Consider the following 63,094-nt stretch of genomic DNA (forward strand, 5'->3'; position numbering starts at 1 on the left):
CTTTGCTCCTGACCAATTAAAGTCACCATGCTAACGCCCTCTAGAGGGCTTTGTCACCAGAACGTTGATTTGGGGCATTTGCTGAAAAGGATCATTTTCTCGACAGTTTTATTTCTTGTGTCTCCTCAGTGGACACCTACTTGTTCTGTACATCCTCACTCCGTGTCTCCTTCTCACCTCCTTCCTCCCTCACAGGACCTTTCCAGTAGCCTGAAGAGGAAAACCAGCATGGAGCCAGAGCTGCTGGTTAAGTATTTTCATGCTGGATTTGAAATCAGATTATATATGGGCCTGCTCAATTGACTTAATGGATTTGAGGAGACTAGATCCTATTAATAAAGGAATAAAAGAGATGGAGAAAAGGAGGAAAGGGGTGACTTTGCCCCCGAGGCTGAGGCCCCACCAGTGGGACTAGAAGGCTAATCTGCCATGCAAATTAAATCCTGCCTCCATGTACTGGCCCCTCTAATGTCCTCCATTACACACCTTTTATTTGTTGTGGTCTGATATTACAAACAGATACATTTCCAGCAACAGTCTGGTATGGGAGTGATTACTGGGGAAGATAGGATTTACATCCTTTCTCATCCCAGGTAAGTGCCTCTTTGCCTCCGAGGAACAAGCAAAGGGAATATTCCAAGATGGTGTTCAGATTGGGACTGACACTCGTTTGGTGTCCTCGCTGGATGTCTTTTTTTTTTTCTTTCCTTCTCTTAAAGAATTCGCCTTCATGAGTTCCCGGCAGGATTATGATGCAGCTGAGACTGAGAGGTTTAATCAGTGAGAGTGGCAGTGTTTGGGTCGTAACAGAGCTTACCTCACCGTTTTCTCTTTTGTCTTAATGAGGTTGTACTTTGCTTCATTCCTTGGAAGTCTCACCTCTCACACTCTGTTCCTGTCGGGCTGTCAAAAGGAGCTGTAAAAACACACATATGTCACATATGCTAATCCGATTTGCACTTAATCATGACAGGGATTATACTGTACGTACAGTAGCCACGAAGCTGTGAAACTTTCTGTGTTTTCCAGCCGTAAAGTTCACCTTACTGTGAGTCTGGAACAAGTTTGCAGGCCAGACAATTTGCCTCTGATTAGGAATAATAAACAAAATCCTAAGTACTCTTGCATAAGTAGCTTTCATGGTTCACTGTTTAGGCTTTGTCTTTGAATAATCGCAGCAAATGAGTAGATGAAATACTGGCTCAAGTGTTTGTTTGCTTGGTGTTGGCCAGTTGGTGGGAAAGTCTGCTTTATTTGCTCAAAACAGTGTGAGTGGAAACACTTAATTTCTTCTGGGTCAAGCACTTACTTCAAACACAGCAGATTAAAAAAGAATACAGTTATGAAAAACACTTACAAATGATCATCTACATCAGGGTCAGCCATACCAAACATTTCATTGAACCTGTTTCCACACATGGAAATTCTGATCCACATAAGAAAAAAGCCAATCACATATGAACATTTGTAATGTAATGTTAATTTATTTTGTGGACATTTTCATTCATATGTATATAAAAAAACGCACACTTACCAAAATGCTAAGTTCACATGTAACATTGTTTTATTTTCACATCTTAAAATCTTCATTCACATGGTAAAATATCAAATGGCATGTGAAAATGTACAATTGCATTTAAAGCAAACCTCGGTTGATGTCATGGGCCCTTTTTTGTTTACCCATGTGAAAATTCTAATCCCCATGCGGAAAATGTCATGTATGAATGTGTATAACTCTCATGTGAAAATATAAATTTCACACGTGGAAATTTTCATTTTTATGTGAAAAATTCCAGTCACTTCCACAATGTTAAGTTCACATGTGACATAATTTCCTTTTGATGTTGTTTCAGTTCACATGTGAAAATAGCGGATAGCATGTGAAAGAAATGTGGAATTCACATGTGAAGATGCAAATCTCACATGATTTCATGTTTGAAAAAAGCCAAGTGAACACTTTTCACATGTTGAAATTTTAGTTCACATGTGAAAATGTGTGAGAATGTAGAATTCACGTGAGGAAGCACATTTCACTTAATTTCATGTGCCATGTTTTGTCTCTTCGTCCACATGTAAGAAAAAGCTGGATACATGTAATACACATGTCAAAAACTGTATTTTTTTATGTGTCCATTTCCATTCAGTCACAAAAGCCAGTCACTTGTGAAAATGTCTCATTCATATGTGACATTGTTTTCTTTTTGCATTAAAATTGTAGTTCGCTTGTGAAAATATCCAACTGTGTGTGAAAATGTTCACTGCATGTGTGAGATTGTAATCCTAGGCAATGCAAAAGGCAAATTTCATATTTGACATTTTCTGTAAGGGAAGGGAAATTGAGAGTATATAAATGCATTTTCACATTAACCAGAAATGAGGCTTTGATTGAAGATAAATGGATACATGTGTCCTCATGACTGTTTAATACATAACAACCATAGAAATGACCTGCAAGTAATGCTTCTGTCACGAGACATAAAATATCTACTCTCATATTCTCTGCTCTCCATGACTGGAGTCAATAAGAATTCATAACTTCCACTTAAACTCACTCTCTGTCACACAAAAAGAGCATTTGACCCTGATATTTTGATGAAAACAGTTTCCCTCACTCTATTGCCTTCTTCATCAGTGTAGGAGGAGCATTATTTCTGTCCAATCACAGCTGAGAAAAACACGAGTAAAACCCTGAGCGCTAGCGTTCTTCAGCCCATTATCGGTGTTTGACTGTTTGACCAATCACTGCAAGAGAAACTGCTTCTGCAGGATAAACATAAACTAAATATAGAATATATCCTGTGTCTTTGATATCAACATCCTGCCAAATAAAAATGAATATCCACCTTTCAGACAAAGGTATGCCTGGGAGTGTGGACCTCATTTCAAGCACAATTAACTTGAAATGGAGTGCTGCAAGATCAATAGTCCCCAGTTGATCCAGAGGGAGCTGTCAGTCTATGGAAATGGCACACATATGGTAATATCCCCAGCTTAACAACAACTTAGAGGATTTACTGTTGCTGTTTTCAGACCCACATGAATAACAAACAGTGGGCCACCCCCTGGGAACCATTTTGTTTTATCCCAGCTTCAATTAATCTTTAAGGGGGAGGATACCATTCGGGAGAAATGGCAGGGGGGATATGAAGAGGGCGTTTGTAGATGCGAAAGGTATACTGCTAATTATGAAAATTACAAATAGACAATTGACTCATGCAAATTCAATGATGTGTGTGTTCCAGTGTTCTCTTCACCTAACTAGCTGTTCATCATCTCTTCTGCTCACTCCCTCCGTCACTCACAGACAGACAAAGTGTGTTTGCACTTTCATTTTCTAATTAGGACACTTTTGTCTCAGCGAGAGCTACTATTGACAGGCACGCAGACATTAGCAGGATTATATGAGTTCTTACACTGATGAGTGTGATGAGATCTCAGGAGATGTGTATGGATTTTACCTCCTGCTGACTGCACTTCTCTTCTCTTAGCCTCGGGCCCAGAAACCTGTGGCATAAAAGGCTCACCGAGAAGAAGCAAGAGCGAGGATAGCTGGCAAGCACGGTAGTTATACGCTTCAGTGTGATGTCATTAAGTCAGATTCGTTTAGCGGAGTCAGGTGCGGACAGCCAGCACGTATAGACAATGCAGTGTCACCTGAGAGAGCGACGGGACTTAGGTCAATTCAAAATTGATTTACCTCAACTCTGCGATTGATGAAGTCCGTTCAGGTTAAACTGCAGAGTTCTCGATTGGACATGCACTTTGGGGAGTCGCTATTGGAATTGACTTCTGTGTGTCGCCCTCAGCTCAAGCCAGGTGGGAAATTGAGTTACAAAGCACAGCATGAGAGGGATAGATGACCTCTGTGACAGTTATACAGTTTGTGTCTGCCTTTCATAACTCCAGCTGAAGAAAGTCAGTTGATTGAACTGAAAAGGAGACTAAAGTAAAAAAAAAAAAAAAAATCCATATTACTCTTTTCATTCTCTTGTAATCTTGAAGCAGGTTGAGTCCTCTTGAGAATAAGAGTATTAGAGGAATGGCGCCATTCAAAAACACGACTGGAAAAGCTCTATTGGCGACCGACCCAATGGCCAGAATAAATGTTGGCGATGTACGTTTCTACAAACCATGGATATGTCAAAACTTTACTTGTCTTTATGTAGCAACTTTAGGTTTATTTATGTTAAATTTTCAGTTTTGTGTATCCAGTGGGTTCGCTCAACTGCAATATCTCCAGTGGTTTCGCTCTGGCAAACACTTAAATGTCATCTTGAACAGTGGTCTCTCGGTTGGCACCCATGTGCCAAATGTTGAAATACTATCTCTAACAGTGGTTTCTTGCTTGGCAGCCATCTCCGAAGCGGTTACCCGCTTGCAAAGGTTGAAATGCTGTCTCGATCAGTGGTCTTTCACTTGGCAGCAATCTCAGTAGCTACCACCATCACTCCTGCTCCTCCTGACATAGAAGTCCGCTGACATGCTGTACACGCAATCTGAACATAATTTGACATGCACTGCACAAATGTCGACATGACAGGCAAGAAATATAGATATTTAATGTGTCTGTAGTTTGTAGAAACGTACAATGCAAACATTTTACTCTTGCGACTGGGCTCCAAAATGATAGGGCGGAAAGAGGTATGTTAAACACTCTTCCTCCTCCTCATTCCTGAGGGCGTCACGTGACAGGCACAGAGGCAATTCCCTGTCCTGTTTTCCAGGGAGGGCGTAAAACTAAATCTAAATTTCTGCTATCATTTTTCCACTTGCCTCTGATGAAGGAGAAGTGATGTTGGTAAAGAAATGAATAAACGAAAAAAAAAAAAAAAAGAGCCACCACAGCCCGGGGCCTGTGGATCTTCCTGACTCCGGCTTTTATCATGTAAATAAGGCGAATGGGACTGGGTTAGGGGGACAATTCCCCAGCCGCCACTTGGGCCAAATACAACTTTCCTGCGCTTTAGGCCCACAATGAGGAATGTATTTGGAGGCCTCAGTTTTAATTTAACTCGAGTGGCAGCTGAGGGGGCACCAGGGACCTCATCTCATGACTGCTACGATCGCTCGGGTGGAAGGAGGGGAAAACCTCAACCTGGTGCCGTACATTTCAATGTGCAAGATCTCCTCCACAGCTCCATCACTGCTCGTGTGTGCGCGTGTGTGTGTTTACGTGCGCGTTTGTGTGCCGCAGCTGACTGTTGCACTCACTCTGTAACACCTCTTTGGTTTCCCAGTGAGGAAACACGCTTCTTGCTCCGCTGTAACATTTGATTCATTACGATCTGAAACAGCACATCAGTTCGCTTATTATGTCTTAAAAAATCCTCCCAGCGTCCCAAAGAGCAAGGGGGGAAAAATCCACCAAAGAGGCACTGCCTTGAAATTGACAGCTGTTATTGTGCTGTGCCATCTGGTGCATTTGCCAGGGAACAGAAAAGGGTTAATATTCTATGATGTGTGGTAGCAGTGGCACAGCCTCTTTTGCACAGCCAGAGTGAAATACCGGGTGCCAGGAGTCTGTTCACCCGATGGAGAGAAACCCTCAACATTAGCATGGCACCATATCAACCAATGTGGCTAATTTAATGGGTCAAATACGGTTGGGAGGGTGCCAAAATAACAGCCGTACCAGCAGAATTTCTAACAGGGCGGAGAATCACAAAGGAAAGTTACAGCTCCGCTTGGCATTATGCAGCTTTTAATCGTAATTCTCCGCAGATTAAGCGTAGCAATCCAGGATATTTTATTTTCCTTTTTTTGTTAACCCCACACCCTGGAAATCTGTGTTCAGCTTGGGTCTGTTGGTGTCCCTGTGAGCATGTGAGTGCAAGTATGTGTTTTGCTGTGTCGGAGCTGTCATTATTCATTGACCACAGATGTAAATGGATCTAAACAATGGGATGCACGTGCTGTGGGTAGCGATCGCCCCTGGAGAGGACAGGGCCTGCTGAAATTAATAGGCCTCCCGTGGCTAAATAAGCAATGGCGAAATAAGCCTAAATGTCCCCCAATCGCATGACAGACAGGGCCCAAGAATCCGAACAGCAGGTAGTTATTATATGAATTGCTGGAGAGGGACATATTGCAGACCCAACATGCCACATCAAAACCATCACACTGCACTGGATTTGAATCACTGTGAAATCTCATTTGCTGCACAATGTTTCCTGCTATTTTTGCTTTTTGTATACTTGTGTCTTTAAATATCGCAACATTTTTTTTTTCACAGCTTATACTGTAACCTTTATTATGAAAAATCAGGGCTTTACTTTCCATGTTTACATGATAATTGTGAAACTTTTTGGGGGAATAGATGCAAATCACGAAGCTTCAAACATTAAAAAAATATGTCTCTCTATCAGAAAATATCACATATGGCCACTCATATGCCCAAAGCACCAATGTTAAAAAAAAAACGCTAAAGAATATGGTAGAAATATGCTCCTTAGCTGGAAGACACACTTCTTTGAGCCATCGGCTCATTTCTAATTCTGAGTGCTGGTTCTCAAAATGGTCCAACATTTAAAGCAACTGGCAGGGGGTAAATTAGTGCTCCGAGATGAATTATCATACAATTAAGGAACCCAGAATGTGCCAAAACACAAAACACACAATATGGAGGAAAGACCTACTTTCCCCCTAATTCATCAGAGACAGACCAGAGTCACATCCTCTTTTAAAGGAACAGGCTTTGACTTTGTAGCTCATTTACGTTGGTGCCTGCTTTGACACTGGTGTACTTTGTCAATAGATTTCAGTTCAGAATGTGTTGCAGCTCATTTTGAAATGTCAAACTGATTGTTCTGCCTGTGTAGATTGATTAGAAAGCCATCTAATTCTACTGTATGTGGTGAGAATTTGATGCCAGCCTGCTCTTATTCCTAATAATTCATATGCAAAATAATGTAGCAATGACGCTTCAGTTTATAGAATCAGCTTTCCATTCACCATAACATGTGTTCCTCTACTCCGTCTTTTCTTCTTCTGTGTGGCGGCAAAGGTGGCTGTGTTGGAGAGCTGAGCTGTGTGGAGTGATGGGACTGCTGAGGTGGTCAATAATCTATTACAGCACACAGCCCTCTGCAGAGTGACAAATGTCTGTCAGAGAAATGGTTCCAGAGAGGTCAGAGCTCGGCTACTGACCTCAGCCCCCCTCCAGCCACCGCACACAGATAGAGCGCGCTGACGAACACCACAGTGAAATACTCCGTTTGATGGCAGGTGTCTATTTTCGTGTCCACCGGCCTTAATCAAAACATACGCGCTTTCAGATTAATAAAACTCCTCTTCCGACTCATCATCACTGCACGCTTCAGCCAATCTACCGGTCTCGTTTAGTGCCGTGTAAAATGAGGCTTCAAAATGCATGAACTCAGTTTCTCTCTTGGGGTGTTTGAATCATCTTCCCATTTAGAAACATGGCTCAATAAAAAGAGGAAAACAGATCTGACACTCTCTCACTGGGAGGAATGATCCTAGGTGCAACTGGGATCTTTCATACAGGAAAAGGTAAAGAAACAAATTAAGTATTAAAGCAGCCTGCCCGTCATACAATGTACGTGTAGACAGCTGGGTTGAGTACTATTCATGTTTGAGCAGATACCGTTTACATTATCTGGAATTTGGTGGCTCAATATTGGCTCACGCAATTAAAGATGGCAAGCTAACGTCAGCCAAAAAAACAAAATCCATTATATTCAACAGCATCTCCAACTAGCTAATCATTTACCTGAAGATGTCAATGAAGTTGTCAGTGTATCACTTAAAGTTTCATCTTACCATGCAGGGTTCAACTTCTTCACTGCTGGCTGCAGGCATGCTAACGTTAGCGGCAGCGTCTGCAGGGGACTTGCAGAGCCAAGCAAGGTACCTTGCACTCTTCGGCTTTTGTGTTTCCTCAGGTTAGACCCGGCCAGCTTTGCATTTTGGGTTACAGACATTCAAGCAAGTGTTATCTGTGATGGGTTTTTGAAAAGTGTTAACAGAACATTTCCCTGACTCGCAAGCTGTTACTCCAGATGTGCTCTCAGGTACTCAGGTACCAACTGATTTAACTTGGATCTGACCTCAGTAGTATCAATGAAATTTGGGAGGTACTCATAAGGGACCGTGTTCAATAGCCAACCCTCTAGGACAGGGATTACATTTACATGGGCATGAGCATCTTTATAATCTAGTTTTCTAGATTTCTAGAGTAGTCTGGTTATATGTTGTGCATGTAAGCATCTTGCCTTTTTTCCATTCAAAATTGTATACTGACTCAAGTTTTGTAGGTCAACTGAAGTAAGTCAGTAAAACAAACAAACAAACAAATCAACAAAAAATATGATAAATGATAATAATGATGATGAGCGTAATTTGGATTGTTGCTCTTGTTTTTAATAGCCAGTGATCAGATAGAGAAGCTAAATCCAGCAGAGTTCATCCTGCTGCAAACCGAACCGTGTTCATTCGATGGCTGATTCGTTGAGGAATCAGACACACCTGCATGCAGATGATCAGAAAACATGAGTACTGTTATCATCATGTTTCGGAGATGGAGATATAGAGATATTTACCAGCTTTCTCGTGTTCCATGTAAACATAACATCCTGATTAAGATCAAAGCTGGGAGTCAAGAAGAAACTAATGTACATATAAATGTACATTTTGAAGTGATAACACCGAAAACTCCATGAGTATAAAATGGATTATAATCTTATCTATTGGTAATTCTCCTCACTGTTAAATACTTGATGTGCATGAGTCCTTATAGAGTTATTAAGAAGAAATCCTGAAGCTGGGGTCTGCATAACAGTCAGCGGATATAGAGAGGGATTTAATGTTTAGGCCTGTGCACCTCAGTGTAATAGCTCTCTTGCTCCTGCTTAATATTACATTTTCAAATGTGTGGATGCATATCATATACCATATCATCTTTGAAGAAAAGTCTGTGTACGTGACATTTCCTGGGAATTAATGTGATGCTGACTGTCTATATAAACTCCCTGATGGCCTTTTGGAGTCACCCTGAGAGGAGTCAGTGCTCTTTGTGTATTGGCAGCCCTGCTTCCATGTTATAATGATAGGAATGGACGTAGACCATTTAAGTATCAAATCAATAGCAAATTAAATTTTTTAGCAGTGCAAGCTACACTCAGAATCACCTGTAATTAGCCTTGACAGACTCTGGTTACGCTGCTCTTGTGTCACTTTGCTCCAAACACACACACACACACACACATACACACACACACACCCCTACACACACACACACACACACACACACACACACACACACACACTCACTGCTTAGACCCTCTCACAGCAGTTGCTGATTATAATTCATATATAATTACAAAATGTGCAATTTTGAATACTGTTTTTTTGGAGGGGTCATCAGCATATTCCGTGCTATATGTGCTCCTTAAACAGCCTTTATGGGTGTGGACATGTTCACAGAACAGTGGTAGAATAACATTTTATGTACTGTAGTACAATTTTAAGGTGGTTAACTTGAGTATTTCATTTTCATGCTACTTCACGCTTCTCCTCCACTGCAGCACAGAGGGAAATATCACACTTTTTTCCATCTCAATCTCAAACGTTTACTTCACAGGTTAAAATTGTACAAACGAAACACAAGATAATTTTATAGAATAAAAAACATTAAAATGGTGCTGATGTGATCAAACATCAGTAATAGAATATATATGATGTTTATGGTAACTAGAGGTGGGCGGTATGATGATATATATATATATGATGAGATTTATATCACTTTATATGTTTGTGTTTTTTGCTGTGATGGTTTTATATCACAGAGTTAGAAAAATTAAAGGGAAAGCCACTTAAACATGATTCAACCTCTTTTCACTGTGCTGGTGATGTAAGAGGATTATCTGGAGATAGAAAAAGACTTTAAAAGGTATGTGTTTGTTGGCCTCAAGTAGGAATTAAAATAAAGTATAGGCCTAATTGTTGTTGTGGGGGGACATTTCAATCAAAAATAAAGTCAATCCACTGGGTCTTCACTTCCTTGTATGGTGGGAGTAGATGAAGATATTTGTGTTGGTTGTTGCAGATGTCATCGGAGAAATTGGGGATGTTTGTGTGTCTTAGACAGTTTGTCACTGGATGCAACTCTAGTGAAGCACAACTTAAAACACTTACGACCTTAATGAAGGTATTGCAAAATCCACGTCGTCCTGCATGTCAGATGTTTGCTCTTTAATATTTTAGATGTCAATACTTCTGTTAGTGAAATCTCGATCGTAGGACTTTCACTTGCAACGAGGTATTTTCACAGAGCAGCATTGTAACTTGACTTCAGTGAAAAGACGTGAGTACTTCTTCAGCAACTGTTCAAAGCATACCTGAGCACCTGAAGTAGGTTAAGCAGAAACACATGCATCTTGCCTGCTGGTGTGGTTTTGAAAATGGGCTGGGACCTGATTTAGATAAAAGCACGATGACCCACAGGCACTCCGATAATAAATAGTGTGTCCTCCGAGCCTTTCGTTTTCCTCCAGCCCGCGACATTTGTCATCTTCATATGAATAAACAGGCCTATTTAATCTCTCTGTCCTTTCATGGGATCTTGTGGCACATATACGCTAACAGCAGGCTACGTGTAGCCTACAAACATGCTTGTTTTGCCCCGTTTCCATTGAATGGTTATCAACAGAATCTCCATTGCAAATGAACTGGGGAGAGATGCAGTACCAATCCGTCATTCCCTAAAATTTATGTGGAAACTTTGACAGTGTTAGGAATTAGATCTGCACGTGATCGCTGCAACATAAACCTTAGTATGAGCTCCAGCTTAGAGGCCTTAAAGGCTCGCCTAAGGATGCTAAGAGAGGCAGGAAGATAGTAGACGTGAGTGATGCTGACCTGTCAGTCTCCCTGTGCTCACCTCTGCAACACATCTACTGTTGATCAAGTGGAAATTAACTGCACCTGAATGACACGCCATGCTGGGAATCTGCACGTTGGCTCTGCCTTTTTAATAGACTTACACCTCATTTGGCCTCTAAAGCCTGTGAAGCCTCCCATGGGATGGCCTGAGGCAAAGACACACACACACACACACACACACACACACACACTCACCCACAAATGCATGCGCATACAAAAAGCCAGAAGGAGATATGCGTACGCCAGAGGGATAGACTTAGAAAGATGTGGAGGGAGAGAGAGAAGGGAAAAAATGTAAAAAGTAGAGACAGAGAAAGAGCGATTGCTTGCAGGAGAAAGATGAGAGGGAGAAGAGAGAGATGGGAGACGGAGATGCAGACAGGGACAGACAAAGAGACAATGGTAGATAAAGGGGAAAACACAGAATGAGCTTGTGCTGTCTGTGTCGGGCAGCAACGACAATGCCTGATTAGGCCATCGAGGGCTGAACAATGCAGTTCGCTTCCCCTTCACGACAACAGACCTTCCTGTCTAACCCCCTAACCTCTGTCACCGGCAATACGTGTCACAGCCGCGATGACACCCTGTCAGAACCACCCTCCTCCCTCCCGGACTCCGTCACCCCCCTCCCTCCCTCCTTCCTTACAACCTCAAGCCCGTCAGTCCAAACTTGTCAGCTGAAGAACCCCAAATTATTCACGTTTGGAAAAACAGCTGAGAAAGAGGACCTTTAATTTATTGTCCTAATCTTTTGTCATTACTGGAGATATTGTACGATGTCGCATAAAAGCTCTTCACTGTTGATGTAGAGATAGATGGAATATGTTTAGGGTAAAGTTTAAGTTTTGAACTATTTTGAATTCAAGAATGAACTGGAGCTTGAAAGAAATATCTGTTTTTAAGTTTCTGACTTTGTGCCTCTGAAATGCACAATTACACAAATATAATGAATACAGGAAACACCTGAACAGCTGATATTATTATTGAAGGAATTAGTCAAATGATATGTTTATTCAATCCAGAGAAAAGGAATTTGTAGTTATTTATTAATAATTTTTCAAGTGAATATACTAACACACTCTGTTTTATTTAGTATCTTTTGCTCTCTGACTGGTCCGGGTTGTGATCGGTTTGTGAACACATGAATTACTGAAACTCTTTCAATAATTACACAAAACCTTGTAATTTCAAGAAAACCACAATTCGACATTGTGTTCGGTACAGAAACCTTAAACAGTGTAAAAACACTGTCAAATGTGCATAGAGGTTTTATTTATATTTAACAATGTTTTGTATGTTAACAACCAGTGAAACATACAAAAGTCTCACCGTGCTCGAGTCTTCATTTTACCAAAGTGAGACATTTCTGGACACAGAAAACTAAACAAAAACAAACAAAAAAGTGTGTATTTCTGTGTCTATCTATCTATCTATCTATCTATCTATCTATCTATCTATCTATCTATCTATCTATCTATCTATCTATCTATCTATCTATCTATCTATATGCGTATCTCTCTCTCTCTCTCTATATATATATATAATATATCTAGATAGATACATAGATATATAGATATATATAGATATAGATATAGAGATAAATATATATAAAACATGGTTAAATGTTAATAAACAGCTCATTTTGTTGCGTTTCAAATCCTGTTTTGACTTTTATAGTCCTTTTATAAGGTGGCCAGGGATGGCACCTGCCCAGCAACGGCCACCCCAAGTGCCACCCAATTGTCCATAAGTATAACTGACTATCGGCCAAGTGAGAGACAGGACCTTAGTCCAAACCAACTGCTGGATGATTGTTGTTTTCTTCCCACTCTGTTTTGTTGTGAATGGTAGGACTATTTATCTTTAAATGCCCTTGTTGTGAGTTGCTTTGGATGTAAGCGGCAGCTAAATAACTGTAATCTTTATTTGAAACAAACATGACATCAAAATACAAAAAAGATACTTTGAGATCATTTAATGTTGGAAATGACCGTATGAGAAATGGTAAATTGACGCTATTCCAAAGTGTGTGTTCGTGTGTGTGTGTACTTCACCCCTGCATAAGTTAGTGCCCAACTTGGTTCTCCCAGTCAAAAAGATCTGGACAATCTGGACCCTGGACCCTGTTGCCAAGGTAAACTCATTGAAAGCTGTATTTCAGGCAGCCTGACGTTGTTGCTCAAAACACATTCTGTTGCAAATTAATAATCTAAAACAAATCATTTTTGGGAATGTTTCAGAGAGGCAACTTCATAAAGCACATTCATTTTTTTGTTTTTTTTAAAAGAAACCAACGCTTGCTCATTTCCACGGGTTTGTCTTGTATTCATTCTGTGCAGTTTGGTGTAACTCTAGCAGATGGTTACAGCAGAGTTAAAAATCTGCTGCAAAAATAGCAGCCCTCTATCAGAAGTTATGAGTTGACAATTAAAGCGACTCTCCAGTTAAGCCAGACCTAATTAGCTTTTGCCAATTTCCCCGCTCTCGTACCCCTAAACATTCCATCTGCTGTATCGGAGCTCCTGATAGTGAACTCCACTCCTAGGAAGGGGAGCCTCTGCACAGCTCGCTCCCTCTCTCTCTGTTATGTTATTTTTTTTTTTCCACTGGCTGGTTTGAAGTCATCTTTTGTCTGCTGAGGGGGGGGGGGGGGGGGGGGTTATTGTCTACATATTAAGTGAGGTTCTGTAAGGGCTTCAGCAGCATCTTGACTCCCCTAAGCTGAGGAGCAGCTGAGGTTAAGTGGTCTCCTCGCTCATGGCACCCATCTTCTTCTTCACCGTGACAGCTGGGGACCAGACCGTTGCCATAGATACACTCTCCACCCCCAATCGACTGCTCATTTGCAGCAAACACGCACACACACACACACACACACACACACACACACACACACACACACACACACACACACACACACACAAGATATGTTGTATAGAGTACCAACTAATAATGATTTATATTTAATCTTTTTTCTGGGCAGCATTCTCCTTCGTTTTTTTCCATCTTAAACAACTACACTAAAAAGTGGATAACATGAACTGAGTCTGGGGAGCAGAAAACTCTTTTCCGTTCATGCACTCTAAGGTTTAATTGTTATCTATTAGAACTGATTATGACAAATGGAAAGTCAGTTTTTGGAACAGTAAAAATAAATTTCAGTCACTGTAGATGACTGCATTCCTGTTTGTTTTGCTCAAATTGCAGAACTTTTCACTGGAGGTGGAAGAATTCCAAGAGATAAACCAGTGATCAGGAAAATAATTCCAAATATTATTTTCCAATAACACACTCCACAGGGCAACTTCTTTTGTGCCAAGCTACAAAAGACACAGGTCTGGTTCGCTGATTGAACAGAGTGGAATTTGCTTTGTATGCAGGAACTTCTCTGAGCGATAAAGTTTGAAAATGTATGAACACTATAGGATCATTTATTTCCAAAGCCAGCACAATTCATGTTTGTCCTCAAGTATATTTATAAACTTTGAAGTATAAAAAATGGTGAACTAAAAAACGCAAGTGATAAAAGGGCCCAGGAAGTCAACAGGAGAAATAAAACAAGCCTGACAGATCGTACCATCTGTTTATCTTTAAATAACAGACCAGGAGTCTCAAATGTTCATAAAGCTCACCAGCACCTTCAAGGAATTCACTATTGACATTACTGATAAATTTGCAAACAAATATTTAAAAACAAAACTGTATAATATATTTACTTATACCTCAAGGTAAAAATGGAGCATACGTTTGTTTCTTTCGATGGAAGGCCTATAAGCCTCTCAGCCTCACTGGGCATTATATGCATAATGGATCATTTCTTTACCATAAAATATAAAAAGTCATGCTCTAAATAACTGTTCATGTTTCTTTGACAAATGCAGCTCAGATCGTGATAATACTGTGCTGAATCCATGCTGTGAATTTTAACATGATCACACAGTGTTCTGTTTTAAAAAAATTACATTTTGCATGTGATGATTAACTGTTTATGAATGAACATCTACAACAGCACCTCAAGCTGACCACTTAAAGCAAAAGAACAACAAATAAAAAAGTGAAATAAAACAGTTGAACCTAAAGTTCATAAATGTAACATTGTGGCTAGCTGAATAACCTAATAATAGATATACAAATCAATTAAGGCCTGAAACATCAGTGTACATCAGCCTTTATACTGATGAGTGGTGGGCAGGAACGGGACCTTAAGTCCTGCTTGTCATATTTCAGACTTACACACTTAATATTAAAGACTCCTCAACATTTTGGTTTAGAGTTCTCATTAGTGGGCTTCCAATGAGGACTCAGCATGATGAGCTAGCATGTATTTGTGAAGTGATGTCACCATAACATCTTTAAAGCCTCTGCGTGGCCTTACTTACCCATATCTTTCTCTGTCAGGGTGAATGGAGACAACAAAAAAACCCATTGAGCTAACTCTTGAGCTGTATATGCTTGAAGGCTGTATATGTATTTAAAAAAAAAACATATTTAATGTGAATATAATGTCAAAAAGTTTATTGATATGTATTATTACCTCTGCCAAGAAGGTTACTGTATGTTTGGTTGGTTTGTAGGCAGACTTACTCTAAACTTATCAATATTTTTACAAAATTTAAATTGAGGATGGGTCATTTAAAATGTAGAGTGATACGAGTCTGTAGAGTTAGATTTGTTTTTGAATTAGGCTTGATTGAATTAAAGGGGACTGTTGGGCCTTGGCGGAGGTATGCTCTCTACTGAGTGCCATCCTAGTTTGATCTGTTACGCCATTTCTAAGGACGGACAACGTAAACTCATTGCGTTAATAAACTTCACAACAGTGAGAATAGCCACCACTGTCAGAGTGGATGACCTTCACGAGCTATCGTAATAAAGATAAACATCTGAATTCTCCTTTCGACACTCTTGCCCGAGACAGCATTCTTAAAAAATATGATTTTTAACATTCTTACATCATTCTTACACAACATTTGAAAGTCATATGACGTTACCATGTGTACATGTTACTGCTCTTAAATAAATTTGTATTATGCGTTTGACATAAGGGGACTGATGTGGCCTGTCTGCTGGTTTCATTAGCACTCCATTACTGCTGGACACTGAGTAGCCTCTCGTACTGGTGGAGCTGGTGGGTCTGTGACACATCTGTAGGTGTGTCCTGTGTCATCAGACTTTAAGAGCAAAAATAGGCAGAGTGTTTGGATGGGACAACAACGAGGCCCCACCCAGGACCCCAGACCAGCAGGCTGAGATTAGAGGACATTTGTTCCACAATATTGCTGCCTCCTGGTTTCCTAAGGCTGGCGCGCTTGCACAGAAGGTGCAGGCAGATATTTGGGCAGCCGCCAAAGCCTTTCCTCGCTAGCGGGCCACCTCGCTGGAGCTGCAGGTGCTGAGAAGGACTCCCCACCGCTTCCTAGTGTGGTCTGCGGCCCTATAGGCTGATGGAACAAATGCTGGTCTAGGGAAAATAAACTTATCTCATTTGGATGACAACACATAGCCTCGGGTTACTGTGCTGTGTTGCACCAGTTTTGAGAAACAAGTCGGATGGGGTCAGCAGCTCATCCTGTGTAGTTCTACATCAGAGCGTTTCTGATGTAGGAGCGATAGTCAAGGATTCAGAATTTGACGATAAATATCTTTTTGAAGAATCAATATATTGTTCCTGATTGCTAATGCAACAAAACTAATCAGATGGGTAATGGTTTTTACACTTTGGGAGCCTTTGCAAGCTACTGCTGGAGGTAGTCTCTGTGGAGGGGCTCTCTACTGGCTGACCTGGCCCTGACCCCAGAGGTGAACCCCATCACACGGAGGTGTTAGAGTGCCGACCGGCGTGATGGATCACCCCTCAGATCCCTGTTATCTAACAATCATCAGGACTCTTTCTCTGTTACTATAATGATCGGCAATGATTCGGGCCTGGAGTATTCAGATGATGGATGGAGGCTCGCGCCGGGTCCTGAGAGAGGGCGAGCCGGGCTGGATAGAGCCAGGACTCAATGTCTATTGACAGCGTTGGTAGGTTAGGTAGTTGTTAACATCTTTATCATAATGAAGTGGGGATACTTAACCCTGGAGTACGTGGGGGTCTTTCAGCGCCTTAATACTGATGTTTAAGGTGACCCCCCTCGGGGAGACGCCCACACATTGGCTAACCATTTTGCCAGATGATATGCTAATTTTGTGACCTTAGATTGAGCTGGGTTACTCCCACGTCTACTGAAAGAGAAGACGATGACAGAGGATGATGAACTCTGCCGGACATATGCTGAGATTTGATTTACTTGTCTTTAATTTGAGAAGACGGTTTCCTTAAGAAGATCAAAGTAATACAAATACGCATATAAACAGAATGAGTTTGATTTGTTGCGTTAAAATGAAGCATTTTCCTGCTCAAATAGTTGGGTTCTCTACTGTATCTCTATATAATACATGCAGCGTCTATGCCTGGCCTTGGATTTGGGTAAAGGCTGTCACAAGCTCACATGAGTGCATGCATCACGGAGCAGGGGTACTCATCCAAACCCCACCCAAAAACCCACTCCCCCGGTGCGGGGAATTACTGGGCCTCTCCCAGCTCCTGGTAACCCCTTCATTATCCACACACCAATGGGTCCGGATCAGATTCAGCCTTTCTGCAGGGGGGAAAGAAATGGAAATTGGGAGGCAGGGGCTGCAGTCCATGCATCTGAACAATGCCTCAATGTTTAAAGAAATGGGCCTCGCGAACAGGAAGTGATAGGGTTCAGTTGTGGTTGGTTTAGAGCTGGAGCTGGAGCTGGAGCTGGAGATGTAGCTGTAGCTGCAGCTGGAGCAGGTGTCCTTGTTTTTTGTTATTTTTTCATTTGGTCATTTTGTTAAAATCTGCCCGAATGTTGCCTCTGGATGTCACAAGAAAAACAAATATTCGATGCTATATTTAGCTTTTCCACGAACTATGTGGTCTGCGCTCATCTCGCTCTGCCTCCATCTCTTTCTCCCTCTCTATGTCCTCTATTCATTTTTAAATTAACCTCCTAATGGACCTCATCTGTCCAGAGAGAGCCTATTAACTAAAGCCGCACTCTCATCCAGGGTCCCTGCCACAGAGGGCTGCAGACCCCACCCACATGAAACCTGTCCCTTACTGCCCGTCAAACGAACAGCCCTCGCACATCAGGAAACAAAAATCAAATGCAGAGAAAACCAAGAGGTAACAAAAGGATCTCATTGTATATAGTTAATTACCTACTGGCCCTTTCCGAACCAAAGAATTAGAGGGCTTTAATTGCTTTATCACCTGGGCCTTGTGAGCGCGGCAACTCAGCAATCATCCTGATTTGTTTTAAATGAGCTGCCATGGGATGGGATGGAGGAGCTTGATGCCCTCCAGCACCAATAGGTGAGGTGGCGAGGTTCCTGAATGGCAAATTGAATGTCCGTAAATGAATGGAAATCAACAGTGTCAGTCCCTCGAAACCTCCCAGACGTTTTCTGCTGGCCACAACAGCCTTAAACAAACAGTATGCTAACGTGGCCCCCTTTATTTTATTTTTTTTTTGGAGCAGAGGTTCCAAAACCCCAACGCACCATCTCCCTCAGGATGTGGCGGCAGCCTTGGGATTTGAACACCAGTGTTACTGAAGCAATTAGCATATTCCTGTATTAAAGGAGGGAAGCGTGACAGTGTTTTCCAGGATGTCAGTATGTATCATTAAAAGGCATATTTTAATTAGGGACATGTTAGTTCGTTACACTAAATGGATTAACATTGCTTGTCAAGGGTAGAGATATGTTTTACATTTAAGTCCACTGGGGAACAAGGTCTCAATTTAACAAGACATCTTAAGTTGAGATGGGTCTTGTTAGTGGGGGATTCAGAAATGGCACTTAGACAGTTTAATATTTTTTTTTTTGTAAGTGTGTGAAGACGCCGTGTCGCTGGGCCTCTGTTTGCGCGTAACTGAGTGTAAGAAGTCAATTATTATATTGCAGTCGTGTGCATGCCGTGCTCTGGAAACAATACGCTCACAGGGCGGACAGTTTTCCATCACTTGCAAACTAAATTAAGAAGAAACTCAAATTATAATCTGTAAAACGAAGCATTTTTTTTTTTGTCCCTCTTAAAGTTCGCGAGGAGGGATTTCTAAGCGGGGAGCCGGACGGCACACTTTCTGACGATGCAGCGAGTCTAGGTTCTGCATGACCGTTTGGATCAAAGAGTGGTTATCTCTCCTATTGAGCTGTTCTCACCTCTGTCTTCTCTCATTATAGGCTGGACAAGAAGAATTTCCCTCCATTAATCAGAACCCAATTTCCGGGGTCAGCCATCACAGAACTCCTAACAAGCCAAAATGCAAAAAGAGGTGTGGAAATAAAAGAAAAGAAGAAAAAAAAAAAAGAAATAAAAACAAGACAAGCATCTCCTGAATGTCATAGATGCCTGAGAATTGATTTCTTCCCTGTTAGTTGGAGAAAATGGGCGAGAAACTACTGCTTAGCCAGAGGTTCTACTAAATTAGATTCACTTTGTGTGTGCAGTCAGCAGTCAGTCAGCAAAGTCAACTTGAACTGGGTGTGAAGTAAGCACATATTCATATAAATTGCCTTTTTTTTTCTGCTGTGAATGAAATAATCCCCCACATGACCCACAGTGGATAGCTCTACATACATTTGGACAACTTGTTTCCATCCATATATGAATAATGGCTTTTGTTAGAGGATGTATTTTCCGGCGTTTCCATAAAGAGCACGTCAAAGGATTTTCAGACTATCAGGATAGTTATTGGGACGTGAACCCTGCAGCTGTGTTTTTACATTTCTCACACACCTGCTGGGCTAACAACACCCCTGCGAGGATTATATCCGAGAGGATTTGCAGCCTGAAAAAAAGTGCTTGAATTCTTGACATTGTGCTGCACACATTCATGAAGTTGAAAAAAGAAAAAATGAGATGAAGACAAATGTATGGGGATACATTCTGGTGTATTCTGACAAATTCAGGTGGCATTTTTAAAATCAGATGGATAACAACATGCATGCATCCACGCTGCGCCATTTTCCATGAGTAAAAGATGATCTCCAGGAGAGCATCATCACTCGCCTCCTCTCACTGTCACTTAGCCCTGTCTAGGTATAATGTCCTGCCCTACTTTGCCAGTTCTTGATTAAAATGTTGACTTTTTGCTGGGTAATAACCTGATTAATGTAATTGAATGTAAAAGGGCGTAGCTCAGCAGCAATGCTGATCACTGGAGATGGATTAGGAGAGAAGGCTTTCAAATTGAATACAGTTCTCCCTCCTCAGCTTGTTAATTGTGCCGTTTACCACTACCTGAGTCAGTGACCACTGCTATTTAGTCTCTCTAATGATGATGCACAGTCCGACCCAACCACAGATAATTAAAAAAGCCTTCCCCACACCCACCCCCCCGTCTCTCTCTGTCTTGAGTTTGGTGTTGCATTGACAAGACGCACTAAGGCTAGATATTGAGCTGTCCGCTTCGCAGAGCCTTGGCTGCAGGACCGCGTTCTAAATGCTGTTGTGTTGTGTGTTTTCCGGGGAGAAAGTTAGATATAGATTCTTGGTGTTTGGCTCTGATTGACGGCAGAAAAGTTTCATCATGCTCCTACTGTCAAAATGGTTCATTCTCTTTGTCTTACTCAAGCCAAACAGCTGCTTTTGTGCTATACTATCAGTTCAAGTCTCAGAAGGAGAAGAATTTTCCTTTTGCTAAGCTTTGGAAATGATTGATTTCAAGCTGGAAGTTTTGAAGGAACTGGGGATTATTAAATCTCCCTAATACACTGTGAACAGTTTGACTGAATCAACTCAGTTGCTAGAATAAATGTCAGTGATGTACATTTCTGCCAACCATGAATATGCAGTCCCTTGAAACTGCATGTTTCTTTAGGTTTCGCGCTTACAAATGTTGAAACGCAGTCTGGGATGGCGGTCTTTCACTTGGCAGCTGTGTAATTCCACCACCATGCCCTCCACCGTCCGACATGATATTCGGCTGTTGTATGAACATGATATGACACGTACTGTAGAAGTCTTGAAAAGGAAGAATACACTGATATATGTGAGACATATATATTAAACTGAATGTGTCTTTGGTCTGCAGATATGTAAAATGTGAACATACCTGGCTTAATTGTGAAGAAACAAGGTTCACAAATGATTTTGTTCATGGAAAAATACAGCAAATGATGAACAGGCTAACCAAATTAATCTATCGTGGATTTCAGACGTGTCTTTGTGCAGTCTTTGTTTTGCTGTGCAGTGCAGAAGCTCACTCACTTTGTAAACCTTGACACTGACATGGGTTTTTTAGTTGGCGGGGACAAGTGACATTTTTATTTCTGGCACTGTGCAAAGAATTACTTAACCTCATTGTCAAGAACAGGCAGCGAGAGCAAGTACAAGCTCTTTATTCAGCTCTGAACGGTGTGTTTGGTCCTTTTGGTCTTTTTGGCCGACTTTCTCTCTAAAAGAACACGGTGGTGAAGAAAATGGACAATGATGCATTAAATTCTAGATGGTCCAGTAAAGTACAGGTTGTAATCCATCTCACTATCACAACTTTGTGACTTTACTTAGATATGATTTACTATATTTTCATTATTGACTATTCTGCAGACTTATTTAGCATTCAAAGTTACAATATGTTATTTCTGCAAATTGGAGTCTCTCAATCAAAAACAATACAGTGGATGTAAGTAGTGGGATCAAGTTTAGTGACTGGGATTAGCTGCAGTAAAGCTGAGCTTGCGATTAGCTGTAACTCAAAGTGGCTACACCCTGAGTGAGTTTTAGAAAAACGTACCCCCCTGGTACATTTGTCACAGAGGAATAAATAGTTACAGAGACCAAAACCGTCTTTTATACCAAGCTGTTAGCAGTTATTTTTCTGCTGTGAAAGTGGGTATTTCAACATGAGCCTTAATGGAGAGCCTCAAGTGGCAATTAGAGGAACTGCAGATTTTTGCACTTCCGCATTTTCCTCCTCTCCCAGTCCCAGAAATTGGTTTCGCTTGAAAAAAATCCAAGTTAATGTCCTCTTGTTTCTTCCTTAGTCTGACCAAAGGTTCAAAAGTCAAAAAAATCCAATTAACAATAATATAAAATACAGGAAAACAGCAATTTTTCACATTTGAGAGGCTAGAACCGCCAAATGTTTCAAAATGTTGCTTCAAAAACTACCTTTTTGATTTTCACAATAGTCGCGTATATTCTGTCAAACAAGTATTTGTTCTGGTTCTACTTTATTTTCTCAGTTGGATTTACTACATACACTACAAAATAAAAAAGATTCTATAATTTTGCGTTGCATTTTATTAATTATGCTAAAACAAATCTGTTTTTGGCAAATAACAAATGATGATAAATTATATTTATTTATTTCATTCAGTATTCATCATTGAGCAAAGGGGGTTAAGGTGAAACTAGGTAAGGTAGGTTTAAGTCAGTCACAAAAGTCAGAGGAATAAATATAGACAACTCTTATCGTCCCTGTTACATCAAATTCAAAATTATGGATACATTATATGTCCAAATTCAGTTTTATCGCCAAAATAGCTGGATTTACTCCTTTATTTCAAGTTAAGAAACATTTATTCATACAAGAAACTTTTTCCAACCCGTTTCTGCCATATCAGATTAAAATTCATCCTTTTAAATGCCCCCTGTCGAGCAGCTCTAGAATGAGGAGCGTTTTCAGAGGTCTGAGAGGAGGAAAAGCGCTCTGCGATTTTTTTTTTTTACACTGCTGGCAGTCTCGAGCAAGTGCTGAAATAATTAGGGGAAGAAATCTTTGGCTTGTGCAAACTTCCTTCCACCATTGCAGAACAAAATAATAAAGAGAATGTGTGTGAGACAAAGGCAAGAGACCCCCACGGTGCCTGGGTCTCTGCTTCCTGTCAGGAGTATTCCTGCGGGGTTTCACATGACAAAACGCAGAAAGTTGTTTTGTCCCCGTGCCTGTCACGATACACCCTCGTAACCGCAGCTGTGTGTTTGTGTGCATATGTGTGTGTGTGTGCGCGTGTCTGGTTGTGCACTTGCACGTGTGTGTGGCTGTGCTTTTCTTTTTTTGTGCTGGCATGTTGTCTCGCTGTCTTCCCTGTCAGCTCGTAGCCTGGCACCTGCTCTCATGTTCCTAATTAGTCTCATTTAATTAATTATATTCTACAGCACATCTCCTCTCTGTTCATATGCAGTTTCTTTCTGTAGGTTTCTCTCTGCTCTTCTATATCCTCACTCTTAACATTTGGAGAGCATTAGAGCCTTTGCATGTGTGCAGTCGCAGTGGGATGGGAGTTTGTTTAGAGGGAATGGAGCCGGTTGATAAGCTGTCGGCTGAGGCGCTCTCTAAACGCCTTTCCTGTTGATGGAAACATAAAAACAGAAATTGATACTTACGTGAGTTGACCATCAAAGCTGCACTTTTTCTACCTTCCGAACTGCATGCGCGTTTTTGCTGGCGAGACGCGCAGACAACCAGCTGACTCACAGACAGAATCTCTTCAGTAAGCTGCAGGAAAACAAGTCAAGTTTCCAGCGTGGTGAGTAAACAGAAATCAGGAAAGCACTTTACCTGTGACAGTTGGCCTAAGCACCTCTTTCTTCTCTGTTAGCTTTTCTGTTCCATTTGTCAGGTTCACTTGGCTTGTATGCCAGTGTTGTCTATTAGGTTTATTTTCACAGTGCTTAGCACTACAGTAAAGGACTGAATCGGGAGGAACGAGAAAGAGAGAAGAAATGAGTTTATTAGCCTCAGAGTCACTGGAGTAATTGCTCATCGTCTGGCCGCAAGAAATGTGACGATTGTCAAGGTATAAATACACGACATCTGTCCGTCTAAAATCGCCTTTGTGCTGAGTGAGGTGTGATAATTCTTTTAAACACAGTGACACTAAGAAGGGGGCATCCAAGGTACACGAGTCCATCAATGAACGACAGTGGAAACAGCGTTGGATTTCACTTCCTGATGTCAGAGAAGCGGGGCAGCCAGTCGCAGGCAGCCTCCCAGCTGCCCCTCATCCCGTGTTTTCCACTAGAGGATCCTGCGCTTAAAGAAAAGATGCCGTTAATAATTCAGAGCCCTGATGAACACCACCCAACCCCACCACAAAAGACAAGATCAAACTTTTGGCAGAGCCAGCGCCGCAGCGGGGCCGATAGTGTTTCCCTGCGTCGCTAGCTGTACGTTGACCATATGGACATCATAATCACCCGTGGGATGAATCAGCAGATTCTTGATCTGGAGCCCAAAATCACACGACACCTTAATTAGCTGGTGTTGATATCGCCCTTCACAGTGCTAATTTGTCACCGCCAGCAAAACAGCCCCTGGCATGCACGGTTCTGTTGCGTTTTTGTCGACGGTGCTAAGGAAACGGAGACGGAGCACTTGAGGTGACAAACGTTCGAGTTACGGGAGTTAGGCAACAAAGATTTCACATTGAATCATGTTACATATCAACAGTCAATTATGAGGAAATCAGCGTGAGTTTGTCCCGGTTATTTCCTGAATAATAAACGCAACCGTCATTAAATTATTTGGGGCTGTGTTTGTTCCCGGTGACATGCAGCGTCCAATAAGGTGTAAATAATTGCTGCCCTCCTTGGGAGGCGTAGCCACCATGAAGCAGTGAGTTGAAAAGGTCAGACGTGTTCTGCACGCTAGCTCCAAAGTGGTTTATTAGCATCCCAACGACATATTCAGGAGATCGTCTGAGACATAATTACCTGGATAAGGTACAGATGAATACTGTATTTGGGGGAGAAGGCAAGGTTGGTTGGATATTGGCTTTGTCTCCATTAACCTGGAGCACGGTGTTAAAGGATCTGTTTGTGGAGAGAAAATGACAGGGAGTCGGGCTGACGGGGCTGGACTGAGACAGTTAAAGGCCCCTCACTGCATAGGATAATTAATAAATAAAATACCAGGGGAGCCCCTGCCATGCCTTCGTCTATGACAGGGGCTGTCTCCAGTGCGCTAAAGCATTAAATGACCAATTTCTGTCAGACTAACTTCCACCACGCTTCTCTCTCTCTCTCTCTCCCTCGCCCTTTCTTTCTCCCTCTCTCTTTAGCTTGCCCTCTCGTCTCCACTACGCTCACCCCTCTCTCCCTCTCATTCCCTCCCTCGCTTCCTCGTTTTTCTGAAGTGGGGCTACTTTGCTCTCTTTGCACTGAGTTTTTCAGCGACTGATGGCTCTAGTTCATTTCTGCTGAATTAATTGGTCCCTGAATGAATTCTGTTGACAGGGCAATTCATCATGTGTTTGGCCTGACAGTGACTGGGTGTTGGGTAGGGGAGGAGGGGGTGGAGGCGTCGGGGAGTGTGTGCGTGTGCGTGTGTGTGTGTGTGATGGAGGGGGTGAAGCGGTGTGGGGAGCCAGTCAGAGGTGGTGGGGGTTGGTGATTGTGGCCTCCCACTTTTCTTTCTCCCCTCTTTGCCTCGTCTCCTCTTCTGGAGCTGCAGAAGCCCTGGATGCTCTTGTTGCGCCGTCTTACCAAAACAGCTCCGACTCTAACAAATCAACACCCCCCCCCCCCCCATCAGGCTGAGCTTCTGTCAGACAGACGACCCTCTCTCAGCTTGAAGAGGGCACGCAGGTCAGTGCTACCCCATTTTACACATTTTGGCCTTTTGTACACACTTCCTCCCCAACCTCAAATCCCTCCCCAACACTTGATGTGAGCACCATCCCCTCGCCCCACAGCTCCTCATCCCTTTTGGAGAGTGACATAATCAGGTAGCGAGGCATATTTAGTGCTTAATTACACAATGTGTCGCACAATGGCCATTCAAAATGATAATTTAGCTCCTGAAGGGGAATCGCTCTGCACTGCTGACGGATCTAACTGGAATGGGACTGGTATAATAGCATATAGTTGGCAGACGAGGCCTGGGTTGGGAAACGCTGCATTTCTCCAGACAGCTCTTCCACTGCTCATTATTCTAATTGTGAGCTATGCTACAGTACAGGATGCGGCCCGAGCATCCTCTTGTGCTTGAACATGGAGGAAACCTCTTTAGGCTGCTTGGAGTCAATCAATGCTCACTCATTACAAACATCACAAAGTCATGTTCTTGTCGCCTGGATGGTCTCCCCCGCCGACAGTGAAAATAACCTCATAATCATTGTTCTGTCAGGATCGGGATCATCAGAGACCAGGCTTGAACCCTCTGACTCCCCCGCCACGCTGATATAATCATACTATGCAATGATTTATTTTCACGAAGACATTCTCGCAAACCTTTATTTTAATTTTCATCCTTGGGCCAGGGTGATAGACATGCAGTCGCTTCTACAAGGGCACTCAACACAAACACATTCACTTTCACGATATAACCAACGTAGGAAACGGCTCGTTCCAACCAGCAGCACATACTGTAAAGTAGCTCCACATTATACCTCTGGAAGTGCTGCCTCTTGTCAACCCAAATCCATTTGGGATTAACAGAGTTAACGAAGGCGCCGTTGTGAACAATACTGCGCCCGTGCAGCCACTAATTAAAGCCGCTTCTAATGAGGGCTCGTTGATTGACACAGCAGGGTTGGCCTCTCCCCTCGCCAGCATCAACTATGACAGCCACATGATGAGGCTGATGACAGGCTCCCATGCAGGCAGATGACAGGACGTCACCGCCAGACCACCACCGCTCCTCGTCTGTGAACAATACGGCGCTCGTGTCACACCTCGAGATTCATCCAGTCCTGCTCTCTGGTCGTCTGCTGGGTGTTTACACAAAGAGAGATGATTAAATATTGAGTTGTTGACGCTGTAGTTTGTCAGTGTAACTCTGTTGAGAAGAATCACCGCTAGTGTTGGACCACTGGCGCACAAGTACTTAAAAGTTTTACTAAAAGTAACAATCTAAAAATACTCCAGTACAAGTCATTGCATTCTAAAGTTAAACAAAATCACACGTTTTATGAGGAAAATTAACTTTAACTGGCTGATAAGTGATCATATATTACATTACTGGATTGTCAATGCAAGTAGCATTTTACTGTTCTAGCTAGATATGACTATTTAGTTTGGTACTGTCCAGTGTTTCCCAGTCGAAAAGATAAATCTGTGGGACATGTTATTGTCCTGTTTGGCCTTTAAAAGTTATTACATTGAACCATCTTATGAGTTTACAGGGCAAATATCTCTTTGGTGGGACTGCTAACATCTAAAACCTGTGACTAAAGGCCCATAGTAAACACTACTTTTCTGCAAGGGGATTTCGAATTGTATTTGATCAGCCTAGCATATGTTGGAAAGTCTGTGACCATGAACCGTTGTTATCAAATACATATAGGGAAATATATAAACTACAATATTCCCCTCTGAAGTATAAAGCAGCATAAAGGGAAATACCCAAGTAAAGAAAATGGTTATCTTAACAAACATTGTACACGTTAAAAATGTACTTACGTGTGCAATTAAAGGGGTCTCTCAAAATGTTTTAAGTAGGATCATGGGAGCTGTTGTCTTCATTTTTAACCAACCAACATTCCCGATGAAAATCTACCTAAGTGACCCAGGCACAAATACCCAGGCACAAATGTTCAAAGATGAGGTAATAACTGTACGGTTTAACCAGGTTAAGTTTAGTCATGTTTGCCGACTGCCTCTCTCACTCTCTGACTCTTTCCTGGAAGTTACAGGGAGAGGTGATCAAAAGACACAGACCTTAACCTTGAATAAAGTTATAGATTCATTTGGGTCTGAACATTGTTGCAAACGTTTGGGATGATATAAGGTCCAGGTTTGGGGAGTAAGAGAGTACAGGGATTATGGGATGATTGAGGGATTATGTAACAGGATGCAAAATAAAGGTAACTGTGCATTTTGAAACGAGACACATTTATTAAAAAATAGGATTGCAATTTTTAATTTGAGAATGATATACTTGTCTGTGACCATGCACAACATACACAACATCACATGAAACCCAATACCCAGATAAACTTAGATGACACGCTCCTTCTTAAGATGTCTTTATTTGCATATGTTTGGTGTTGACGTAATCCAAAAGTAAGGGAAAGTAATCAAGCTACATTGTTTTAATGAAATTGATTACGTTAACAGCAGTAACCCTCCAAACCCTTACCCCAAGTACACAACTCAACAAAATATTCAATAAAGGTCTAGTTGTTTTAAGAGGTTCTAATGTTACATATTATATCTTTAAGTAGTCAAAGTTTTTAAAACTATGACACAAATATATATATATATAGATATATATAGATATAATTGAATCCAATGTGTTGATGTCTGAATGAAACTTTAAGTTTGCAGGGGATTGCTTCAGACTGTGTCCATCCACCAGCTCTTTAAAATGGGCTTACTTCACTGTATATATTACCAGTGACAGACATGAATCATGCCAGAGAAGCCTAGCTGTAGGGCATCAGCAAAGCCAAGTTGACAATGAGGGTGAAGTGTTTGAGTAAATCTTTGCGTGAGGCCCGTTGGCCCCCGTGGCAGGGCCTCTCCGCGCGGCGTTTGAGAAGCCCCGAGGATGACAGGTGCTTTTCGTAATGCCTAACTGATGAGAGCCAATCAGTGCGCCCCATTCTGCTGGTGTGTGTCTCTTCTCCTGTTGTTGTCATCTGGCCCGCTAAAGTAAAGATGAGCTTGACTGACAGATGCATCCGGGGTTCACAGTTTATTGGTTTCTACGAGAGAGCCAGATATGCCAATTTAGACAGGGTAGTGACAAAAAAGTTCCCATCTAAATGGAATAATTTTACCACTGGGAATTCTCAGCTGGGAGAGGAAGGGGTGTGTGTACGTGTGTGTGTGTGTGTGTGTGTGTGTGTGTGTGTGTGTGTGTTTTTCTTATCTTTTAACAAGGCCTGAATGACAAACACATAGGACAGTTAGGGGGCTGACAGAAACAGCAGCTTTTGATGCTTCACAGGGGATCCATGAAATAAACAATAGGCAGAGGAAGCAGGGAAATTGAATTACAACTGGCTGGGTTTGTGTGTTTCAGAGTCGAGAGTGTAGGGAGGAGGTGAGGCGGCAGCGGCAGTGTGGTATAGCAGGATGAAACCAATGCATCATTAAATATACTGGAGTCAGAAGCCGGGGCAACGCTCTCCTGCCTCTCCAACTGTCCTGCCTCTTTGTTTCACCCTCTTCCCTCTCCTTTCCTTGTTTTTTTTTTTTTTTTTTACTTTCTCCCTTTCTCCCACTCCCCTTGTGTTACCATAATGCATTCTTTTTTATCGTACAATCAGGCTACTTTTAACAGGAATCGTAATATACATGCTTTCCTACACTCACAGAACGTGTTCTGCAGCCTTCATGTATTTCATATCTGCGAGCTGTAACCCGTATGAGTGCGTTCCGTAGTCCTGCTGGCTGTTCATAAAAACCAAACATCAATACACCGGCAGCGGCATTGCTCACCGGGAACCTTGAACTCTGAATCATTTTCTTATGGGGTTAATAATGAGGGGACACCGAGTCAACGACTGACATATAAAAGAATTTATTTCTCATGTGCACAAAAAGAATTGGAACAGAACTGAAACAGAACAATGATTGAGGCCACAAGGCTTTCCGTATAGATTTTCATCAGAAACCCTTTTTATGTCCATGACACACATCCTGTATCATCTTTACAACAGCAGAAGACCCATTCCTTCACAGGTGCTCGAGCCCGAATGACGGTGGCTTGCAGTCCGCGTGTGCCAGTGTTTCCTTTTCAGATAGCTACATGTAGACAGAAATAGGCAAATCCCAAGTGCAATTTGTAGAGGATAGCTTCTCCTGGAGAGCAGGACCGCGGTCTGTTTTCTCTGTTATCTGACAGTTAACCCTGGTACCAGATGATGCATTTTGCTTGTGTAGAGTTAAAGTAAACTTCATCTTAAAGAGCGGAGGGAGGGCAGAGGGGTGGATCTATACATGGAGGCACGGATGACTGTAATTTGGGTTAACATAATGATCACAACATCTACTAACAGCAAACAGGACAATATCTTTGATTGTTGCCAAGGACTTCAGTTTGAAAGAGAAACCGCTTCACGCTGGAGGTCTGTACGCCGTTCTCCGTGGGGATTACTGGTTCTGAGCCCAACAACAAAAGATGATACAGAAAGCCATTTAACTCATTGCATAGTGACATAAAACATCATCGTGACAGTATCATGAAAACAAAATAAAATGACAAAGACAACCTATGTGATGTTAGCATCTGAAACCTGCCGCTACAGCACCTGTAGCCGCAGGTTATACAGTAGTTGTGCCTTTTTTTCTCAGAGCACAACATTACATTAAGACACAAATGTAATGCATGTATTTTTTCTGTCTGTATATCTACAAAGGGAGCCAGCACATTAGAATGATACTGCAGTGGTGTGTGTGATATTATTTACAGAGAAGAATTGTCTTCACATTATTCACAAATCATTCTACGAAGCAGCATTTTGTTGCAACCGATGGATTTTTGACTCACTGAATTTTACCTTTTTCCACGCAGGCGTTCGCGACGCGCGCCCGTCGCAAAAAGCCACGACATACATGTTCAGTGTTGACTACTTATTTAAAAGATAATACTGCTTTATTTATGCATACATATACTGTAAATAAAATATTAAATATCCAACTAAGTCTTTGGCAAATGTAGTTAAAAGTACATTCACAAAATATTTTCCCCAAAAAAAAAAAAGCAAAATTAAATCAGTATTTCCTTTCAGTTCCGATGGAGAGTGAAATCAAGGAGGGTGGTGGATGTGTGTCGGCAAAGGCAATTAATTTTGTTGAACAGGCATGAATTCACGTTGAAAAAACAGGTTTGTAAGGCAATTGTTGAAGCTAATTTACAGTTGGTTCGCTCAACTGCGTACAGCTTTCTAAACTGTGTAGGCATCTAGTGGTATGACTAAGTAGCTGAATGAAGTGTAACCCAGGAGAATGTGTAGCCACAGGGCTATGGCTTACAAACTGCTCAGATACGCCAAAGATGTTCACACAAAAACATGTCTGTTTGTCTGTCTGTCTGTCTGTCTGTCTGTCTGTCTGCTTCGCGTTTTTTCTACGCCTACATTATGCAACATAAATAGTTTCCACTTGTGTTTAATTAAAATCGGTCGGTTAATCAAACTTAATTTAAAGTGAATGTACTGAATAAATAAAAAAAAAAGCGGAGGTTATAGTGCAAAGAAAGAGCAAAGGATGATCATGCTGGGACGTGGACGTGACTGGAAGATGAGGGAAATGTGACCGAACTACTCTGATGTGAAGAAAATCTTTGATCGCCTTTTTTTTTACAGTAAAAAAAAAATTGAGACAGAAATAAAAAACAACAATAATTTAAAGTATTTAAAATTCTGGCGAGACCATTTTCCGGGGGCCACCATGCTTTTTTAATACTTTGCAAAATGATTTACATTTTTACATCTGATTGTTTGCCACAGGGAGTGTGATGTTGCCACTGGTCTATAGGGTCAGTAAACGTTGTAGGACATGCTGCGTGTGTCTGATGATGTGGGTGGGACTGGAGACATGGGAGCAGAAGACGTAGTCAAAGCACCAGAGTAAAGCCCGCCCTACAGCGTGGAGTCTCGCTGAGAGGCCCCACAACACTGGTTCAAGTCGCTGCACCATCAAGCTATTGTCGCCTCCCCTGGACTTTCTCTCTTTAGAGCAGAAAAATACTGCAGTTCATCACATAAAAGGAATGTGAGGATCCATGAATAAAATAACAACAACAACAACAGCAACAAAGAAACAAAAAATAAAAACCCACAACATTTTTTTCCACATGGAATTCTTCACACTGTTTTTCTTCAATTTATATTTTATAATATATATATTTATATAATCTCTTAAAGTCATTCTGGAAATGTTCAGGCCTGTGAGAGATTGAGGGCATGATGGGTGAGTTCTGAACGCCCAGCGGGCCCCTTTTTTTGACCCAAAAGTGTGTGACGCTGCAGCTGGGCTAGATGCGCCGGCGACGACCTCGCCGATCCTTCCTCCACATCACGTAACATCACGGGCTTTTCCTTTAGGATTCCACCTCGCTTCCCTTTGACCTCAGAGTTTCTCAGACGGGGACAATATGGAGGCCGAAGCCATGGCCCTGCAGTTTGAGCTGGTCTCCATGGTAACTAGTGGCGGTCGTAGGCAGTGGCAGCAGTGGGAGGTGCGGAGCCACGGGATGCGGCACTATAATAATAAGGGGAACCTGAAAGTTAACAGAAGAGCGAGTTGTTGGAAACCACCAGGTCAAACATCGTGCAAAACACAAATGGAGCCTTGAGATTATTTATCATTGTTTTTTAATATCGTTTCGTTTTCAGAACATGTCGAGGTGAGGTGGAATTTCATTAATGAAACAGTATGTTTGACAGTGTTGAGAGAGAGTTGCTTACTTAGTAACGCTGGATTGCTGAACCGCCATGCTTCGTTGTAAGTGGTGTATTGTGGATGAGAGTACGGGTTGCCAGAAAAGTCCCCTCCTGGTGAACAAATCAACAAAAACAAACATGAGCAAAGAGCTACCAGAGTGAAATGACTGACAGCTTTTGAAAAATATCAAACTGCTCCGTATTGTCTCCACAGTCTCTTCAGGAGAATTGATTGTTTTATTAATCCTCTGTTAGTCTTTAGGATTTCCTCTATTCTCTGCTTAACTGCTATTTTCCCCTGCTTTTAAAGCGATGATGCTTCGCTTCAAAACTCCTTAATAGGTTCTCGCAGACGCTCGTTCGCTCTTTGTCCTCCCTGTGCAGGTCGTGGAGGAGAGGACGGGAGGGCTGAGGGGATGTCAGAGAGCGATGCTGTGGGTCCACAGGTTTCCTTCTTTTACGAGACTATAAAGGCCGGGTTTTATATGAAGCTGCTGAAGAATGGCCTTTGCTTTAACAGTGTTTGGGGCCAGTCACTAAATCTAAGTCATTCACCACCAGATGAAAAAAAACACTACAATCTCTGGATTATGGAGGCGGCTGTGCTTGTGTGCTTGTGTTCGGGCGAGTTTATCTATGCACACTCTCCCGTCTGATAAAGCGATTTTCTTAATTTGAGACATCAGACATAGGCGTCTTAAAATGTTGCATGCACACTGAGCTCACTTGTAAATACTGCTCGCCTGCTGTGATTATTGGTCAGTGTGAAAGGTACATGTCTCCGAGCAATAAAGGGAATTGTGTTTTTCGGAGGAGAGATCTACACACGCTGGCAGCTATAGCATCCTCACTGCTGGTCGTGTAACTCGAGCTCATCCCTGAGAGAGATAGTGATTTAAATATTTACAGGCCCTCCACGCCTCTGTGTTTTGACCCTTAACTGTTTGCTGTGAACCTGAACTGCAGGTTAAGTAGAGGGGAAAGAGATACGCTCTGCAGCCCTGGGTGTCCGGGGAGGCGAGGAGAGGCGCAAAAGCAGTGTTTATCGACGGGGCTGGTGAGAGTGCGCTGTGTGGACACGGCGAGGGTAATGAGCGCTGGGAGCTGGAGTGTAACTGAGAGGAACTGTCCTATCTCACGGCCACTGATTGTGGTGATCTCCTATCGAGTTCATCTAATGTCCTCGTCCGCACGCGCTAACCACAAGCTAACCGCAGTCTAACAAAGCTATAACAAGCTCGCTTTCAATCCTATGGGTCAGGGGCAACGCTTTAAGGATCCGTCAGTCTCTAAATATTGAGTGTGTAACACATATACTCAGAAAAGCCTCGCCACTTGTTTAGCGCACCTCCTTCAAAGAAGATGAACTGAAGGGGACTATCTAGTGAAAAATACAACCCCTGTGAAAGTAAAATTAATGGCGTCGTAAAAAAAGGGAGTAGTGTCACCTACCGGGAACCATTCCAGCGAGCGTGGAGGTGGGGTAGCTGCCTTGTCCTGTGGGGGGCACATGAGGCGGGTAGCCAGGTAAGGTGGTGCTGGCCATGTCTCGACCTGCAGGCACACAGGGGGGAAAGTCTTACAAGGATGTTCGAACGCAGAGAAGTTAAATTGTTACATTTCCTCATTACGTTGATAGAAAACCTTACGTTTATTTTCATTACGTATAGAAACGTATAGAAATCATCATCGATATGACTGAATAGGGGCCTATTTGTTCAACTTAACGCAGTGGATGTTTATCATTGTAGTAAAAGTGTCATTGTGCTTTTGTATTTTCCTCCCCCTGCACCGTAAATGCCGCAATTATGATATGTCGTAAACAGGGTAAACACAAGTGAAGTGATGCGTACGGTCAGTGAGAATGACGAGAAATGCCACGCTCACTCACAGTGCTTCGGAATCTTTGTTTTCTTACAGGATAAAGGATCTTTTTGCAAAAATCTAAAGAAAACTTTCTAAATCCTAAAAAATGACCACAGAAATGTAAAATGTTGCAGCATGTTTCTTGAAATCGCAAGTTGTCTGTTTATCTTAAATCACGGGTGACGGGTACGTTTTTGCTTTAAAATATCCTTATGAATTAGAGGTTGATTGCGCAACAATGGCTATGGAAAAATGACACCATTGGCGTTTAAATTGGTATCCTATAAACCCTGCTTTCATTCTGCTATTTCGTCTGCCATCGGGGTATGACATCTTCTGGGAAAATGAGGGCTGAATGGCGATTCAGCTAGGCTGGCAGCTTGGCACCATTTCGGTCTGTTTTCACATCTCCATTATCAACTAAATGAATGAATAAACTCAGGTTTTGTTCTGTGTTGTTTGTAGTCGCCACTCTGAGGAAAACTAGAAAGCGACCCGCTTATCTTCGAGACAGCGGTGCCAACAATCATACCACTTGGAAATGTATTTTCTTAAATTGATCTAATCAGAGACAACAACTGCCGTGGCATTATTATATCAACATAATAAGCAGCTTTAAAACTGACATTAGCATCAAGAGCTCTCTCTGTTCTCCGCTCCACATTCAGTCCTGTAATTAACAGTGACAGTATCGGGCCTGGCTGGGTGAAGGGGGCACACAGGACGAGGAGGTATGGGTCCAAAGCAGGCCCCGGCATCAGCCTAATGTCTCTGCCTCTGCCTCTGCCCACCCCCCCCTCCCCCTCTCAGACCTTTTGGGCCTAGCTGTCACGAGGCTGGAAGGACCTGGAGGCCTTTTGTTAACCTGAGAGATGAGCAAGGGTTCAAAGCTGGTGAAAAGCCGGGTGAAAGGGGGGAGAGAGAAGTCGCTGTTAATGAGGGGGCAAACAGTCCCCTGCTGTATATGCTCCTGTGTACACAACAGCAGGGCCACAAAGCCTGATGGGAGCGCAGGATTTGCAACGTAAGAAGTGGACGCTTTGAATTTAAAAACGATAAAAAGTGAACAGAGAGGTAAATCAACTGAGCAGAGTGAGCGTGATTGGATTTTTGATTTTTTCTACGTGGCCTTATGGGCCTTAAGTTGTACCTGCTATAAAGGGCTGGCTGGCATACTGGCTGTAGCAGGGGCCATGGGCATGGGCAGGGTAGCTGGGAGTAGAGGCATCTACAGAGAGGCTGGACTGGTGGGGCAAGATGTCAGCTAGAGCAGAGTCCCCAACAGAGGAGGGGGTGAAGGGGGCAAAGGATGCCTCATGGGGCTCACGCTTTACACACATGGAGGGTGGATATGATGGGTGAGAGTCTGCCAGGTGGGGAAAAAAAAGGGAAAAAAGAAAAGAACTCGATATGATGTAGTCAATGCAACTCCACACGTACTGTACATACAATCACTTCAGTCACTCAGATGTATGGTGGGATGGATTTAAAGCCTTCTAGATGTCCAGATAAGCATGAGGCCAAACTACTGTACGGAAGCAAAACAAGGTAAAGAGAAGTTTTTTTGTTTTGTTTTGTAAGGGCAGTAAATCAAACAGAGCCCGGACTCCAAATCCTGAGCAGATTCGTGGTGTGAAGTGAGGAAAGTGCGATCGCTCCGGCACACCAACTCCTTATCTTTTGCCGACTTACAGCCAGACGTTTCGTATGAATTCTGAATTAATAAGCAGCCTTTAGAAGTTGATTCGTTCATTTACATAGCTCATAATAATAATCTCATATGCACCCAGCAGTAATTCACTCAACTAAGTGGAAACATACACCAGTGAAATGTTGCAACAACACATCGCGCCTGATCAATCAAGCTCAAATGCGTAAAAAATTTCCCCAAGGTTTTGGGAAAACAAACAACATAATCTCACGGCTGCTTTCTCACAACAAAATCACTCCCGCAAATAAAGCAAACAGTCGGCTCGCAGACAGTTCAAAACTCCACACTTTGATCTAATTTGGCTGATGAGTCTTGGCATCTTTCATTTCAACCGGCTCTGCCTCTTGAACCTATGCAATCAATGTGAGCTCTGTCTCCGGCCTCTCCACGTCTGCCGCAGAGGCTGCTCTGTTCGCTGGGGCCTGTGGGGAGAGATGGCTCTTTCCCGACACCATGATAGCCTCATTAGCTGCTTCCCCCATCATTGTTATTTTACAACAGGACTGTGTGTTGCGATTCCTCATTAAGATAAGGTCTGTTCTATGGAAGGGGGTTGCAACCCTGTCAGCCAGGGAATCAGGCAACCTAACTGACTGCTTTCCCATAAAAGCAGGTTCTCCAAATCTCTTTGTCTTTGTGACAGCTGTAAATGTGGATTTAGACAGAGGTACCGCAATTACACCGACCACTTTCATCTTATTGAGACAAATACCGCTGTCACAGAGGGAAACGACACAATTTTTTAACAATGCCAGCTTTTAACTTATGATCAAATCATTAAAAAGATGGTTGACACGAATCTCCGGCGTGAACAGGAATATTCTAACGAGTGGGCTCTGCATTTAATTGGACGGACCGAAAGTTTGTCACATGCAGCGCACAAGTATGTCATAAACTTGGTGGAAGCGGGGTCCGACTGTAGGAATGAGTGCAAATGACTGGCGCTCAGTTCTGCTCTTCAATTAATTAAGTCGAACATGTAGTCTTTAAAGTTAAAACAGCTTTCAGAAGTCTAGTTAGCATGAGTTTGACTTTAGTGCATAACAACCACCACCCAACCCAGAGAGAGGAGGCACTCGAGGGGTTTAGCTGGGAAACGGCTATATTCTAGAGCTCCAACTATTGTGACAAATTGATTAATCAGTTGCATTCCAGCTTCTTAAATGTGAGTATTTTCTGATTCTTTGACGGTAAACTGAATGTCTTTTGGTTGTGGACAAAACAAGACATCTGAGGATGTCATCTTTGGCTTTGGTTAACACCGATTGACATTTTTCAACATTCTTACACATTTTTACAAAAAAAAATAGTCAACAGAATAATGGACAAGAAAAACAATTGTATGTTGAGGCCGCACCATATTCATCATCAGCCTGTCTCAGCGCCATTACCGTTTTTAACCCACTTCTATGGTAGAAAAGACACAAGAAGTTCCAGTGTGTGCCAAAAATATATTTATAAAAAAAAAACAGGATTGCATGTTCACCAGATTACTTGTTCAAGATGCAATATGTCACGTTGTCCTAAATGTTTCTGACAATGATCAACATTAGAGAAATCCATTATTTTACTCAAGGTCACCTGGCCACACATCCTTGAACATTTCTGCCTCAGTAACGTAGATAGACGTAGTTTTTGAATACTACAACTCCCATGATTCAGTGCTACTTATCTCTTCTGTTTTGTTTTGATTGAGAGACCGAAAGAAGTCTGTGTTGAAGCGTAACCTTGCTCATGCTGGTAGAGTATTATTATTGATAAGCAGGACGTACATTGTTAAGTGGGGTGACACTAACCCATTGCACATTAACCTGAACTTCAGGATAAGACTGAAGGGGTTCACACTGTATCCAAGACTTCCGGCAGACTGCTGTAGGCTTCTGTTTTCTCAGCGCCTGAGTAACCGTTGTCAAACAGACAAGGGGTTACGACGCAACAACAACCGATACAACCGCTGCGTTCAAGACCACTGAACTCTGAAACTAATCAGACATGGTGTTGCTTATTGTCCTGGAGACGAGGCAGAGCCCGGGTAAAGGGAGCCTGTCAAATCACGGGCCCTGATGATGGAGATGGAAGATAAACTCAGGGTCCTTGGGGACTCTTCTCCCCGGCAAACACATCTCTGAGAGAGTGGAGACGCTATAGAGTTCTCCAACATCTGTCTGCGCTCCACCACTGATGCCACGTCTGCAGACCCCATCAACCATAGAAATGAACTGTTAAGAACCTACAACAGCCCCTCGGAGCGATGCGTCCAAATATAGCTGCAACAGCCTTCTCTCAAGTGAGCATTTCATTTTTAAACGCACACCGAGGAACTTGGTGCGCAGACCATTTATTGTTGTTTTCAAAGGCTGACGTTCAGTCTTCAGAGAACTTTTTCATTCCGACAGATCAGAGCCAAACTTCCATCCTCCATCAGGATGGGCCAGTTAAACCTCTGCCCTTCAGTCTTCTGCATTGTACAAAGTGGTAATTTTATAACTGTTTACACCAGACGGCAACAAATCGTCGACAGCTACATCCCATTGTGAGCGGGTAAAGAATATATGCAGGGCCAAATAGCTCAAATTCCCCATACACAGGTTTAAAGTCATTCATTATCTGATGTGTGCTCAAAGGTTAGTGTGCTATTGCGGGGGGTGATATAAACATTAATTTCCGAGCTCTGGGCTGCGGGCGTTAAACGAGCTGAGACGAGCCGTTTGTCACCAGGCCACACAGCAGGCACGGCAGGTTAGGTGGCTGCTTGTTGTTCGCCACCCGGCAGAGAGACGCTGGCGCTGCCCAGTCGTAAGCCAGGGCTCGGAGTGTGGTGTACATGTGAAAATAATAATTTTTTTTTTTCCCCCTCCACTTCTGCTCTCTTTTCTCACTTGTATGAGGGGGACATAGAGAGGTAAGGAGGTAGATAGATAGACATAAAGAATGATGGATTTTCACATCTGCTATAGTCGCAGTAGGTCAGAGGGGTGCCCATTTACACCCAGTCTCCCCACAGACTCTGGTGAGAGCGATTATCGAGCCCAGCCTGCACGGAGACTTCGGCACTCTCGTTGGGCGTAACCCTATTTAACTGCTGATAAATAGCTACAATATTACACTATCATTTGTTCCGCATAAAAAGCTGAGATAAGATCAGAAAACCTTAAAAAATCTGCCGGACACTGCATGTTGCTTACTCTGATCAGGTTATCATCGGGAAACTCTACAGACACCAGCAACCGGGGTTATTCCTGACGTGCTGTTCTCTCCGTTGATTGCACTGAGCAGATCACAGCGTTCGTCTACACGTGCAGCAGCTTCTCGACAGCTCATTCACGCCGGAAATAAACCCTTCTCCTCACCAAATCAGACATTCTTCATATAATCTACTCGCCAGAATTAGCAGGGGGCTAGATTTGTTATGTGTCGATGAATTTAGACTCTCTTCAAACGCTGGTAACATTCTTTTGCGGGGGAATCTAAAGGCAGTCATGTTGACGGAAGGGAAACCATTTTGTAGATGATTGGTGAGTCTTACTAAATCCCAGCGGCGCGTTTCAGTGCCCTAATTCTCTCTCTGTGTTATTTGGCTGCCGCCCTCCTTCCTAGGTAACCGTCTCTTTCACACATCAGGGTAAACAGAGGACACAAAAGATGGCCGACATTGCTTTCGCTACGGCGCCCTTGGAACGCAAAACTGAGCACTTCATTAATCATTCATCTTTAATAGATTATGCAAATTCCAGGACATAAAAATCAACAAGATCAATAACTGTATGAATTTTAATTGGGAGCAGAAAACATTTAAGGAGTGAATATAATCTCGCGGCTCCATCCAGTATGAGAGCGTAATTTATTGATAATTGGATCCCGGCCTAAATGAGCAAGGTAATTTAGCATTTTTCAGCCTTGGCATACATTCCTATTTACAGGGTCTTGCTAATGGCAGAAAAAATAATATTATGCACTGACAAGCTACACCCAATCAAACGCTTCATGCATTACTTTGCATAGTCGTTAAAATTAAATAATAAAAGTTTACTGGATATTACTTCTGGGTTGATTCGGTGCTCAAAATACTCCCATTCTTTATTGCTTACAAAGTGCTAAAGTATGTTGTCATATTTAAGAAAAGTTTGCTTCGCGCGCCTCCCCCCATTATGCAATCCGTGGCCCTCACGCGTATCGCTTCAGGAGGCCCCTCAGGCCCCCAGGTGGCTTGAAGGCCACCTGCTATGAGTGTGCTCCCCAGAGCGAGACCGCTTTCATAGGAGGAGCCCAGCGTTAAAAAAAAAAAAAAAAAGGACAAAAACACACCTTTCTTCTCCTGAGGCCCAACTTTCTGGGGCAAATCTACCTCCCACATATTCAGGAATAAAAAAGGGGTCTTTCTTTTCCCATAGCTCTCTCTGTGCCTGGGTCCGGGGCTGGACTACAGGGATCATTTGAGAAGGGCTGCTGCAGTTTTCAATCATGCTGTCCTCCTCCTTACTCTCTCTCTCTCACACACACACACACACACAGTGGACTCATTGACTTTGATGCACACGGCATAATTATGGGTGTTTTATTAAAAGGCTGGTATATTATTCTCCGGTCAGTGTGGCCGTCAGTAAACCTAACCTCTCCTGGGAAAGAGCCTCAGCAGCCACACTGAAACAATATTTCAATTAAGCAGGCGGCCATCAAGCTCGACAGCAGAGCAAAAGAAGCCATAGTGCAACACGGGGCGGGTTAATGCGTGTTACATGATACAGATAGTTAATACTACAAGATATTCAATACGCAGCGCCTGCCATTACCTGTTGGCTCTCACTGGAAGTTGCTATTGGACAGCGGCCAGCTCATAGGCTGGATTAAAACCCTGTAATTTCAGTGTTTCTTTCATTGTCTCATCTGTTTCAGGGTCTCTCTCTCCGTCTCCGCGGCGCGAGGCAGCCAGCCAGCCACGGCTGCCATTCCAGCCACTGTCAATCAACAGGCTATCATAGCCTTTGATGACAACGTCGTGTCGCGGCGAGAACAGCAGCTGTCTCTTATGAGAAGTGCTCCCAGTCAATCTGTTAGCGGGCCAATCCAGGCTTACACAATAGCCAGTTAGGAGCAGCGTGTGAAAGGCCTGTAGGCTTTAATGGGCTCAGATGATATATGGCCTCGCTCAGTCCGTCTGAAATAAACACCTCGAAAAGTGTCTCGGAAGAGCTTTGTTTCTGTCATTTGGCGGTACGAAGTTATCATAGTGGCGGACAAATCTGAACGAGTCAATGATGATGCAATTTCAAGATGTTTTTTTCTGCTCCCAGTACTTGGTCAAAATAGTCAAAAAGAGAAAATAGGTAAAAACGTTTATTTAAATCTGCAGAGGTTTGGATTTTAATACTTTGGTCCTCCAGGAAAGTCACGCTACAAACATCTTGCTGGTTATCAGTGTTTCCAGTTAGCATTGTTGAGTGAAATAAGAGTAATCAAAGTGTAAAATGACAGCAGGAAGTGTCTTTACAGTGAGTTCAGATGCATCATAGCAATAATGCAATATTGTCATTATTTGTCAGCTGCTGCCATTTTCACTAACTGCAGTAGTCTGAAGACGCGGCCTCTGTTGATTATGGGATTTAGTTCAATGATTAGAGTAGAGCTCCAATGGTTAACTGATTACCTTTCATAGCCAACTCTTTTAACAATCGATTTTCGAAAGGAAAACTCAACATTCTGCGATTCCAGCCAACCTGTATAGAGTTTCTCTACCACTCTACGACAATAAATTGAATGACTTTGGAATGTGGACAAAATTAGATTTGAGGAACCCTTTTTTGGACACATAGAGACATTTTTCACCATTTTCGGACATTTTATAGACTAAACAACTAATTGATTAATCGACAATGAAAATAACAGTGAGTTGGGGCCATGATCAGGTGGATAAGGAATGAGAAAAGCTTGGAAAATAGTTGAACAGATTCAGTTGGCTGCTGAGGGCCAGCACAGCGGAATTAGTAAAAAAAAAAAAAAGGGATACATTAAAAGTTCTAATCATGAATAATTATATGCCTTTGGTTTTATTCTAAACTTTAAGAGGACAGTAGGGAAGACGCCATGAAATCAACATGAAAATGCGCCGTAGCTGGAGCAGAGTTAACACACTGTGTTTGTGTTCGACCACCTCGCTGCAGATGTCTCTCGACCTGCTGCAGCTGTGTGTATTCTTTTTAGGGATCAATCTAGCGTGAGTCAGATTGTACCTGTCACAACAGAGTAGCTCTGGGAGACGCTGGAGGCGAGGTCGGAGCTGGCGCTGCTGGACAGGCTCGGCTTCACGTCTTCCAGGCCGGGGTTCAGGGGTGGGAGCGAGTACTCATTCGCCTGCAGACAAACGCACAGCAAATGAAGAAAATGTGTCAGTGGAGTAGAAAAAAAATATATATTTTTCACATTCCACCAGATTGTGTCATGATCTGGTAAGTGTGCTCTTGCCTGTGAGCTCACTTTGGGTGCAAGAATGAGAGCGGGCTTCCCGGTTCAGAAGAGAATACACAAAATATGTCTGAAGGAAACCCCTGGTGGATCTGAGGAAGCTCCCTGTGATCCTTTCCTTCTGAATATTTCCTGTGAGCACCACCAAACACCCGCACCCCCCCTTCCTCTGCCTCACCAACCCGTCCCGTCCCCGCTCCCCATGCTTTACCAAGACCTATGATGTATGCATGCATTAGGGCTTGTCTGAGGAGAAGGCAGAAAGGGAGAGAGGGATGAGAGAGGGATTGGGAGAGGAGTGAAAGGACGGGGTGTCAGCTGGCTCTTTGTGCTCCACTGCAGTCATCCCTGTGACCAGTCAAGGGAGGAGACATTCAGGGCTTTGTTACAGGAGAGACATGTGGTGTGGTTTTTTAAAGGGGAGTACAACCTCAAAATCAACCTTTGTGCTCTGCCTCAAGGATGAACACATAAAACCGGGTTAATAAAACGCTAAATATAAATATACTTTTATTTGTATTTTTCGCTTCATGTCGGAGGTTTTCATTGCATTTCGTCTCAGTGGTGCAGCCGCGGCCGTCTTGCACGATTTCTCATTCGCGGAAAAAAAAAAAAATGCAGCGACGGAAAAAACTTCATGCACGGATCGACCACCAACTTGCTCTCCTTAGCATTTATTCTCTTTAATCTGAGCAGGAGACTCTTCCAGCAGCTGTGATGAATCCCGTTTGTTAATGAGATGACACTTCCTGACCCGACTCGTCTTCTTTAAAAGGATAAGTGTGTGCGCACACATTTTGTTTGGACCGGGGGTGCGTGTGTGCATCTGTTTGTCTCAATGGGACGAGGGGGTCCCACAGGGGCGAGCTGGTGACCCCGGTCTTGTCTGCCTCTATCCCAGATAAACTCTAATTGTCTGCTTACAACTGTTCCCTGGCACTAGGCTGGATGTTCCTCTCTATTCCGCTGGGCCTCCGCAGCACAAGAGCCATTTTGTCATGCAGATGGGCTGTGGGCAGGGCTGGGTAGGGCTGGGCGGAGGGCGAGTGGCGAAGCACAGAGGGGCCTGAATGACCTGACCACATGGCTGCCAGAAGTGTGGGAGGGATGAGGCCTATTCAGCCTGGCCTCTTCAAAATGGCTTTTTAATGCCCTGACGCAGACACCAGACAAGCCCCTAATAGCCTAATATCCCACCTTTTCACCAGTTTAAGAAAAGGAGGGGGTGTTGGAAACAGGGAGAAAAAAAGGAGGCGCGCAGAACGAGTGGAAAGCGGCCTGATTAATATTACATTAAATTAAAACTGATTTTTCTGGACCATTCTGATGCCGTTTTTCTCCCCCCTCCTCCACCTTTCCTCGCCTTTTTAATACCTTCTCCTCCACTCTTTGTGATTGCAAGTCATTTCCAATTCGTTTTGGTATTGATCTTGCCGTAGAAATCACTTTGGTAATTAGCTGCATTAGGGGCCGTATAGCAGGCTGAGGGGCTGTCCCTCTGATTTATCGCCGCTGTAATTCCCCGTGATCGCGCAGAGATGAAAATGAACTCAATTAGGCACTGCTAAGGCTGCATGGGCACCCACATAGAGTTCCAATGGAAAAATTAATAGTCTCTTGTTGTTTAACAGTGTAATGAATGTAAATAAAGGTTATCCGCTGTAATAGGCTGTGGGCTCGTAGGTTGCTTCGAGGCAGAAGTTGCACAGAGCTTTTTGTCACCAGTGTCAGTATACGTACCAGTTCATTCATTATATGCCGCTACAAATCAATGTAAATTATTGCACGGTTGACAACCACAGCTTAAAGGTGCCATGCGAGTTGCCTCTCGATCAAAACAATGAAAACGAAAGTAGTTTGTTGTATCGTGAAGTAGTGTTGGAGCATGGGTGTCGTCAACCATCATCGCCAATGATAAGCAGAAATGTTCACAGGCGAGGTAATGTTTTTCATTACCTCGCTGTTTTCCTTGAAAGTTCTAGCGACAGGAGACTAAAGGAAACGCACCGTTACTTTGAATAAAACTATGATTTTTTTACTGTATTCGAACATCGTCGGAAACATTTGGGGTAATACATGCACATAACTCAAAAAGTATACGACAATGATCTAGTTGTTTTTCGATGGAAATGTTACGTATTATCCCTTTAAATGACGGACAGGAAGAAAGAAAAAGAAGCTTGAGCTCTAAATATCAGGGTGTGAAAGAAAGCTATCCGGGCCAACCTGCTCAGGTTTGATGTGTTCTGAAGTGGGGAAGACATCAGGGTAGGAAGGACGTTCAAACACACGGTCCAGGGCCTCCAGCTGCTGCTGGGTGAAGGCGTCCGCTCGCAGGTGCTTCCTTAAACTCTCCACGCTGCCCTGAGAGTCGCTGCCGGGGCCTGAGCCATCAGAGCCATCTAGAGAAAGAGGGAGAGGAAGAAGGAGAGGGGGGGGAAGAAGGGGGAGGGAGGGGGACAACACTCTGCATCAGGGCATAGCTCCAGTCGTTTCACCAGTTATTATTCTAGCAGTGTGAGATAAGCACGAGGAGGCATTTCTTTCGGAGCTCAACGGGTGCGAGAGTGATGGCACGAGGAGCAGGAGTAAATTCAGGGAGAGCCGCCGACATGTTTTATCTCCCTCTCCTGTTTTTCACTGTCTCCTCCTCCCTCGCGCACATATACACTCAGTCAAGCGACGGCCCCCTGCCTCTCCTCGCGGCCACCATCAGCGCGGTCATCATGTGATAGGTCTATGGTAATTGATGGATTACCTTCAGTGCAAATATATACTTGTAAGGGAGAGCGTGTGTTTCAGGGGGGGAGAAAGTAGGGCTGGCGATTACATACAGAGCCTCTCATTCTGCCAGCGGGAAATGGAGAGCCATTATTTAACTGCACTATTTCCTCCTGAACATATTACCCTTCCCTCTCTCTCCCTCTGTCTCTCCTTCTCTCCCTCCATCCCCCACATATTGCCTGTCTTCTGGAAAACAGAATGGAGTGGGGACGGCACTCAGGGCCGAATGAGGACGGGGCGTCGAGGGCAAGCGTATGCATTTCCTCACTCGGTCACACTCTATATAAACAAATGAGCCTGTGCTTCCCTCGTCCTCCTGATCTCTGACCCTATCAGCTCGGCCCGGGGAGCCCGCAGCTCTGCCTCTGCCCGCTTATCAAGTCCCGAACGCTGCAAAAAAAAAAAAAAATCTGCAGCTAAAACCTCCAGCCAGCATCCAAGGAACCTCCACTCCACTGCCTTGCCTCCCACCGCCCTCCCTTCCTCCCCATACCCCGCCGCCAACAGCGGATGAGGGCTTTAGCTCCCATACAAATCTGTCATTCTAAATTTGCAGCAGATTATGTTCTCTCCTGGGCGAGCCAGCGGTGATATATGATATGCAAGGCCGCTATTGATTGCCTGATCCGCCAGCAGAGGAGGGAGGCGAAATGAACTTGGAATGAACATCATGCCTCAACTCATTGTGCGTATAATACTCTACTTAATCCCACATTTTTCTGTGCTATGGAATTCAATTGATCAATCATGTTCCACTGATGGTACCATTTCAGGGGCGTTATTGCCATTCTGCTCGGCTGCTTGACCTTTTTTCAATGGCTGAGGCCAGAGGATGAACCCGACTCGCACCAAGAAATAGATCCATGGAGAGAATGGAATAGAGGGCTGCAATTGGGTATGAGTGTGCGTAGATGGGAGGGTGCGTGTATGTGTGTTTCGTTGCTAAAATATATTGACTTTAGCTTTGTGTAACATTTATAAAGGAATCAGCTTTTTTCTCCTGCCACATGTGTTTTTCCCACCATCCGTTAACCGAATATTTTAGCACCAGGCTCCTTTCTTTTCCTTTTTTTTTTTTTTTTTTTTTTCCATCTCCCTTGGGTGGAGGGTTTGGTTTTTGCTGCTGGTGGAGCAGCATTAAGTGCTGCTGTATGAAACTCAATTGTTGTCCGTGGTACAGAAGAAAATGGAGTCATTAATTACCTCGTATCAGCTGGTCTGAGAAAAGAGGTGAGCTCGATCAATAGCAACTGTTTGTCATTCACTATGGAGGAGCATGCTTATACTCAGCACCCCCTCACACGCTTAATCAGGCCTCCTGAACTGCCTGCAAAAGGACACAGGATACTATATGCTGCACTTTCCTGTGATCTAAATGTGATTCAGAGCCTGAAATTAAAAGGGGGGCTCTATGTGGCTTTGGGGAAGAAATTAAAACTCAGAATTTTTGTATTTGAAATATAAATGATGTAATAACACACATTTTTTTTTCCATTTTTCCAACTGAATAAACAAGATGTTCTCAGAGGAAGATAAGGCCCCCAGAACACTGTTTGAAGCTAGAGAGGTGGCGGGGTCCGCCAAATCTAAACAAAGTAAAACAGTATAAATTTTGTTGTGTTCTGGAGAACTTATTTTATATCTCTGAGAACAGCTTGTTTATTTAGTGGTGGAATTGTTATTTATTTTTGAGTTTGTGTTATTGTAAATACTAAGTTTGAATTTCTTCTCCAAACCAACTAAATGCTCCTTTCACTGTTACTTTACATTAGTAATGGTTTAAAAAAAAATTGAAATGACACGAGCCCAACTTTTAATCACGTTTCGATCCCACACAATTTCTTTCTACAGTTGTGTATGTGAATATATATCAAATGTATGAAGTCAAAGAATTACTGATTTGGCCTTTATATAGAAATACTGGTAAATCATTTATTTTCAGAATTCGCCATTAGAGGTTCATGTTTGACATATATCATAAGATAGCTGCAATAAATCAGATTCATCCTTTGACAGTCAGCGTGTCAAGTGGAGTGTGAAGCCCGACTGTCAAGATCGCCTGTGTGTGTGTGTGTGTGTGTGTGTGTGTGTCTCATTGACTGTCTTGCTTCATTTTCTCAGTGTTTCTTCAACCCCTTTGGGTGTCTCAGCAGGTATTCTCTTATCACTCCCACAGCACCAGCTGACTGCGTCTCTTCGTTTTAACACCAAAGTGTGAGGAGACGAACCAAGATAAAAAACAAGACGCTCCAGCAGTGACACTCACACTAAATCAACCCTAAAGCAACGAGCTTTCTGGCAAATTCTTCCTTTGTTCATCTTGAGCACACAGGCGCTGGTCGACCTGGTTGTGTCCAAAAGTATTCAAGTATTTTAATGATTGAAGTCCAAAGACAAACCCGACCAACAGGCATCAAACTGCAACTTACTGTCTAACAACACTGTGATAAAATAATCTAAAAGTTGGTGTAAGCCTTTCACACTCATGAGTCATTTGTGCACATACAGAGAGAGAGAGAGAGAGAGTTAACCAATGACAGCAGCTACTGCGAAACAGACCACAATGGTATCAAAAGCTGTTCTGTTTTGCTTTGTCTCTAAGGGGGATGTTAACGTCCTGCGGTGGCATGGTGGCACTTTATGTCCCTCTTTCATCTCCCCTGTTTCTCTGATAAGATAACTCAGAGGAGAGTAGGGGGGGGGGAGCTTGTTTGAAAGGCAAATGAATTCCTACACACCGCCTGGCTCTCTGCGTAAATCAATGGCACGGGGTTTTCCTAGATCAGCGGCTGCGAGTCCTCTGCTGATGGGCGAAATGATGCTATCGCAAATTGTGGATCATTTGTTGGTGTTTTTTTAAAAATGCAGTTATGCTTGGGAAAAAAAAAAAAAAAAAAAAAGTAAGAGAGAGCACAAACAAACTGGTATACCCAGAGGGTGAACACTCCTCCCCTGTAAGCTAGCTATATTTATGAAACCTCTGAAGCGGAAAGGAGAGAGGTGGGTGGGGTGGGGGAGAGAGAGGGAGAGAGGCAGCAACACTGCCATGGCTGTTAAGATCCTGTTATGTTGTGGCGTGTTTAAGAGCTTTATTAATTCGATTTAGCACCACCGACCAGTGTACTGACTGTCAGCAGGCACAGCGATGCTTATATGATACCGCTGCCAGCACTGAGGCTGTGTCCATAATATTTTGAAGCACTCGAGTTATTTCATTTACTCACGTTCAAATGATCAGATATAGGCCAAAAATGCGTTATTATTTGGAAACATTATTTGATTAAGAGCATATGGGAATAGGGCGAGTTGGCTTTTAATCATGAGGTTGGTGGTTTGGTGGTGCTGTTGAGCGAGATACTGATCTGCTCTTGATGTGTGTTTGTGGGTGAAAATGATGTGGGATTGTGCCCAAAAAATGTCTGTTTTATAAAATAAATATACGCCAGTGCAGCCAGACTATTCAGTACTAATATAAAGTCTTTAAACAAGAGAGAATAAAGCGGATTGCTGCACCGCAAAAAAGAAAAGCGGAAACATTATGTAAAAGAAATCTCCTTAAAGCACTTTGGTTTGCATTGAACGCGACTTGAAATATAATTCTTTCCATTTGTTTTAAGAGAATAAGTAATTTACGTCTCAATTACACACAAAAACGACCTTACAAGAAGGATATTTTTGCAGTACAGCCCCTCTCTCTCTCTTCAGAATGACTCCATTCCCATCTCTTCCTTTTCTTTGTCCTCCTCTGCTTTCATCTCTCCCCTCCTCTGGACCAGCCTGTCGTTCAGCGCTTTAGCCACCCTGCATGTGTGGCGAGTATTTGTGGAAATGCAATTAACGCATCCCATCTTTTCTCTTGCCTTTTTCTCCCTCCTCAAGCTGAGTAATGCATCGCTCCATTAATTCTCGGCACCGCTGCCCGTAATTGACTTTTCTCTGACATGATTCCTCTCCATTGAGTGAATTCCCTCTCCTTATATTTTTGTGACGGATCTCATTGTATATTGTTTACAACTATATGTGGGGTCTGGTGCGGCCGCGGCGCCGAATGCAAATGGTTAACCCGCAAGACTCGGGAAGAGGGGAGCGACGATAAGCGGAGAAATTAAATGTTGGAGAGGAAGAACGACGGCGATAGAGCAGAGGAGGAGGAGGGGGAGAAATGCAATGTCGACCCTTTTGTGTCCTCCTCTACTGTTAGGGGCCCTAACAGCTTCTTGTCTCTGTGTTACGCTCTGTGGCCCCTCTCAAACCTGGGCTTTTCTCTCTCACACACACACCCCATCAGGGCCATCATAGTGCTCATGATTCCATTTATTTCTGTCTCGCTCTGGATGCATTTATTTTCTAAAGTGATCCTCTATTGACTCATTGTCATGGACTGGCTTGACTAGCCAACCAGTGTGGGCCCAGGTTCAAATCCATACACTAACTGATTCAAACTCCACAAATGGGTCATGTGTGTTAAAAGATACACACCGGACAATCTCCAAAAGGTCCAAATATCAAATCAAAACAGCGACTGTATTCATTTTTCCCTCTGCCATTGAACAAGGTTGATGTGGCTCCGGCTGCTGCTGCTGCTGCTGCTGCTGCTGCTACGTAACGCTCGTTCCTTTTTATGTCATGAATGAACAAACCTGCTGGGCCATATTTTTTTTTCTCCCCCGCTCACACACTCATCAGCTCTTCTACACTCATCCCACACCCACGCTACAATCACAAGTTATGACCTTTGCTTTCTCCGTCTAATTTATCACTGTATAGCTCCCAACTGCCTGTCCTCCCTTGGAGAGCTGCACTGGGCTCCATCCAGGACGTGGTGAGCCAGCGATGAGAGAAAAAATACACTAAGGTCACATCAACCTTACAGCAAACAACAGCAGGGTCAGGGGAAGCTGTCACTGTGTGCTAAAGCTAGGAAAACACTCAATTTAAAAAAAAAAAAAAAAAAGATAGCACAAATCATCCCAGATACATCTCACACAAGCTCAAGATCGACTGGGAGGCCCACAAACTTTTCGTGCACTTCTTGCACTGTAACACACATTTGACAATCACGCAGCAGTTGTCATCCAATCCCCTCTGCCTTCTCTTGGCTTCCGCTTCCACCATAGGTTTAAATGACTGAGTGAGAGCATGCTGTACAACAGGCTAATTTCCCCACTTCACTATTAATGCATTTGGCAGGAACAACATTCCATTTCCTGTAATGAGATACACAAATAAATCTGGCTATGGATAGATTCGGGGTGGGGTGGTGGTGGTGGTGGTGGTGGTGGTGGTGGAGGTGGTGATGGTGGTGGGAGGAGGAGGAGGAGGAAGAGGAGGGGGGGGCAAAGGAGGGGGCGCATTGAGACGCATTCTCCCAGCACTGGCATAATTGGTATCGCTGCTTGCAGACATGCAAACCAATCTCTCCACAGATAGGGCTGAGACTCTCTCTTTTCCCCCCTTAAGGCTATTTCTTTTGTCTTTTCGATAGCTTGCACATCCAAGATAGAAGGAGGGAGGGAGGGGGGGAGATGTTAATTTGTGAATTAATAGCTTTTCTCTGCAGAATTGCAAATTCTTTTAAATGTCACTATGTTCACTGTGCGAGGAGCATCCGAGAGTTGCAAACAGACACACTTATTGCACACATTCCCGTGCATAGGCGCGTATGCACAAATCCTAAAACCAACCCTTGCCCTCTCACTCTTCTTCCCTCATAAACCCACTTTTTTTTCCCCTCTCACCCCCCTGCTCCTCCCTCTCTCTCTCTCCTCCTCCCGTCTTCACTCGAAGCCGTCCAGTGTAACATGCTACTTTTAATTTGCAATAACACATGACAAGGGCAGATTAATGGCTCTTATGGCACCTATGTCCCTGAAGCTCGTCTGACGGGGACCCGGTGTACATAACGCGTGTCACACTACATTATCTCTACAGCCCTCCAGTAATGGGGACCTTTTTCTTCCTCAAAGGGCAACCGCCGACTTCAGCCACTACCGGGATCACAGGATCACACGCTGCAGTACGAACACTGTGCAGTGCTTTTTTTTAAAAAAAAAAGATGATGTCAAATGATCACAGTGAAGGCACAAACATGGGACGCTTTCAAACTTCAAATCGGATTGGTTTACACACATGCAACAGAGTCCAGAGAGTTATGTGTAGAATATTCTGCACAATATACTTTTTATCTGCTCATTCATTTATGTATTTTATGACTTGTCTGTCTTTAAGCAGGTAACTCTCTGCAGTGAGTCCTGTTGACTCCGGGCAGATGGTCCTCCTGAGCTGAGACCATGCCCATAGCTTCTGTTTTGGAAAATATGAACAATGCCGAATTAATTTAAAAAAAGTGGGCTGTTGGAAATTACCATGGATAACCAAAAACAAGGGCTGCTTGACATAACAGGACAAATTAAGGCGAAACAGCAAATTTAGAATTATTAAAAAGAAAACACATTTCTAGTATACAATAAAATCCACAGCAGTCTTTGCCTGATAACAATTTCAAATAAGCTGCACTGTGCATTACTGTATATTGAACTGCATGCCATTACGTGGAAAATAGGATTTTCCACAGTCACTTTAGCTTCATTTATTTTAATTTCTCGGGAGATTATTTATTGGAAAAATCTCCCCCCCGCCTCACCCTCATAAACTCATAACCCTGGAAGAGCAAAAAAAAAAGAAAAAAAGAAAGACAAACAAAAACAAAACAGCAATTGAGAGGAAAGTGTTGTCATCTGATTGACCAAAGCAAAAAAGAGAAGGTTGTCTAACTTCAACTTACAATGTCCTATTTTCCTTCCATCCAAGTGGTTGCCACTCCAGAGAACTAAAGAGACAGAAACATAAAAGAAGGAAGTGGCCCGTTTTGATGAGTGCTCTTTGAGATCATTTTCAACCATAATCATACCATCAGCCAGCTCGAAAGCAGTACCAGAGAGATCACACACACACGTGCACACACGCACAGAAACACACACACACACACACACACGCACACCCACACACGTGCGCGCAGCCCCCTCCCTGCCTCCACCGGTCTGTTCCTACACCTGTTCAGGCCTCCACCAGGGACATGTTAATTCATAGGCATTAAAAAAGCCAATTGTTTGCAAAACCGATAATCTATTAGCCCTCAGGCAGTGTGTGTCCACTCTCTTGCCTTGAATGAGAAATTCTGGCTTGGACCGGCTAGGCTTCCACTTAATCTTTGAGCATATCTCGGTCTGTTTTTCATGCCAGTCCCCTGGTAGCATAGAGTCCAGTACAGTACTTATAAACTACTTTATTATTAAATGTTTTTTATCAGCACAGATCCAGTCAAAAAATCTATTCATGTATCTAGAATATCAAATTACTGACTGATAGCATCAACTTCTTTTTCTTTCTTACGTTATAGCAAAGAGAGCAGGGAGCAGCGGCATTGATGCCTTGCCAAGAGGGATTAGAGTTGTTTGACAGCTATATGGGATATCTACAGTACATCTGAGCATGGTATAAAATTGAGATGCAGCTCTGTGGGCGTATGGTAAAACGCAGGGCATCAAAAAAGCTGATTGAATCGCAACACTCTCTCAACATTCACCCTGCCTGATATACAACATAACAAGTCACTGGAGACGGCACACAGACACACACTCGGCTGCAGCACTGTCATAAACGCCATCTTCTTCACACACGCACACACAGGAAGAAGTGGGAGACAAGTGATGGAGAGAATTAAGAGGATGGAAAAACAAAGGGATCTTGTGTGTCCCTTACCATCGTCTCGTTTCCTCTTCTCGCCGTTGGAGCGGGGGATACCCAGAATGCCGTTGATGGAGTAGGATCCTACGGGATCGTTGGAGGCGCTGGACACAGGGGGCGAGGCTGTGCTGGGCACTGGTGGAGAGAGCTGAGTTAGTGTGCGTTCATGTCGAGGGGGTTTTCTTTCTATAGTTTCGGCAGCCCTGATTGGCTCATTTGACTGTGTTGCCAATTCTGCGTGTGGCCCTCGCTCGCAACTCACCTATGGTGTGGCCGGGCGTGGAGAGCGGCGTGACGGATCCGTCGGGGGACGGGTGGAATGGCTGCTGGACTTTGGTGCGGATAATCCTGGCAAAGTGAACAACAGACACGGATCAATCAATACTGCTTCCAGAGCATGGAGATTTCACAGCAGACCGGCCCCGGGACACTTAAACACGCCACATCAGGTCCACTTACGCCCGTGCATGTACAAGTGCTCCGCGGTTTGGGCCGCTTGTATCCTCACATTCAGGGCCCCCCTGTCACAAATAGCCAATCTCGGGGCTTTAGGGGCAATCTCTCTGCTCCTGTGTGAGGCTGAATAGGGGCTGCCCCCTGAGATTGTGGATTCAATCTAGCTGGATTCTGAGGTTAGAAATATGATAAAGTCCCCATACCAGTAAGATGTGATGTGGCGGGAAAGTCTTCATTGCACTTTGGTCTGAATGATCTTGCAAACAAAGCATGAAATCACATCAATTCACCTCAATGATCAGCTTCACTGGCTCTACCTGGCCAACTCTAATAATCTCCCTCTCCTGCCTCCACACTCCGTCTTTTCTCCCCCCGCTCTCCCTCTCTCTCTCCACCTCTCAAACCTGATCTTTCACTCCTCTCTCCCCCCCAACCTCATCCCCCCTTTCTCATTTCAACTCCCCTGTCCAATGTGCTCTCTCTTTTACTGTACTTGCACGATGTCCATCGTTCAAACCCCCCTCATCTCTTTCTTTCCTTCTCTATCTCCTCTCTGATTCATTTCTTTATTCCTCTGTCTCCTCTCTGGTGTCTGGCGTAGTTTTTCGGCCTTTTTGTTGCTCGGTGTTGCACACAGGAATCCTCCGGGCTCACTGAGGATCACAGCCTATTATTGATTGGGACTCCCGGATAGAAAAGTTGACGACGAATGGCAGCGAGGAACGGCAAATGCAAATGGCGATCTATAAATTACACGTGACAGGAAAGCAATAGTGTCTCACTGGTCCACCCTGAGACCACCGCCACATCCAGTGTGTTTTAATCTGCGTTGCACAGAACAATTAATTAAAAGGTAAAAGACGATAAAAACGAGAGGCCTGAGAGATAATATTACATTTGTAAATGTGAGGATTTTTTGTTCTTCTTTCAGAGGTACAGTAGGATTTACACAAGCTCTGCTTTGGCTCTTATGGGACATGATCGTATTACATTAAACCATGACCGTGGTAATCTTTTGATTGACAGACGAATGTGAGATCATTGAATAACAGGCAGCGTTGTGCACTGACAGAAATCCCACACGGAGGCCCTCTCGCCTGAGAGGTGTGACAAAAACACACTTTTACAGACTGCAGATGAGGGGAACGGCGTCCACGCGCGTGCATGCGGCGCCGAGCAATGAGCTATCAATTCTACATCAGGCAGCGACGGGGTTAAACTTGCTCAGGGGCAAAAATGTACATCAGACTCTTTTCATTCCCCTCACTATCTCATGTGTCCTCCATACTCTCTCCTTCAGGCGGGGCAACAAAGGCTGTGCAGCCTCCTCCAGAAAACACACATCAATATTTTATTTGAATTTCTAACATCTCACCACAACAGTTATCTGACCTCATGACTCGAGGGAGCCTCATAAATTCAAGGACTTTGTTTCAAGTCTATGTTGTTGATATTGAATAAGCAATTTGGATGGGTGAATTAACGACTTTGGTGTTTGGGTGTTGTAAAAAAAAGGAAAAAAAAATCTCCAAAGAAAGATTAAAATGTGGATCAATATGATTGAAAGCCGCTTAGGACCCTGCCTGTGGCCACTGGGCACGGTGCAGCCGGTGGAAACTCCTCTCTGCGGCAACAAAACAAAGTGCAACCCAGTCCCTGTGTAATCTTTAATAATTCATGCAGGAAAAATGTGTTTAAAGCCAGGACATCCTCTTTAGTCAACAGAGCAGAGGTCAGCCCCTTAACCACAGAGACCACCAGGGGTCCACTGTCTCTTTCTCTCCCCCTTCCTCACTCTCTACCTCCTACACATCTCTCCCAGTCCTCCCTTTAAGGCCAACAGCAATGTACAAAAACAACACTTAAAGCAGCGTGTAATGAGGAAATTATTGAGACATATTTCTGGAGTTAAGGTTAGATTTAGTAAACGTTTTTTTTGCTGTTAATAAAAAAACAAAACAGAAATTAACTGTTCTTTCCTGCCTAAATTGAATTTTTGGAATAAGGCCTATGTTTTGTTATAATGTCATAAGTGAGGTCGTGCTTTAAGACAACAAAGAAAAGCATTTTTGTGCATTTCAACAAGGCCTGAAGTTAATTATTAACGTGCAGGCCAGCCTACAGTTTAAAAAGGACACAGTATCACCTAATCGACTTGTTCCACACAGCTAAAACAAAACAGAATATCAGAAGAGTTTCCTCATCGTAACACATAAAACCTCCATTCTCACTTGGAAACATTTTACATTGTTTTAGGAACAACAGGTGTAAAAAAGAAAAAAAGAGGAAGTAGAAGAAAAAAAAGAGAGGACCTGTTGAAACCAGTCTGATTTTTCTAAAATTTCTCTCCTTTTACTTTAGTAATTCATCTCCCATCTCCTACATTTAGCTGGATGTGTTATGAGACTCTCTTCAGCTCATTAAAATGTAATGCCGATGACCAGCTCTCTGGAACAGTGCCTCCTAACCAAAGTTCATCACTCGCAGGCACTATGGGGCTTTTTTCACTTTGCACACATGCACTACTGGGACTTTTTCTTTTCGTTTTTTTTTTCTTCCACCGGCGTCCTCTGTCTAAAGACACTTTGTCCACTGATGTCCCGCTTCATGTTGAAAGGTGAAGGTGTAGGGTGTCTGCTCCAGTGGAAACAGAAACTCTTCTATAGTCCATTTAGCCACAAATCAACACTATTTCAGACGGCGGTTGAAGACAGTTTTAATATATTTCTACTGTTCTTAGCCCGGAAAAATAATTACAAATATCACAGTGAAGCTGATAAGAATAATAACGTGCGATTAAAACAGGAACCGTGCCCCTCGCCTGAACGTGTGATGCGTTGTCGCTCCACATGCACCTCGATGTTGGAAAAACAGAGCAATTGCTTGGCAATAAAGAGGCTGCAGCCGCCTCTGTCGCAGTGTGGTCCGCGTATCGAACGACTTTGTTGGGTATTTCCCTCTGCCTCTGGATCTGGTTACGCGGTATTGATCGGTTTTTATCGAGACAGATGTGATTCTTCGTGGCCCCGGGCTGCAGCCCCCGTGCTGGCTGTGTTGCGGAGGGCCGCACAGGGGATTGAATTGCACTTGTGAGACCACCCCGGATATATGGGCTCGGCTTTGACTGACTATAATCAGACCTGAATGTGAAGATAAAATAGCTTTCTGGTGCGGATTTATTCCTTTTACGCACGATGGATCCTTTTTACGCACATCCCTTATCTGATTTATTATTTTTTTCTTTGCCTCATTTTCTCTTACATGTATGCACACATTTAGATAACTAAATAAAGCTGTGTTTTAGCACGAATTTACGAGCTTTGGAACAATTCGGTATGCTTTTTAAAAATAATAAAAGTCAAATTAAAAATTCTAATTTCAACCTACCTGTTGATGGACGAGACGCTGGGGACGGTGTCGTTGTCGCAGACGCCCTCGGCCAGTAGTCGGTCCCTTATCTCCCAAGCGAACATCGTTGGATTCTGGCGCTTGTATTCTGCAATTTTATCCACCACTTTCGGAGTTGCGACCTTTGGTTTGGAGCCACCAATGACTCCGGGTTTAATACTGCCGGTTTCATAGTACCTGCATGGGGGACAGAGTGAGTATAGCTCCTGAATGGATCCCTCTTTTAATTCAACAATTCTGTCTGATTGATGTGGCTTAAAAAAAAATAATAATAAAAATCGTCTGTGTGGAAAGAAAATCTCCGCCGACCGAAAAGAAATAAAACAATACCTACAAATATGATGGCGGCTTAGATCTATTAATTGGTGTGGAAGTGTGCAGTTATATGGGCCTAATTGAGTGTCAGCTGGAAGGTGAACAGAGCGGATTTTTCAACGAAAAAGCAGTGTAATTAAAATCACACAATATAAGCAGTGAGACGGACAGAACAAAAGGACAGTTTTAGCTGTAAAAAAAAAAAAGCACATAGTTTGGACCTCATTTTCCAGCTTCCATGAGCTTACAGTAGCATGCACGACATGCCACCATGACCTATTGGTAAATGTTGGTGACAAAAACATTCAGTGTGTGTGAAATGAAATACCTCTGAAATGCCTTCTGATAGCTGAAAAAAATATATTTCAAAATATTAGCTATCTCACAGCATTTGTGCTCTGAAGTAAAATGATGTAGAGCTAATTTATCAGGTTTGAAGTCGACTTTGCAGCGGGGGGGATGTAGGAACGTAAGTATGTATTTATGGTGTTTTTTTTCTCGTGGATTCAGGTGAGTTTGTGGTGGCTGTACATGTGGGATTTTTCTTAATCTGCGCGTAATTATCAGTGACCTCATGCTACTTTATACACTCTTCTCCACAGCCTCGTATTCCTCTTGTACTTATATATATTATTATCCTTGATGTTTAGCTGTAAACTCTCCTCCTAGAATTTATTTCATGATTATGATGCTTCTCACTCACAAGGCTGCAGGTGATGGATAGAAAAATTCTCGGACGCAGAACTGCTGTGTTCAAGCAAAAAAAAAAAAAAAAAAAAAAAAAAAAGAGAGAGAAAGAAAGAAAAAAAAAAAAAAAAAATGACCTGCCTATATAACCGATGACTGGGGCTGAAATAGAGCTGGGTGCGCGTATACGAGCTATAGAAGATTGATGTTTGACACACACAGGGCTCTGTCGGTTGTGGATCCCCTCCTTTTACCTGCCGAGGATTTTGCTGACACAGCCGTGACTGACCCGTAGCTGTCTGGAGATGTCGCAGGGCCGGACGCCCTGGTGGGCCAGCTCCACGATCCGCTGCCTCACCACGTCCGGGAGGGGTCTGCCGTTCACAAACACCCCGCCGAGCTGATTCACACCGCCGTGCCCTGCGTGGGATACAACAGCAGCACAGGGGAGCATAACATTACATACCTGCAGAGGACGGCTTCTCTTCACGTCGACTCAATTTAAGGATTTTTTAATTTTTTTCTTGGAGACACTCCTCTAATTCGAGCCTTAAAGGTTACACCACACGCAGAAGCACACACACGTTTTTGATTTGGCTCCTGAACGCATCCTGAGATATCCTAAATGTGTGGTTGATTTTTGAGAAATATAATAATGGCATAATAATAACACACGTTGGGTAAAACGGGATAAAACTGAAGCGCAATGAGGCTAAAATTCAAGCGATCGTGTTGCTTTTGAGACTAGAAAAAAAGCAGCATTAAATATAAAAACAAATGCCATCATTAGCTGTTTTAATGCTCCAAAAATAAATATAAAAACCCTCCTCTCTCCTCTCTCTCTCTTTCTCTCTCTGGCCTGTTTGGGCACTATTTTCCAGGAGCGTCTCCTCCAGCGCAGCCTAACACATGTCGCGCAGATTACGTTTCAACCTGTTTAATTTTCCTCGCACAATTATTGTAAATAATTAAAATGAGCTTTGATAACTCATATTACAAACGCGGATGGCGCGAATGAGGAGGAATAAATAATTTACGCGCAGCCCGGGTCTTCTTTACCCATATCGTATGGAGGAAAAAAAAACACGAGGAAAATGAAACAGTCGCCTCGTCTTATTTTGAAACACCTGAATCTAAAGTGAGAGCAGGTGATACAAAAAATAATAATAAATAAATAAATAAAGTGACACCTTTCTTTCAATTTACACACAGCCTGCTGTTGTCTCCCTGAAGTCATTTCACAGGCAATAAAAAAGCTTTGTATTTAAATTGGGCTGTTCCTGTTTTGTCTCTCAGAGCAGCCCACGTTTAGCCATTTTGATTAACTTCTGTGTCAATAAAGGTTTACACAGAAAAAAAAAAAACTCCAGAGAAAATTAAAAATAAAAACAAAACTCCTAGGTGACCATGTGCTTTTTTTAAAAAAATAACACAGGAAATGTTCCAGAGTGAACACATTTCACCAGCCATCTGTCTGCGTCTTACTCTCCTCTTTATTACTACTATTATTATTTAAACTAATCTAACTATACCTATTTTTTTTTTAATTCGTGAGTCCTTTTGACTTAACTTTCCCGATGTTTTAAAGAGAAAAGGGGATTTTGAAAATTTCAGAGATAGTCTGGTGACATGCTGGAGCCTTAATGGATTTACAATAAGAAAGTAGGACCACAATTCTTAATTTCTTACTCTTTGTATCCGTAAATTATTGCAAACACCTTCGACTGAATTAGTGCAGTAAAATAAAGTCACAACACACACTGTCTGTGGCACAAACTTATCCAGTATACTCACGGTGCATCGCCGAGAAGGGGTCTGCTTTGCAGTGAATATCCATGGGATAGCAAAGGAAAGAAAGGTAGTCGACTGAGGTCGCCGTTTCGCCTCTGTGGTGCAGCTTTTAAGGGGTAAAAAAAATTAAAAAGACACGGGTTTATGTTCTGCTGTCAAACAGTCCGTGTGGGAAGAGTCCGCAGGCTGCAGCGAGTCGACAACTTCTCTGGGGGGGCGATGCTAAGTTTTTCTTTCCCTCCTGCTCAAGTCTAAACTCACAGGGACTGTCAGGTGCGGAGCATGACCCACGCGTGTGCAGAGCGCACCAGCCGCAGCGACGTGGACTCAAACCGGGTCACTGTTTGTGTTTAAAGGACATCATGAGGAAAACAAAGCAGCAGCTGAGTGTCCACACGGGTCCGCTCTGGGAGTCTGCGGCCGGAAAATCCTTCTCCTCTGACGGCGTTGCGAGGACCGCGGGGCTCTGTGGCGCTTTAATCAGATAGGGGCGGAGATGACAACAACATGGACACGGCGAGGTACAGAGCAGTGCGTCCCCCTCTCCTCCAGAATGGGCTGTGCCTGAGCGAAGCTTTGGGCTGAGAATGAAACCCCTCTCCTTGTGTGTCTGTTTCTAAAAGCTGCAGTCCCACAGATCACCCCCACCTCCTCCTCCTCCTCCCTCCCTCCCCTCCCCTCCCTCCCTCCTACCTCCATCCCACAGATCCCCTCGCATAGAGATGGATGACTTGTCAGACAAAGGCAATAGATTCCAACACTTTGTGATTCGCCCACGTAAAAACCTGCAGCTCAAATGAGGAGGTCCCTGCATCCGACAGCCAGGAAGGGGAGGGAGACGAAATGGGAAATGATGAGACTTTGGGGTGAAGAATCAAGGAAATTAAAGGCAGGGGGTAGAAGAGAGGTAAAGCGCTGTCAGGCTGCTGTGTGTTGTTTAAAGAGACGCTTCTCGAGTGTTTAAGGAAAACACACACGCACACACACATACACACATGGTGAGACTTTGACTCAAGGATGCTCACACATGGAGATGTTTTGCTGCTGGCACAACATTTAAAAAAGTGATATTGAAGAAACAGAACCAAGATGTTTAAAGAAATTCGAGCTATGAATTCTATAAAGTTTATTGTAAATTGAATAACACTGAAATGGAAGTATTATTCCCCAATAACCCAGTCTGTGTGCGTCTCACTCAAAGTGTTCAAATCTCAATATCACAGTGATTTTTCTTGCAAACAAAAATGGCGTAAGATTTTGCAGTGAACTCTCTTTTCAGTCTGGTAAATGTGTTGTGTGTGTGTGTTTTTTTTTTTTTTTTTTTTTTTTTTTTTTACAACTTCCCATTGCATTTTTTAAATGAATCAGAAAAAAAAAACATGTTGGAGATATCGTCCAGTTATCTCAACTCTGCAGTGCTTCGTGTTTGTTCTAGCTGCGCGGTCACAGTGAGGTGTGCAAGGTGAGCTCTCAGCCTGCAGAGGGAGAGTCCGTCAGTGGGCCATCATCATCACCATGATCATCATCATCATCATCATCCACTCACCGCCTGTGTGCAGCATCGCTCTGTAGATGGCGCTCATACAGTAGCTTACACAGCCCGCTGTGCTCTCACAGGCTGGCGGGAAGGAGGGCAGGCAGGCAGGCAGGCAGGTGAGTGGGCTGCTGCTGCTGCTGCTGCTGCTGCCGGGGCTGGGGCTGCTGGGGCCGGCCGGGTCAAAGGTTGGCCTGTAAGCCCACTGTAGCTGAATTGTGCACTCTTAATCTCTTCCGGTTGAACTCAATCCCCAAAAGAAACAAAGAGGGGAAAACAGTCATTCAAAGGAGATTCATACATTCATATGAAGAATCAACTCCTGCAGATAATAACTGACTGCTTTTAACTGAAGTAGCAGCACTTTTTTTTTTTTTTTTTTTTTTTTTCAAAATTACGTACATGATCGACTGATTGTAACACAGTGGTTTGTGCAGTGTTTCATTGTGGCAGAGTTATAAAATGCAATGCATAAATCTTTTATCATTTATTTGAATGTATGTATTTTTTTTGTTGGGGGGGCACAGCACCATAATAATAATAACAAGAGTAATAATAATAATAATAATAATAATAATGATAATAATGATAATAATGATAATAATAATAATGTGTTATTTGTTGACTTTATAGCGCAGGAGTCTGTGTTGCGTCCAGCTGCCCTCTGGACAACTTTGAGGACGATTTCTCTTTTTGTTTCTGCTTCTTCTTTTTTTTTTTTTCTTTTTTTTTTTTTTGGGAGGGGTGGTGGTGGTGGTGGTGGAGGAGGAGGGAGCTTCTGGTACAATATGTAGCACCATGGGCTGTAATTTCACACGTCAGTGCACTTTTGCCCTAAAGCTGCTGCTATTTCCCCCACAACACCCCGATTTGCCCCCCGTACCTCTCCCCGCACTGCCACGGTGACGTCCCGGTGTCACAGCACTACAGCAAAACAAACGGCGTGATAATTAAGAAACTGTTAGTCCTGACTTCACCCCTTTTAAAAGCCCAGCCACCGAGGACCTAATGCCATTATTCTCTTCGATTTTTTTTTTTTGTTTGTTTTTTTGTTTTTTTGTTTTTTTTCTGGAGAGAGCCTGTGCAGTTATCACACAGTTGTTTTTAATATTTTTCCAGATACTTGAATAATTGCAGCCATCTATACGTTGTTTTTTAAAAATTCATTTCTTTATGTGATATCAGTAATTTTTTGTCTTGTGTTCTCTTCATATATCATTTTACAAAAACACACTATCTGCAACGTATAAGTCATACAAATAAGCTAATGTTGAAAACAATAAATCTGCTGTTTTATTTGAATACTGAAGCGGAGACACAGAGCAGACAGAGAGGGAGGGGAGGATGATGAATTTCCACGGAGGACGGAACAAATCCTTTTCTTCCGTTTTCTGAGACATATGGCCTGTAACGCGCGTCCACGTCAACAATCGATATTTCTGTTTTCACCTCCCGTTTGTGGCGTGTTTGACACGGTGCAGGGGCTCCCACATAGTTTCCTGTCAGGGTCCCCGGATCACCTCTTTCACTGACTCTAATGTCATAAGGTGTTAATTTGATCTGAGGCCAAACATTTCTTAAAAGTGGAAATTAAAAACTCACAGAAAGTGTATTTTTAAAATTCTTTTTATTCTTAGTAGAAACTTGGATTATATCTGAGGACTCCCCCCTCAGTGTGGGAGCAACTGCAGGTTCAAAGTTTGACTTCGAGTGTGTGAAGCTTTTTCAATTTCGTCTTCTGCAAGAAGTTGTTTTCATTTTAATGATAATACATTCAGTTATCATCACCAGCATGGGCACTTTTTTAAAAATTTGAGCAATTTCATTCTGTATCATTTTGCTTTAATGACCTCTTCAGAATGATCAAATCAAATCAAATGATCTCACTGAGGACACCCAGGTGTCAGTGAAGTAAACGCCGACAGAACTCACCTGCTATGGGCGTGATGCGTTCACGTTCTCTCACCTTTGATATATTTAAAAAGCTAATTTGTTAGCGAACTGTAATTCTGCACACGCCTCCCTTGGATCTATTTTTCCCCCTATTAGCCAAAACATCCGCATCATACCGGGAG

The 63,094-nt window shown here is 43.1% G+C and overlaps 1 protein-coding gene across 15 annotated transcripts; it reads right to left on the bottom strand.

Annotated features, from left to right (window-relative positions):
* Nucleotides 1–29,380: 29,380 nt before the first annotated feature.
* On the bottom strand, nucleotides 29,381–60,159 carry pax2a (paired box 2a). Of its 15 annotated transcripts, none has more exons than XM_030442675.1 (13): nucleotides 59,489–60,149; nucleotides 57,949–58,126; nucleotides 57,336–57,356; nucleotides 56,672–56,869; nucleotides 53,091–53,176; nucleotides 52,844–52,963; nucleotides 51,867–51,911; nucleotides 44,525–44,700; nucleotides 42,067–42,187; nucleotides 35,279–35,494; nucleotides 33,715–33,816; nucleotides 32,287–32,373; nucleotides 29,381–32,099 (listed from the first exon to the last, which is right to left on the bottom strand). In XM_030442675.1, exons 1-13 carry the CDS (start codon nucleotides 59,529–59,531, stop codon nucleotides 32,023–32,025), a joined length of 1,470 nt encoding a protein of 489 aa, XP_030298535.1. In that variant the 5' UTR covers nucleotides 59,532–60,149; the 3' UTR covers nucleotides 29,381–32,022. The 15 variants fall into 15 exon arrangements, with proteins under 15 accessions (XP_030298535.1, XP_030298537.1, XP_030298540.1 ...); XM_030442677.1 differs by having other exon boundaries at nucleotides 57,949–58,114; nucleotides 59,489–60,148; XM_030442680.1 differs by lacking the exon at nucleotides 51,867–51,911 and having other exon boundaries at nucleotides 59,489–60,159.
* Between the last annotated feature and the right edge of the window lie 2,935 nt (nucleotides 60,160–63,094).

This window comes from Sparus aurata, chromosome 15, assembly GCF_900880675.1.
Source record: "Sparus aurata chromosome 15, fSpaAur1.1, whole genome shotgun sequence".
NCBI lineage: Eukaryota > Metazoa > Chordata > Actinopteri > Spariformes > Sparidae > Sparus > Sparus aurata.

What these genes read in the sequence shown, in the direction of transcription:
- pax2a (XM_030442675.1), bottom strand. Translation starts at nt 59,531, where the DNA reads ATGGATATTCACTGCAAAGCAGACCCCTTCTCGGCGATGCACC. An exon ending in GAGCTACTCTGTTGTGACAG is followed by an intron (nt 35,495 to 42,066) that starts GTACAATCTGAC and finishes CCCACCTGGCAG; the next exon opens with ACTCTCACCCATCATATCCA. An exon ending in CAGCAATCCAGCGTTACTAA is followed by an intron (nt 32,100 to 32,286) that starts GTAAGCAACTCT and finishes GTTAACTTTCAG; the next exon opens with GTTCCCCTTATTATTATAGT.